This window comes from Beta vulgaris, chromosome 6 (genome assembly GCF_026745355.1).
Source record: "Beta vulgaris subsp. vulgaris cultivar EL10 chromosome 6, EL10.2, whole genome shotgun sequence".
Lineage (NCBI taxonomy): Eukaryota > Viridiplantae > Streptophyta > Magnoliopsida > Caryophyllales > Amaranthaceae > Beta > Beta vulgaris.
This window is the reverse complement of record NC_079207.1, coordinates 56,593,301-56,665,389: the sequence shown is the minus strand read 5'-3', so window position 1 is coordinate 56,665,389 and position 72,089 is coordinate 56,593,301. Positions and strand designations below refer to the sequence as shown.

Below are 72,089 nucleotides of genomic sequence, written 5' to 3'. Positions count from 1 at the left end.
ATCCTTTCTCTCCCTCAATCCGTCGTCGTTCGCTACTCTTGATGTCCTATTTTCCGCTCACGCGCTGGTTCCGACGTTTTGCAATGGTGGTGCAGAGTGGTTTCAGGGTTCCGTAGGATGGGGAGGGGACAAGGGTGAGGGTGGTTGTCGGAGGGGACAAAGTGGTTTCGGGGTGGGGGTGGTTGTCGGAGGGGACAAAGTGGTTTCGGGGCGGGGGAGGAGGAAGTGAGAGAAATGGTTCAGGGAGGGGTGCGGAATGGTTTCGGGGGTGGGGAGGGGCTAGGGGTGGGGGCGGTCGTCGGAGGGGTGCGGTGTGGTTTCTGGGTGGGGGAGGGGCGAGAAGTGGGGGTTGGTCGTCGGATGTGTGCGGTGTGGTTTCGCGCTGAAGTGGTTATGCATGCAGGCAGAGGTGGGGGTGGGGTGGAGGAGTGAGAAAGAGAATGGAGGGGGAGCAAGAGAAGAAAGAAAAAAAATGAGAAATTGTGTTTTTTTTCGAAATTTAAATAAAATTTAAAAAAATCAGCCAATCAAATAAAGACATGTGTCCAAGAGAGTGCCACGTCGGCTTGTTTACCTCCTACAACAGTTAACAACCGATATAGCCTTACTGGAGGAATTTTGATGTAAAGTTTGTATTATTAAAAAATAATCAAAAGTTTGTATTATATTATTGCGAGAGAACGGTCAAAAGTTTATATTATTCTTGTTAAAAAATCCTTATTATTATTAATATAATTATTATTAAGATTTTTGGCAATGTCCCTTTTAAGCTTTTTGGAGGGTAATTTTTGATCCATTGAATATAAAATAAGGGGGACAAGTGATAAAAGGAGTATTTTTTGGTGAAAGATTACTATTATCGATCAGCTAACAATTATTCTATTAATATTCTATTAATAATATTATTACTTCATATCATTATTATTCTACTTGTTATTATTATTATGCATATTATTAGTATTAGTATTAATATCCTCTCAAAACAATATTAGTATTATTATCATTATCATTAATATTATTAATTATTATCATTATCAATGATGCTAAAAATATTACTCTACTTGTAATTATTAACTAGTATTTGCACCCGGGCGTTGCTCCCGGTTAGTACTGTTTTTCGAATTTAATATGCATTTTTTTTCCATTTTCATTAAAATATATTAAGGAAAAACTCAATATTTAGAAGGTACAAATATAATAATGTGGACATTTAAATTATGATTAAAAGTTGGTTGAGATGGTAATTGTGTCATGTAGAGGTCATGGGTCCAAATCTTGTTGACAACATGTTAGATTTTACAAAATCAATATCGAACCATCTTTATTTGAATTTTATTCAGTTCAAATCGATTTGAACTCGAATTTTATTTATTAGATTATTTTGTCTTTGGATCAGGTTGGATTAAGTTAAATTCACACTATTTTATTACTTAACTAGTTTTTTTCCTGGACGATGCCTCGGGTCAGTTACAATAAACAAATATGTTATTATTTTTAAATTTCACAATTCATTTTGCTATTTTTCGTATGTTTTGTTCATTAAGGAATTCAAAATTTCACGTCACGACGTGATAAAGTAAAAAAAATATGAAAGGTTTGAGTTTGAAAACAATACCTTAAAATGAATTGTGTCAATGGTGTGAAATTGCAATTTTTTTGAGTGAACAAAAAAAACACCTCTCCCATTGGTGATAATAATTTGTTCATGACATGAACAAATTGTTCATTGTTCACCATGTGAACAAATTGTTCATCCTAAACTACACAAAACAAGCTAATAACAAGTTGCCACATATATCCTGGATAACTTTGGGAAATTTTGTGGAACTTTTCATGGAATTTCCCGGAAAATTCCTTTATAAAAAAAAAAGTTATACCAAAACAAAGTTATTAAAATCGCGATTCAAATCTTAAAATCTTACTTGCGATTCAAAATATGATAGACGATTCGATTCGCGATTCTAGACGATTCTATACATTTCTGTTGACTAGCGAAAACCTCGCAAGTTTAAATCATGCTAACAAAGAAATAAGAGATATATTTGTTAGTTATTGCCAATATAGTGGGTAAACAACTATTTTTTTCCAATTTTTAGGTCTTTTAACTTATAATTTTAGCATATTCAATGAAGATTGAGTGCAATATCTTGATTATACATGTTTGTAGAATCTTACGATTTTACGATTCGATTCTAAAGGTTGTTTTCGATTCAAACTAGAATCTCGATTTTAACAACATTGTACCAAAATTCATAATTTATTTCCCTCTATAAAATGATACCCATATTAACATATTTCGGAATATTTTAAAAAAAAATGAAATGATGTGAATATGACATCAATATTCTCTTGTAAGTTACGTAATAAGTGTGTTAGAGATGTACTCCATCCGTTTCCTAAAGATCTTCCCACTTACTATTCCTACAGATACCAAGGAAAATCAAGTTGTGTGGGGCATGGTGTGAGTAAAGTAGGAGAGAGAAAGGGGTTAAGATAAATAAACAAATAAAAAGGGGTTAAAGTAGGAGACAGAAAGAGAGTAAAATTGAATTAATAATGTAATGGTGGACCATATGATAGTGACATGGGAGGGTAAATAGGAAAATTTGTTTTGCCAAATAAGGAATAAAGTAAAAGAAGGAAGATCTTTTGGAAACACCCTTAAACGGAAAGAGGGAAGATCTTTAGGAAACGGAGGGAGTATATACTTAATTATTTAAGCCTTTTTAGTTAATTGTAATTATTACACAACTTCATCATATTTTATTTAAAACATTAGACGACAAAGTCATAGTGCATTGATGGTTAAGCTCTTATTTTTCATTTCAAAGATCACATGTTCGATACCTTGCACAGTTGCACTTACACATTTATTAAAAAGTGAGGAGTACACATAGACATAAAACAATTGCATTAGAAATTTGAGAAGAGCGCCGTGTGGCACATAGACTTTCTTTCGCACGCCTTTTAATATATTTGTATAAATATCACAAAAAATAGAGTTTTGAAAATAATATTTATTTTTTCAGTAATTTGGATTGAATTTGTTGAATTTTACTAGGCTCCATCTTTAATAGGATTTTTGATCCAACTTTTACATTTCCAAATTCATTGAGATTATTTTAAACAATCCAATACAAAGTGACGCGACCTTATTCCTGATATGAGCAAGGTTTTATTTCTCTAGATGACGAATTAGACAAAGCTCCGTTATTAAAATGGAGCTAATTAACCTTAAAAAAGAAGTTGTAATGTTAAACATCGCCCCAAAATTTTTTAAAATCGGACGGACGGCCGAATCCATCAAACATTTTCAACTTTACCCTTCCTTTTTTTTTCCCAAACCATCACTCCTACCACCACCATCCCGATTGCCACCACCTCCACCACCCAACTTTCGAAATTGTTTTAGGCCATAAGGTGAACGTGTGGCCTGACATTTCACCATGGTCCGAACATCTGGCTTGGACGTTCGGGCCATGGTTCATGGGTGGAACATCTAGGTCGGGCGTTTTCCCCATGGCCTAATTAAAATCAATTTTTCTATGTAAGGGGGGTGGTGGCAAGTAGTGGCGGGTGCAGGGGAGGTAAGCGGTGGTGGGTGGTGGCAGGGGAAGGTGCGCGGTGTCGGGTGGTGACAAGGGTGGCCAGTGATGGAAAATAGAAAAGGGTAAAATAGTAATTTTAAAGTAGTTTCAGGGGGATTTTAAGAAATTTTGGGGTGATGTTTAACAAAGTGTTAGATTATTCAAATTTCCCAATTTCGCCCACCTTCTCGTGTTAAATGTTAATAGTATCAGTCCTATCCTCAATGACCTCAGATTCAGCAATGTATTTGGGGTTCTCAAAACCCTAACACTTTTCCTCCCTCTTCTCTCTCACTCATCCTCCTTCATAACACCATTTTTATACTCTGCTACTACTGGTATGCGCTTTCTCTCTCTCTCTATTTGTTCTATATATCAGAAGAACTTTAATTTTATTTGTGAATAGGCTTACACTGTCACTAAGCAGCTTAATTATGTTGTAATTAAGGTTTATTTTCGTGTGATTATAACAACATTTTGTGGTTGAATTAACGACATTTTATCTTATACTTTGAGAACTAGAATTTCATCGGCTTCCTGAATATTATGTATGTAGTATCCCAATCTACTCAGCTTGTATTGTTAATCGACATTCTATCTCATACTTTTTATTTTAATTTTGATGAGTATATTATTCGTGCAATGTATTTGCTCGGCAGTTGTAAGTAGGTGTGCACTCTAATTTTCGGGTTCAAAAATAAATTTTGCCTAGATAGACATCATTGTGGAACAATTTGGAATCCTTTCCATACTGAAGTTCTGGATGCGTAGATAGACAGTTTCTCTCAGCAACATAATCCTGCTATTAGATTGTAGAAACTAGTTTTTGGAATACTTTATGTGACTTGTGCGACGTAATTTTCCTCTTTAGTTGGGGATTTTCTTCCCCCAAGATTTCCGTGTTGCCTTTTAGTTTGATGAAATGCTTTTTGGTTACCATGATTTCTGTGACATCTGAAATGTGTTTGGTTAGTCTACAAAGTATGAGAATCTTTGGAAACTGAAACTCATTCTGAATTTATCAAATGTAGATGAAACCTGCTAGGCTGTTATTTAGAAGTATATAGTGTAACCCTTGCTACTATTCATGTTGGTACTTGATAGCAGCTAATTTGTTATTCATACTTAAACTTCATTTTTGTCATCTGACAACGTTATTAATCTTAGACAGATTTTTTTATCGCAGTTCTCCCTAGATGTCCTATTCCTCAGTTGTTGTTTGATATTTACTGTTTTTGTTGATCCATAGGTCACATAATGATCATAAATGGATGCGGTATGAATTATAGAGCATATAAGCCTCTGTCTTGTAATTCGTCCTGGCCAAGGCCTGCTCCTTTGCCTGCAAAATCTGCATTAACCAATATCAGAGGTCTGTTTCAGTCATGTGAGGGGTTCAAATTGCATCGTCTTACAGGTATGCAAATTTATTCTAGTTTCCCATTTTTTCTCTCTTTTAAAATACTTGATATAGCATTAAGGATTTAAGTTAGCCGGTGCTGCTTAGGCCCTATTCTTTTGGGAACATTTTCAGCTCACTTCAGTTCAGCTTAGCTAGTTTCCTCAGTTCAGTTTAGTTCAACCCAAAAGAACAGGGACTTAGACAACTAAAACGACTTTAATGTGGAGTAACTCTAATCTCATTTGCTGCTCAATGCCTGGCAGTTATCGAGAAATTTCATGACAATCTCTAATTTTGGTCCTTTTGCGTCTGTTCAAATGAAATTCTGATGACAAGTTGTTAAGCTAGTGAAGGCCAGGGAAAGGAATATAATGAAGAAAAAAAAAAAAAAGTAGGTCCTTCACATAATCACATGTCATAATGGACTTTTTCCAGTATAGGTTTGAATTTTGAACATTTTAGGTGTATCATTTGTGTTTGTTGGTGTTCCAAATACTAGCTACCTCAGTCATAGTCGTAGTCATAGTCATCTGAATTTTAGTTTTTTTTCTATTTATTTGTGAAGGGGGTGGAGTGTTATTTGTGGATCTAACTTAGCATACGCAATGCTAAGTCCTCTTCTTGTTGGTAGTAGTATGTCCCTATGTGCGTTGTGGTTGTTTATCTGATGCTCATTCTCTTATTGATCAATATATGGCAGGTGTTTCGTTGTCCTCTCATCTTTCAGCTTCTTCTACTCCTCTTTTGGGTGGAGAACATGGTGGTTTACAAAATACCATCCCTCTTATACCTAAAAGGAGGTTACAATCTATGGCACCTCGAGCAGCAAAAGATGTTCCTTATAGTTTTCGCTTCCCTCCAATGACAAAGAAGCCACGATGGTGGTGGAGAACCCTGGCGTGTCTTCCTTATCTGATGCCTTTGCATGAGACCTGGATGTATGCAGAAACTGCCTATCATCTTCATCCGTTTCTCGAGGACCTCGAGTTTCTGACATACCCTTTTCTGGGAGCCATTGGGAGCTTGCCAGCTTGGTTTTTCATGGCGTACTTCTTTATTGCTTACCTAGGGGTCGTGAGGAAAAAGGAGTGGCCCCACTTCTTCAGGTTTCATGTTGTGATGGGAATGTTGCTCGAGATCGCATTGCAGGTAACTGGAACTGTAAGCCGTTGGATGCCTCTTGCTGTATACTGGGGTAAGTTTGGCATGCACTTCTGGGCAGCTGTGGCGTTTGGTTACCTGTTCACTGTGCTAGAGTGTATTAGATGCGCTCTTGCTGGGATGTATGCTGATGTTCCCTTTGTATGTGATGCTGCATACATCCAAATTCCCTATGATTAATAGTTGTACTGTAGAAATCTGTTTCGCAAATATGGAACATTACTTCAGCAGCTTGTGCAGAGAATTTTTCATGAAAGAGAGTAAACACCCGTCTGTTTAGGTGTTATATTTTGTTATTTCCTGTTACTGTGCTGTCGAATTTGATTTTGTAGAATGCTGAAAGGCTGTAATTTTCTACCCAAAACAGGGCCATATTGTAGGTTTAGTTTGCAGTCAGCCTCAAATCTGTGCATAGATTCGCTGTTGGGTTTACTGTATTTGCTAGTGACTGTATGTTAACTCAGTTTGTGCAAATGAACGTGTGGTACTGATTACTGAGTGCTCCTTATCCTGGATGTTTCTGTAGATAGATGAAGCAAGAGAAATTATCTTATGCACATATACAACAATAGTGCATTATTTGATGTGGGATTGAATACCTGGTCATTGCTTTTGGAGATGGTACTCAATTTAGTTGGGAGGAGTGTTAGGTAATGGTGTGGAGATGGTATTTGGAAGATCGATGAAGGAATGAGGTGTTGAGTGTGTGTTGTGAGTATCATAACATGGGGTAACTTGTTTGCCACGGCCGAGGTGTGATTTGTGAGGCTATGCCACGGTTAGGGTGTGATGTGTGCTGCTAATAGGCTTCCATAGCTGCTGCCCAGCAATAGATCACAACTAAGGTGTGGCGTGAAGAGCTACATCACAACATGGCTGTGATGTAATCTGCCGAGATGGAAATCACGCCATTGAGCGTGTATTTTTCCAGTTCTTCTTTGGTCTTCTTCCTCGTTTAGGACTTCTAATTATTATCCCTAACATATAAATACATCTTGTAGGTTATTTCAGCCGTATTACTCTAAGATTAGAGAGAAATTTTGAGAGCTTGTAATCACCATTGAATATTAATCTTTGATTCCTAGTGCATAGTTTGTGGTTTTTCTTCCAATTCTCGAGTTTCTACGTTAAAATTCCTTTATGTCTATTTATTGCTTTCTTCAACTTCGTTGTTCTATTATGGTTTGATATTGATTCTAGATTGGTAGGCATACGTTAAGATTTACATGAAGAAATGAAGATGGTCAGATAATGTTGTGGAAGGATTAAATTTAAACATGGCTAGCTTAATCATCAAAGTGGACTTTTTTTCCTGCTAAATATTCATTTGTTTAGAGTATGAGTCATTTCAAACCTTGCTCTTTTAGTTTGGACAAAAATGCTAGTGCAATCTGAGTTCATCCGTTTAACCACATCATTCCACCAACTCATGATCTAGATAGCCCTTGTTATTCTAATTACATCATAGGCGTCAGCGCTTGCTTTCAACTCTAGATAGCTAATACTTTAAATCACTAGTTACAGAGGGAGTATTGTACAATGGCATTACTCTTCACTCCAATTCCTGACATATCTATGGAAACTCATCCACTTCAACATTTCACCCAAAATCTGCCTTGGAAAAAGGAAATATGAAAAACAAGTGATCCAATGTCTTGTCATTACCAGAACATACAACACATCTCTAATCACAAAATAAACCAATTTTTCTGCAAATAATCACAAGTCAGCAGCCTCTTAATTAGGAAGAGCAAGTCAAGTGATAAACACACATTTTGGAGGAGAATGATTATTACAAATCATTTTCTTCCAAGTTACTCTATCATGTGTACTTCTTAACAAAGCATACATCTTCCTGATTAAGAAAACTGGTTGTTGAAGAAGCTCAAACCCACCATGAACCTAAGAACAATATTGAACAACTCCAAAAATTTTCCTAACAACCAATGGTGCCTGACTAGGAGCATCCATGGTTGTAGTAATGCCTAACAAATTATTTTCCTTTAACAAAGAAGGGAAAGTACATTTTCCTTCCTTCTCCTTTGGAACCTTTTACTCTCCTCTTATCCATCATCTCCCTTCCCCTTCTATTTTTCTCTTTTCCATAATTTCTTTTACATTAAACCAAACAAATAGCTTAACAATTGGATTTTCTATGTAAAATGTTTTAGATCCAACCAAATGGAGCCTAAGTACAATTGATCATGCATTACAAATTAATCATATAACTATAGGATGATCAATAGAAGCCAACACATGGATTGCATTGTTACGCATAAGGATTTTTTCCCCTAGGATTCAGAAGTTTGGACTATGAGGCCACTTTTATTCGGCCCAAAATGAATGTTGAACATATTACTTGATTTGGGATTTGTTTTTCCAAATAATCTTCGTATATTAATAACTAGCCTTCTTTGCACGCGATGCGTGCGTGGATATAAAAATTACTTGATGAAGAAGTTATTTTCTTGGTATTTCTATTACTTGTTGATGAATGTTGCTATTGTTATTGCATTTCAAAGTTCAGGCAAAATTAAAATTTTATGTCTTTGATTTTGTAATTGATTCTGAAACTGCTTTAGTTATGTTAATTTGTTCTTCAATCATAAACTTTTTTTTTTACTACACATATTTTTATGAAAGTTTATTTTAGTTACTTTAAACTTCTTTTGATATACATATTTTAAATTAGGAAGGGCTATGATTGAGGAAAATCTCAAAATCTTAATAGGTAAGTATTTTCATTAAATGAAGGGTTAAAAAGTCTTTTCAAAGGGGACACCATAGCCCCCCATTGGCTTATATAATAGAGATAATTGGAAATTTGTCTAGAAACCTTAGTAATGATGAAAATCTGTGAAGAAGTAAAACTAAGGGGATATAGGTATTTATCAAAAAAATACCAAATTTAGAAGTTTGATTGCTTATATAAACGACTAAGTAGTAACATTTGTACACCCCCCATTCTAGCACCCCAGTCCTTCATACACACTTGTTGCCTCCGTGCTGTCGACCACCAGTCCACCACCACCACAATAACCATGACGAAAACTATTGGAATGACGGGCATGTTTGACAAAACTAGCGGTTCTAGTAGCTGTTAGCGGTTGTAGTAGTTGTTGGGGGTAGTTGCTAGCTGTCTACTAGTAGCTGTCAGCTATCAGCGATTAAATTAGTTGTTAATTAGAAGTGTTTGGCAAAAGTAGCTGTTGGAATGGTAAAAGACATAAATGACATTTATTCTAATATGAAATGAACTAAAACAATTTCATATGTTCTAGTTAAATTCAATATTTATTTTCAAAGAAGTTATACAAAAAGGAGTATACGAATCTTTAGTTGCTCAAAGAAATGTATGAATCTAAGAAAATATTCAACCCTAAAAAAATTTATATTACCAATTTTAACTAAAATACTTATAAAATATATTATCTTTAAATTAAATATTTAAATTACATCTCTGCTATTGTAAAACAAACATTGAATTGGCATAAAATAAAACAATTAATAAACAGTAGAAGGAAAAAAAAAACTATGGTTAATAATTCTACCTTATGCTATTATATAGTGTTTATTTGCTAGATCGCTACCTCTAAATCTCAGACATTACTTGTAGTAACGTTCCACAACTGCTACTCATAATCTACTCCAACTACTACCCGCTACTACAACCACTACTACAAGTCTACAACCACTACCTCATCAAACACTCATAATTTTCTTAAGTAGCGTTTCTGTCTTGTTTAATCGCTAACCGCTACCTCAAACGCTAGTGCCAAACAGGACCGACATCAATCTGACACTTTGAATGGGCGACATGGGGATAACAACCACCGTAAAATTGTTGCTCGAAAAAAAAGAATCCTAACAGTGGGCCCAATCCTCTGAAACAAGCGCTTAATTATTTTAGACGCTCGACCATTTTCAAATGCCTTACCATATGCATGATCATCAGCTTTAGGCGCTTGCCCATATAGGTTGGTGTTTGTCTAATCGTCGAAGTTGTGCATTGTCATGTGTGAAAATCAAAATGTATCGATTAATATGGAACGGAGAGAGTACACACTAAACTATTTGCATTGTTATAAATAGTATGAAATTTTATTTAATTATTTTGCCGTCGTAAGACTGCACTTTACACTTAGCTATTCATAATACATATATTCGAGATTAGTGCACAATAAATTATTGTGAAATGAGGGTAATGTTTACCCTTAATAGGTCACTTATGTTTCCTTTAAGTTAAAGAGTTACCCGTCAAATATAGGTAACCTTTTTTTTGAATGGGTCACTTCTATATGAGGTAAAAACTTACTCTCTTTGTTTGAAAGTGACCTATTTTGACATAAAAGTGACTTATTTTAGCTAAAACAGAAACGGTCCCACAATAAATTTATTGTGCACCAGGTGCGCACAATATGATCTGTTCATAATAATATGAAGCTCATATATGATGATAATTAGGGGTGTGCAAAAATATCCGATCCGAAAATCCGCCGTTCCGATCCGATTTTAAGATTTCGGATATTTCGGATCGGGTACCCGGAAAAAATTTCGGGTTTTCGGATCGGGAATTTTCAAAAATGTCAACGAACCCGATCCGAAAAACCGGTGATCCGAACCGAAAAATCGGTATTCGATCCGAAAATCCGGTGATCCGCTCCGAAAAGTTCGGATATCCGAAAATTTCGGATCGGATTCGGATCATAATTCTCCGATTCGAAATTTTTGGATCGGATCCGATCCAATATCCTACATTGAACACCCCTAATGGTAATATTCCGATAATAAAATCCCTAGAAACTTTTTTAAAAGACTATTCTTTAACTTTATAAATTTTATAAATATTAATGTAAATGGCTAGAAACTTTTTTAAAAGACTATTCTTTAACTTTATAAATATTAATGTAAATGGTTATAATTTTAAAATTGTATTATATTTATTTTTCAGCATAACATATCTATAATATTGTTTTCTTTAATAATTCCCATATTGTTTTGCACAAAATTATAGTAGTAAAATTATATTATTCATAACAAATATTTCCTCATTATTTTATGTTCTTCATACTTCCTCCGTTTCCTAAAGATCTTCCATCTTTCCGTTTAAGTGCGTTTCCAAAAGATCTTCCCTCTTTTACTTTATTCCTTATTTGGATTTTTTTCCCTTTTTACCCTCTCATATCCCTATCATATAGTCCACCATTACATTATTAATTCAATTTTACTCCATTTCTCTCTCATACTTTAACCTCTTTTTATTTGTTTATTTATCTTAACCCCTTTCTCTCTCCTACTTTACACACCTCACACCCCACACAAGTGGATTCTCCTTGGTATCTGTAGGAACAGTAACAAGGAAGATCTTTAGGAAACGGAGGGAGTATTTAACTGTTCACGTTTGCCAATGCACTTCTCTGATATTATATATATTTCATTACATATTAGTAAAAATTATAACGATTAAATATTAATAAATTATTCATTTAGACAAATCAAATAAGATTCCATATAATTATATGTTTTCTTATATATTAATATAAATTTAAAAGGTTCTATCTAATTGTGAATAATATCAAAATTTCAAGTGTTCCATATCATATTATCTTACAATTATGAATGAAAACTCATATTAATTTTTAGCTAATTTTCCATAATCAAATAGACCAAATAACTAGAAATGCCACAAAACAAAAAGAAGTGAATGTCAACTAATTAATTGGTTAAAATATTGGAAAATGGTCCTAAAAACCTCAGATTAAATCCCGTCTATTTCAATTACCCTTATACCTCTCTCTAATGCCAAAAATAATCAAAAAGAAAAAGAAAAAGAAAAAGAAAAAGAAAAAGACCACTAAATACTGAATAGGGTCTCAAAGTATGAATACCCAGAAAATGAACACTATTTTTGCTAGTTGGGTTAACGGGTCGGATAATCTATATTTGATATTCCATCCCTACTAGTACTATGTCACTCACTAGTCACTGCTGCTCTAATCAAACCGCGCTCTACTCATTTTCACTCTCTCCCATTCTCATTTCTCGCACCTTCTATAAACACCCTCTCTAGACTCTTTCTCTCTCTCCTACCTTAACTTCATCGCCATTGTTGCACCTTCTTCTTCTTCCTCTGCAACTGATCTAGCTCGCCAACAACAATGGCGTTGGCGTTCGATGAATATGGACGCCCCTTCATTATACTTCGTGAGCAAGAATCCATGACTCGTTTGCGAGGTTTAGAGGCTCAAAAGGCTAACATTTCCGCTGGTAAAGCCGTCGCTCGTATCCTTCGTTCTTCTCTTGGCCCTAAAGGCATGGACAAGATGCTCCAATCTCCCGACGGTGACATCACTATCAGTTACTTCTCTTTCTCTCTCCTCTTAGATGTAATTTCCAATTGTTGTTGTCGAATTAGGTTTTTTTGGATGACATTTTAGATGTGGTTTTTTTGTTTTGTTTTTTTTTTTTGAAAAATTTGAATTTAGATGTAAGTGCTAGGGTTTTGATTTTTGGTTAGATCAAGTAAAAGTTTGGGTTTCGGAACTGTAGAGTTGTAAAGTTTATGGTTATGTTTGTGTGATTTATTAGAGTTTTTGTTGGTTATGTTAATAGGAGAGATTATTTAGGGTTCAGAAATGTTTCAGGGTGTAGATTTGTTTTTTAGTGAGTGAGAAGTAAGGCTAATTGGTATATTCTTGAATCTGGGTTTATGTTCAAAGCAACCTTAGTTAATTAGTATATTCGCGAGTTGTATTTGTGAGATTTAGTTATTGTGACTAAGTAATTATTTGATTTGTGGTGCTCCATTTTCGAGGTTTTTAAGAGGGATGAGCTAGGGTTTTAGAATGTTCTGCATTGGTTTTTTTTTTTTTTTTTTTTTTTTTTTTTTTTTTTTTTTTTGTTAAGGAGATACTGATTTGAGAGAAATCGAAAGTAGCAGGTAAGTTGTTTATCATTAATGGAAAGTAGGAGTCTTTATTTTTGCTCGAGGGACTATGTTCATTTAGGGTTTAGGCAGATAATAGAGCAATGAAGTTTTTTTGTCATTTCCAAAGAAATGTGAAACATCATTTTCGTGGGGGGGAGAAAAGGTAAGAGTACAATGAGCAATTCCGTCTTTGGATCATAGCCTATTTTGTGAACGTGCCATTTGCATTATCTATTGTGAAAAGCACGTACAGTTGTTTTGAACTCTATAGAAGTTAATGTCAAAATTGCAGTTAACTAGGTTCGGATTTATTGTAGTGGGCTTGTTCTGAAGTTCTAGAGTAAGTCAATTTATTCAGGCTGTTTGTTTTTCTAAGTATGATTCTTACAGTGATTCTGTCCTTGATTTCAGCAAATGATGGTGCCACTATCCTGGATCAGATGGATGTTGACAACCAAATTGCAAAATTGATGGTTGAATTGTCTCGTAGTCAGGATTATGAAATTGGCGATGGTACGACTGGAGTAGTTGTCATGGCTGGTTCCCTTCTGGAGCAGGCTGAAAACCTCTTAGACCGTGGCATTCATCCTATTAGAATAGCAGAAGGATATGAAGTAGCTTCACGGATGGCCGTTGAACATTTGGAGAAGATCGCACATAAGTTTGAATTTGGAGAAGCAAATGTAGAGCCTTTGATCCAGACATGCATGACTACTTTGTCATCTAAGATGTATGCTTTCCTATCCCTCTTTAAGTATTCAAGTATTTTCATAATGTTTCATATGATAACAGTGATTTATAGTTGTAATCATTACTGAATAAAGTAGTGATTGAAAGTTCTTCAAAAGCAAAGTTTTGTAACTAGTATGGAATGAAGGAAGTATTAAGCTGCTCATTGTTTTGGAGGCAAAATTGGTCATGTCCAATCTTTGTCTGTGAAATTATCTAGCCATTAGAAGAGAAGATACCTCCTTTTTCTCATCCCCTCTTTCCTTGGTGGCCTAAACTGCATGTAAATTATGTCCAATCTTCAATGTCACCAGTTTCTTCTAGAAAATGTGAAAATTAATGTGATTGCATATATTCTCGGCTGGAGCTTTGATCTGCTTCACTACATGTTCTTCCCTTGATTGTTAAGATTTACCCATTTATTTATAATTTATTCAATTGCTTCAATTATACTTGCTAGTTATGATTATCTGCACTTTTTGAATTTGTGACAAGTTAACCCCCCTCTCTCTCTTTGAGAGCTAATCAGCTAACAACCATCTACGGTCTGTGCAGAACATATACGATCTGTGTCCGGTAGGAGTTTTAGATTGCACTTCAGTGAAATGCCACTTCTTTCTTTGATAATCTTGTATAAGAATAGTTAATCTAGTGTAAGACTAGTATGTGGTTGTTAGATGCTTATGTTCTCGGCCCCCTTAGTGGAGTTTGACAAGAGTTATAGGTAGTGACTCTGATTAAAATGTGTGACTATTAAATCTTCGTTTTGAGTTATATGCTGGTAATCTTGCTCATATTGCATTATGAATCACATTTATGTTTGTGATATTCTTATGTATCTTGTTACCATCTGGAAGTAAACATTTCCCTTTTTTTCAGTGTAAATCGTTGTAAGCGCACTTTAGCTGAGATTGCGGTTAAAGCGGTTCTGGCTGTTGCAGACTTGGAACGGAAGGATGTTAATCTTGATTTAATTAAAGTGGAGGGCAAAGTGGGAGGAAGACTGGAAGATACTGAACTCATCTATGGAATTGTTGTTGACAAGGACATGAGCCACCCCCAGATGCCAAAGAAAATTGAAGATGCTAACATAGCTATATTAACATGCCCCTTTGAGCCACCTAAGCCAAAAACCAAACATAAGGTTGAGATTGACACTGTGGAGAAGTTTGAGACTTTGCGTAAACAAGAGCAACAATACTTTGATGACATGGTTAAACAGTGTAAGGTAAGTTATATGTTATTCCTTTGGCGAATGTAGTTTGGATGCCATATCTTAAATTTCTTAGAAAAATTTGCTTGTTTATGCCATATCACCACCAATACTTTGATGAGAAGGCACTACAGTTTTACCTTTTCTGATTCCTACTTATGCGGGTTCATTTTATAAACTATAGTTTCCATGTCCCAACCCATTTTTAAGTTAGGGTTGTCTAGGGAAGCCAAAAGCTTGTATGAAGTACAGCTCAAACTCCTTTGGTGGGTTCATTCTAATGCTAGTTTGTTGGTGAAAAACTCAGTAGGATTTTTCTTCTGGATTAAACGCTTGGTCGGCTTGTTATTACCAGAAATTCTCATCCTTTAGAGTAATTGACTCCATTTTCTGGTTAAAGATATTCTTTTGTGTGATCAGCATGTCCCCAGAGAGGAAGTTGTTTGTTCCTTCTTAAAGAGTAAGTGCATATAGATAATTATCTAATTTGATGGGTTTGTGTTTTGCAGGATGTTGGTGCAACCTTGGTTATTTGCCAGTGGGGATTTGATGATGAGGCAAATCATCTGCTAATGCATAGGAATTTGCCTGCTGTTAGATGGGTTGGTGGTGTTGAGTTGGAGTTGATTGCAATTGCCACAGGTGTGAGACAATGCCTTTGTTGTAGTCGTTTATATGATCTTAACTGTTAAATCAATCTATTGAATGTACTGATTTGGATTTTCTATATAAATTCAGGTGGGAGAATTGTTCCAAGGTTCCAAGAACTGACTCCTGAAAAGCTGGGACGGGTATGACTGCTCCTTTTGCTAAAACATTTGTATGAATTATATGATTTCTGTCCATGGACCAATATTCAATTTGCTTTGGCATTGTTGTGGCAACGGGTTTTATCATGTGGTATTCTCCACTTCGGACCCAAACAAAAATGCCTTTAAGCAGGTTACCAATTTGTTTGGCCTACATATTAGTATTACTATGTAACTTGGCACTGTAATGTTTACCTGCTTTGTTAAAGGGTTTCAGATCAGTGAGACAACCTGCTAAGGCACAAGTTCTAGTCAGTAGTATCTTCCATTTATATGTCTTCAAGTCTTTCAGCCTATCATGCTTCTTTCATTCTCTTCCTCTCACTAAATGTTATATTTGACCAATATTACTTAATTCGCTAAAAACCCCGTGAATTGCGATCCAGAAAAACACTTTTTTACATGCAAGTGTTACACATTTGGGCTATTATCAAAATTAGATAGCTAATTCCGTTCGCCTACCAATTCTTGTGGTGTTGTGCTGCAAATTAGGTAACATTGTATTTGCCGAAAGTAGTGGCTTGGATGGCGTTCCCCTTTGACATATTTTTTTAACTCATCGTGATGATTGGATCAAGTGGATTGATTGCCTTCCGACAGAACTTCTGTTATATTCATTGTGACTCAGTACTGTGGGCATGAGTTTTGATATTTTAGAAGGAAGATTGAGTTTTCACAAACCCTTTAAAAACCAGTTTGTTGATTTCTTATTTTCTTTGGTGGACCTAATCTCTACACTTGCCTTCACTCTTTCACGTTCAGTTTCATTTATGAAGAACAAAACATATTAGGCTCTGTTCTTTTGGACTGAATTAATGGAAATTCAGTTCAGTTCACACAAACTCTACTCAGTTAAGGTTGTTCAGTTTAATTAGTTTCCTCTCACCGTTTTAATTCACTACAAATCAAGTTCAGTTTATTAGTCCAGAGCCTTACTGTAAATGATTTAATTGCAAAGAGTATTCTCCCCTCTTTATGAAGATGTGTTGTCTGCTCTATGAAGCCGAACGTTCATTTTGTCACTGACCATTTCACTCCTCCTTCTTGATGTTTTTCACACTTCCTTAATATGGATGTCCCAATTGTTTTTCACATTTTTTTGGGTTCAGATTTTACCTACTCTATCCGTTCCTAATTGATGTTCTTACTTGAAATCTTGACACTATTTAGAATTGCATAGAATCTTCTAAATTTTCCCAATATATAAGAAAAAACATAATCATGTGGGGTCTTATTTGATTCGTCTCAATGAGTACTTGAATAATATTACCTTCGTTTTGAAATAAGTGAAACACTTTTCTCTTTTATGTGAAGTTTTTTGAGATAAGTGTTTTACTTAAATCATAATGGAGGAAGCATAAATTTTAAGAATTTTTGACTAATAGATAATTACATATAATAATATTTAGAGATGTGCATTGGCTAATGTGTAAGTCAAACTAGGAACATTAACAAGGAACGAAGTGATTATATTATTTCCAAAATACCCAATGGGGTTAAACATGATATTGAACTATCTTGTATGAGTACTCTTTGTACTCATTTTCTTTAATAAACTAGTTATTAGGCCCGGGCTACGCTCCGGGTAAGGAAAATTTTCATTTATTATATGATAATTTAAGATGATAACACTAAATATTATTTGGTCTAGTGGTTAAGACTTCAGTAGATAATCTTGAGGTTTCGGGATCAAACCTTACACTATGCAATTTCTAAATTTTTTTTATTGTTGTCCATTACATGTAGTAAAACTCCCTTCGGGAGAGCGCCATGTGGCACCGTTTTTGGCTTAGGCATGCCTTTTAATATATTAGTGTAGATGTCATGTCTTTTGTTGTTTGAAGCTTTAATTTTTTTTAATGCTCAAGAAGGTGTATTAACTCCCAGTTCTAGCTTCCCATAAGATCAATGCTATTAGGTTTACTCCACATATTGCAATTTACGTATTTGTTTGCAGGTTAATGTTTGTAGTTGACTTGGGCGAACTTTCATGATAATAGCTTGTTTAATTCTGACATTAGTCCTGATTTTTTAGGCTGGGTTGGTTCGTGAGAAAGCTTTTGGTACAACAAAAGATCGAATGCTTTACATTGAACATTGTGCCAATTCCAGGGCTGTTACCATATTTATTCGTGGTGGTAGGTTCATTTCTCTGATTTTATGTAAAGGCTTATCTCACTAATGCATTATAAAAGGCAAATTATTCAGGGTAACCCTCTATGAATTTTTTATTTCCATCTAAAAATAAAATATAATAGAACTCTAAAATTTGGAAAACAGAAAATTATCTACGGTAACTCCATAGAGATTGTTTCATTATGAAATAGTGTTATTTTGGAAAATTGTTTTAAAGTACAGGGTTACCAATTTATCATTGATAATATCCCATTTAAAAAAGGAAAAAACAATTTCTGATTTGCCTAACTAGACTAGTCTAATTGCTTCTGATATTTTTTATTGGGGTTTGGTTCTGTTGCAATATGCAATCAATGACATTGATGGTAATGATTTCATCACGCTATACTAGGTAACAAAATGATGATTGAAGAGACAAAAAGGAGCATCCACGATGCACTTTGCGTTGCAAGAAATCTTATCCGCAACAATTCTATTGTTTATGGTGGTGGCTCTGCTGAAATTGCTTGCTCTCTTGCTGTAGAGGCAGGTGCTGATCGATTCCCTGGAGTTGAGCAGGTATCTTATAGTAGTCTGTTATTTATCAAAATTTTGAATGATTTTTAATTTTCAAAACTATAAACTGTCCATTCTTTCTACTGTAGTATGCCATCAGGGCCTTTGCTGAAGCTCTGGATGCCATTCCCATGGCACTTGCGGAGAACAGTGGTCTTCAGCCTATTGAAACACTGTCTGCAGTGAAACACCAGCAAGTTAAGGTAAGTGGGCTTTGTGGTACTCTATTTTCCTCTGCTGCACCATTCTTGTTGGATTTAATATATCTTGACTGTATCATGTTGATTGTGGTCCATGGCATTTCTTTTTAATTGCACAGCAAGGGATTCTTGTTGGTCTCTCATGTTGGAGTCTTTTAAAAATATGGCTTTATACTTTGTATTTATACAGAATTGCTTCCAAAAAGAGTTATGTAGTATATATCCGATAAATGTAATAGTTTATCTTATTGACACACCCTTTTTTCTTTAATTTTTAACATCAAGGTATTTACCTTTTTCTGTTTCCAAATGGGTACCTTTTTACAAGTATTTCTGGTCTGTTGACCTTACATGTTAATGTTGTATAATCTGTCAATGTGGCCTGACTTTAGCATATTTGACACCACTTGGCTTCTGCATAAATTGCTCAATTTACTCCTATCAATCTTCCAGACAAATTTAACAATGTAATTTATAATTAGTATAGATAGTACCCTTTTTTATTTTCTCTTTTTCTCCTTTCCTCTAATATTAATTTTGCTGTTTCAATTGATACCTTTTTTGTCCCTGCATGATACAAAATGCATTTGTTGTTTAGTAGGAAAATGCTAGGATGCGAATGTTGTGTGAGAACTCAGCTGTTTGATTTGATAAAAATTACTATACTGGATTGGCGATATTGTAGCTCTTGTATGTCACATTCCCATGTGCAAACATGTATTATCAAGAAGTTTCATAGCTTTAGGGATGGGTAGATGCTTTTTACAGGCCTTGGATTTCTTGAGCAATGCTGTGGGTCCAAATACTATTGTTGTTTCTCCTTCTACTAGAGCCATGATAGAAACAAAATGTGGATGTATGCCACATTATGCACATCCTTTATAAAGTTTGTGAAGATGTATAAGGGTTGCTGCAGTCTTATGTGGGGCTAAATTTCTGTTTGATGAACTGGAGATCTTACAAATCTCTGATTGTGTGCATTTTGATTTGAGCAGGAGAACAACACTTGCTGTGGCATAGATTGTAGTGATGTCGGCACAAACGATATGCGTGAGCAGTTTGTATTCGAGACTTTGATCGGCAAGCAGCAGCAAATATTGCTCGCCACCCAGGTTGTGAAGATGATTCTGAAGATAGACGATGTCATCACCCCATCAGAATTTTGATAGATTGTTCTTTTAGGATTATGTCGTGCAAGCCCCTCTCCTATTAACCGAGAGCAGATGCCATTTAGTTGGGTCTTTGCATTTGTGGTGTGAATTGAAACTTTGTTTCCCCTAAATTTTGCAACGGTGAAGCTTTTTACTGAGGCTGCACAGTTTGACTGTTCTTTCTGATTAATATAGATGTTTGATTTTGTGGTCTTTTCTGAGATCTATAAATTACCAAACCTAAATCTTTCTGAATATTTATATTTTAAGGAGTTATTGCTAATAGTGAAGTTAGATCTTGGCTTGCTGACATTTCTGCATAGTTTTATGCGGATAGGATAAAGCTGTCAGAGTCTAATCTCGTAATAAATTCAATGAGCTAGTTTTGCTAAAAATTAGGTGCAGACAAGATCAAAGGCATAAAATGCTCATGCGAATTTTACCACGGGACAATGGTGTGGCTGGAAGATAGGAAAGATTTGTCTTCTGATTATTTATGATGGTATTACTGTGGCTACTGCTTTCCATGTGAGTCTGACCCATAATTGCCTCCCACAAGTTTGAATGTCATCATATATACAGTATGATCCAACTTTTGAGTCATTTTATACAATTCTTCTTGTCTTATCCTTCTAAAGTTCGACTCTTTGGTTCATTTTCGATATGTTACTCCTTTGTCCAAGTTATTGCCATGTTAAAAGTGTAACCTAAATTGATGATATGACAATGTGATCCAATCAAGGGTAGTGTGGAGATTATTTTCATATACTAATGGACAAGACACCCTTTTATTTGCCAATATGTTGTAATTATAAAATTATAATGTTGCTTTGTTTGGCTTCAATAATTCCCCTGTTGGTTTTGGACATGCATATTAAGCGTAAACTTACGAAATTGATTGAGAAAGATTTAGGGGAGCCTCTATCATGATTACGTTGAGAATGTGTGAGAGACATTAGTGCAGCAATTTGCATCATGTGGATTGAGTGGTTTGCGTGGGGTAAATTGAGGTAATATGATGATTATTTGTGGAAATTACTTTTAGAAACATCATGTTTCTTCATATCGAAAATTAATAGGGCTGACAAGATATATATCCATGCTTTTTTTACAAACTCGCTCCGCGAAGATTCATATTGTTTAGAAATAGAGTTGCATGTATCTACATCGAGTGAGTCATAAGCCAAATAGCAAAGCAGTAAAAAGAACCAAAAGTTTATTGGTTTATCTCGATTGTTTTTCAGTTGGAAATTTACTCGTCCACAATAGACACACTTTGTAAAATTATAAGTTTGTTGTTGGCTATTGTTTAACTTTGGAGATAAATTTTAAGGTAAAAAGTACCAAATATTTGCTCTTATGAAAAGGTAAATAGCACACAGACACTCAGATACATATCGACTTTTCTAGCGCCTCAAATTTATTAAGAAGCAGGATAAGGTTGTTCTTCAGTATAAATTTACCTCGAAAAAGGGGAAAAAATAACTAAAAGAACAAAAAATTGAAGCAGGATAAGAATAATTTTTCCCCATTTAGGTAAATACAATTGGGATATTACTATTTTATGAATGAAATACTAAATAATCTAGCAGTGAGAAGATTTCTTGCAATTGAGGACACCAGCTGACATGGTGAGAGATCCCACAAAAGTAGAAGGCCTTGCATTTAAACTGGAAGCTCTTGCATAGCTTGAAGAAGCCCCTGCGCCTGAAGAAGTAAAGAAGGCTCCATTCAACATTAAATCTCCTTGTGATCTCCAGTTCCATTTCTTCCATACACTTTTTGGCCATTCCTCGCGTTTTGTCACCTATAATTTATTCACCAAACATTATAACATTTCATATATTAGTTATAACAATTAGTAATAGTATCATACCATTATAGAGACTCCCATCTTAGAGGCAAAACGGTAATTTCATATACCAAAGTAGAATTTTTTGGTACATTTTTAAGAATAACAAATTCTCTCTGGGTGCTAATTATTGTTATAATTTTCTCCGTCTAACAATTTTACGGTAAAAGATTTTTGAATTTTTTCCTTGGATAATGCAAAAGTGGGTTTTAATTCCCAAAATATGTCAAAAAAAAAAAATTAAATTTCCCTGCGTACCGTCCACGTAGGACGGCACGCGAGACATTTTTTTTCCAATTTAAGTAAAATCGCTACTTGAAGTAGCGGTTTACAAAAAAAAAAATTTTTTTTTTATTTTTTTTTATTTTTATTTTTATGTTGTGTAAACCGCTACTTGAAGTAGCGGTTCATTAATCAAGTTGAGTTTGATATGTGCTTGGAACATTTTGCCCAAGTAAACCGCTACTCAGAGTAGCAGTTTATATTTATAAACCGCTACTCTGAGTAGCGGTTTATACACATAAACCGCTACTCTGAGTAGCGGTTTACCTGGGATAAAACAAAAAAAAAAATAGTTTCTCGCGTGCCGTTCTACGTGGACACGCAGGGAATTTTTATTTTTTTGGGCATATTTTGGGAATTAAAACCCACTTTTACATTATTCAAGGAAAAAATTCAAAGATTCTTTTGCGTCAATTACATTGAAATTAATGGTAAATGCCGAAATTATGGTTATTAGGTATAAAATTTGTATCACTAATCCTAAGTAATTACTACTCCCTCTGTCCCATAATATAATGCTTACTTCTTTCTTTTCACGAGAATTAAGGAGATTAGAGAGAATAGTAGAATTCTAAAAAAAAAAAATTTAATACAGTACTTTTGTCTTGGAGCTACTCTCTTTCTTTAATCTTTCCTTTTAAAAAAAAAATCATAGTGTAAGGAAGATGAAAGTTTACCTCCTTGTTATCAGGGTCGTTAGGAGCAAGGAATCTGTTGCCTTGGCTGTTTATTGTAGGTGATGCACTTCCTCCAATTGCATACATTTCCCAATGGGTATAGTCATTATTCACCACATGAAAATATCCATGTCTACACCTGCCCAAGTTCCCCATTGCTTTAAAAAGTTAGCATCCACTACATAAAATAATGTTGCCCATCTTAAATTTGACCCTACCAAAGCACAAATAATTGCTAATAATAACATCCTAGTACTTCGTTAGTCCAAGATCAATAGTAACATATGCACTACTACTTCAGGATATCTAAAAAGTTTTCTTTTTGTCTACAATGATAATTCATTTCCTTAATATGCTATTACTTATAAAGGGTATTGCTATATAATTGTCAAGGCTGGATAATGTGATGCTAAACAGAATCAAATACTATGCAATATACCATGATGTAGACGTTTGCTAATTCTGTTTAACTATCATGCTTCTACAAGGAATTGGGGTAGGGGGCCTTGTGCGAGGACAACCCAGAGAAATTATTCTTACCAATTTTTTTTTTAAAAAATCATGCTTCTACAATGATATGCACCTAAAGAAAAAGTAAAAATGCAATACTTCGTATATATTTACCGTGGCATCCTCTGGACTAAGCCTTCACCAAAATGGTTAAAAGCAATAGTAACTTGCATATTTTTATCTCTAGTAAGAGAATCACTGTGTCCCAACAACATAACCTTATTATGATGAGTCATATAATTGTTAGAAATAGTGATGGCAGTAGACCCATGTATAGCATCAATCAACCCATCAGTACAACTAGAAAGCGAACAATGATCAACCCAAATATGACTACCACCAAAGATAGAGATCCCATCACCATCTGATATTGTTCTCCACCCATAATGAGTTGGGGTATCCCGCACCATAGCATTCCCTCCTGGCTTACAATCATGTATATGTATCCCATGAATTATAACATTTGTAACATATTGTATAGTAATGCATGGTCCACCAGCAATGTGGATGTTAGCTCCTCTACCATCAATTGTCTTAAAGGAGTTCACCATTAATTCTTGCTTAAGCTTGATCACCATATCACCATCAAATATGATCCACAATGGCTTATCTTGAATCACACCCCACCTTAATGTCCCTGGTTTCGGATTCACAGGATCATCACCCTTGTTCGTTACCACGTACATTTTTCCATTCTTACCACCAATTGCACCCTTGCCGAAACCAATGCCACAATCTGCTAGCCGTTGGCGGTTCTTCAACCACTTGTGGTCGCACCGCCAGCAATCGTCGATGGGATTGCCCGTTCCACATGAGAGGTATCCTAAATTTCTCCTTGTAGCATTACGAATTTTCCTATAATAATAACATAGTGTACACAAAACAAATGCTGTCATATTAATTGTAAATACATGTGTAAGTATTTGTTTTGTTTAGTACAAAAGTAAGTGCTAACAAAAGTAGAACATAACATATTTATGAACATAACGGTCTGACCTAATACTTTCACATCAGTTATTCCTAGCAGTCTTTTACGTGTTTATACATTATTTAGATAAACAAACAATCACTAAATGAAAAATATAACATACTATATATGTAAGGTAAGAGTTTATAAATGTGGAAGATTTTAAACATACTCTTGTACTTCATGTACTACTAGTTCAGGATCTTGGACAGGGGAGGAGTTGATGAATGTGGGAGCAAGGAGAGTAGTAAAGAGGACAATAAAGGAGAGATGGAATGCCATTTCTCCTTCTACTAGGAAAAGGGAGGAATTTGCAAGGAAATTTAAGGAATGTAAGGAAGGGTGGGTGGGGTGTTATTTATATATAGAGGGTGTGGAAATTTGTGTAATAGAGGAAAATTTGATTGGGGCCCATGTGGACATTTTCTCGTTGCTGGAATTATAAACTCTTAGTTTGGATCACCTAGTAACTTGAACACATCCCAACATGTCTATATATGCTTGATTAAGTAATTATTCTACATTAATAGTACAATGCAAAATTATATGAAGGTAGGAATTTTGCTGCTCTACAATAATGTCAAAGTTCTTAATTTATTATGAAAAAAGCTATATACAAGCATGGAGCCCTAAGGGCTGTATATAAGAAGCTAAAAATGGAAATAAGTTGCATTAATTGATCATTTATTACATCGATTGATGCAAAAATTTTCCATAAATTCACAATTTATTTCTATTTTATGTAATGTATTTATGTCTTATATGCAATCCTAAGGACTGCATATAGCATAACCCATTTATTACTAGCCTTCATATGCACGCGATGCGTGCGTTAATTTGAAAATTTGTTATTCTATTAGATACTCCATTCGTACTTTATTTATGATTAAACTTAAATGTGAAAAATTCAACAGTTAGATGAATTTAGATATATTAATTCGCTAATGTAAAAAAATAAAAAGGTTGTGAGTGATTGTTAACATTAATTTTTTTTTGAATGAATATTGAACAGAAAGAACAAAAATAATGAGTTGGTTTAACTGGATTAAAGAGTATCAAAGGTAGTGAATGTTCAGACTTTTCATGTGCACGCTATGTATGCCATCTTTTTTTATAAGGTATAAATATTTTGTCCATTTAATTTTTGATTGAAGTATTTGATGCATATACCATTTTAAACTTATTTTAAATGGCAAGTTGGAATGAACATTTTTAAATGATTTGCTTTTGTAATTTTTTTCATTCCATTAATTAGATCATTAAGGGTATTTTAGTCACTTCAAAAAAGGACACCACACCTCCTCCCTTGGCTTATATAATAGAGATAACTATATTTTATAGATATTCTCATTAAGAATATAGAAAGATATTGGAAATCCCTCAAAATATTTTTGAAATATATGATCTTATTACTAATTTGTTTTCGTAAGAGAATAAATTAGTAAAATGAAGCAAAAGAAAAAAAAGGCTGACTTATATTGTCTATGTTTTGTATATTACTTTCTGCATTCAAAAGTATGTTAAATATTTGGTCAAAACTCAACCATTATGTTTATAGATTGTGGAGTAATATTACTTTTTCATTTAAAATAGTTAAGTAGACAATTATAACCTATTAAATTGACACGTAAGGAGCTATAAATTAGTCAACTGGATAATTATAACCTATTAAAAATGACACTCAAGGAACTATACATTAGCTAAGTGGACATATAATACAGCTAGAATTGAAGGAGAACGAACTGTCGAACTTGTAATTTGAGTTATTTTTTTGTGTATCTTATGCAAAATGAGTTACCGACCACTCTATAGCTAGTAAAAGGTTAACTGAAGTTTGTGATATAGAAATGGTCACTCAATAAATGACAATCTTATAGTAGTATGAATTATGAGAATGTTAGTGCACTTTATATTCTAATGGTTTTCACCGACACTATGCCACCCCTCCTCTTTTACTTTTTAATTTTTTTTCTTTGAGGTACACTATATATATGACCTACTTAGAGCCAATGTCTGCCAAAAATTTATGTATGGCCCCAAACAGGAAAGGGGTTATTGCAAAGAATACATCATTTATTCTAATGGGTAATCCATTGGTTAGAAATAGGCAATTAAAGAATATTTTCTATAATTGAGTTGACTTTTGAATCAACATATTAGTTATATTTTTAACCCGTGCAAAAATACACGGAAGGTCTTATGTAATATAATTTGGTAAATTCTGGTATAAATATTTCATCAACCCAAATAATACAGATTATATAAAACAAAAGAAATAGTGCAATTCATATAAGGAAACGAATAATTCATCTATAAAAGCGAATCTAATTAGATTGAATAAACAATACAGATAAGAATACAACTTGTTACAATATGAATGATAATGTAACAAAATAGATAAAACAATCAAGCAGATTAATATTATGAGTATTGATTTCACGTTATGAAATACTTCCTTGTAATTCATTAGTGGTAGCATTCGAGTTCCCACGATCTTTATCATAAATTCATATTTTTAATCCCTTTTTGCTAGTAACTCATAGACACATAAAATTATCCATGCCAGAATATTGGCAAAGGGAGATATAAGCCTACCCACAGTAACGATTGTCCCTAACTTCTACAGACCGTCATTTCAAAGCTGTCAACCAAAGTGAATTATCTTATAGGTGTATCTGTTTCGTTATTCCTTTTTTACTTTTCGACTACCAAAAAACTAACCAAAGTAACTTCAATGGACCATCGACCCGTATTCCTTAGTTTCTTCCCAAAAGAAATTCGAAAGAACAAAAAGAACATGGAGTAGGTAACATTTCAAATAGCCAACAAAAGTACTAAAGTTTTGTATGACCTGTGTATTCAAAATATAGAGTAGGTAGTATTTCAAAATATACAAAGTCAGCACGGGTCTAAAGTTTTGTGATCGTATAGAGAAAACACACACAAACACATAATAGGTGATCATATGTTAGAAAGACATCTGATTAATTATTATTTTTTGAGCCAAAAAAATAACCCTAATTCCCTCCATAGAGGCCAACCACCAAGAGAGAGTGCGAAAAGGGTTTTCTCCAACACATAATAGGTGATCATATGTTAGAAAGACATCTGATTAATTATTATTTTGTGAGCCAAAAAAATAACCCTAATTCCCTCCATAGAGGCCAACCACCAAGAGAGAGTGCGAAAAGGGTTTTCTCCAATTGTTCTAGCTGGTAATCCTAGCTTGGTTCTTGCTCATTGTTTAGTAGACCGAGTAGAGGAACTACACTTGAAGTTCTTGATCTCCATCCTAACTTGGTGTAGAGTCACTTATTTAGCGAGGGAACACGCCTCAAAGGTATGATTTATCTACTAATGACTCCTATTAATCTATACATAGGATCTTGGGTATTTAATGTTAGAAATTAGTTTTCTAAAATTTTGCATCGCATCAAAGTTCCTGCACTAAAAGACATTGAGATGGACATTCATTGTGTCAGTGAAAAAGTTCCTAAGATGTTTTTACACATAGTCTTCCATGGCAGTTATATATTACCTTGATGTCAGATCTAATATGAGCCCTCCTTCCTTCGATTGCGGAGAAGCTGTGATCATAGAAAATATAAAATATCGTCTATGTATTTAGTTTGGATATAAATATCGTCTATGTAAAGCTAATATTCTCTTGAGTTGTATTCGTATTTCCTACTAGACTTAGGATTGTATTGCTAAATGAGTAAATACATCAAAACCTATACCGTGCCCCCAAGACTATTTTTACCCATTGCTTAGTTTATAATTTTTTACTCAATTGAAGCACTACAAAATATGTATAGGCAAATAGATAACATTGGGTGTACCTTACGGATGAGTGTATAATATGAATTATATAAATACATGGGTACAAGAACAGACTATGGAACAATAATGAGCCATCAAAAGCAGTGGCGGAGCCAGCAGGGGGGGACATGGGGACAGATGTCCCCCCACTTCAAAAAAATGAATTCACGGTAAAAAAAAAAAAAGGAAAACGAAGGATTGGAGTTGGGAGACGCGTGAAACAAACAGTCAAATACAAACATAACGCGTCGCCTTTGAGAAATACAAAGCGAGAGGATTTAAGGAGAGAAACCCTAAATCCCCGCTGTGGCGCTGCCCGCCACGAGCCGCCGGAGCCGTTTAGTACGCCGGAACGAACTACTTTGAGTCTTTGAATGCTGTAAACGGGCCTACTCACAAGCAAAAGGATTGGGACTACTTCGATCAAAAGTTCAAACGAAAGGCAGGAGACTAGGAGAGACAAGAGTCATCCAGCCACGAGCAGCCTTCCGCCGGAATTACGCCGCCAGCCACGTCGGCAGCCGCCCGTCCAGTCGCAGTGAGTTGTTTTTTCTAAACCCTAACTCCCTAAATTTTAATTTCATTGTTTTGAGGTAATATATATCAATGTTTGGTTGTGAATTTGTGATTATGACTGAAATCTGAATATTTGAATTAGTTGAAATGATTTGTTGTTGGAATGTTGGTCATGATTTATTGAGTTGATTTGTTGATTCATGGTTTAGGTAGTTTGTAATTTCTAGTTTCTAATTTGAAAATTGTAAATATGAGTTGATTTATAATTGACTAGTTTGGTTTGATAATGTAATTGATTCATGTTTATCAATTTAATTAGGAAAATGTCAAGTGATTCAATTCATCTAATTCAAACAAGTCTAAGGCTAAGAGAAAACAACCCAATCTTTGACAATTCATGCTTAAAAGAATGAAATCCCAAGGAACATCTTCACCAGCTCATAGTGTTTTTTTTTCTAGTTTTTTTTTTCCAATTTCCCGACCTCCGGATTTTGTCCCCCCACTTTGAGAATCCTGGCTCTGCCACTGATCAAAAGCTATTTAATTTTACTTGAAAAGCTATTACTTAGGCTATTCTATATCTCTATTATATAAGGGAAGGGGGAGCAATGGTATCCTCTTTTGAAATGCCTATTTTGCCCCCTTTTCCTTTCTAAATTACAAAAGGAATGTCAAAATCAAAATCGACACTCAAAGAAGACTATCGAAAACTAATTTACAACACTCACTCACAAATCACTTAAAATCACTCATACAATTGAGAAAATCATGTTATAAAAATCACGCAAATCACTCAAATAATCGGAAAACTTTATTAAAACTAATTAAAATTAACATACAAACTAAAACTACTAACCTAGAACGTCAATACATATAAAAAAATTTACAAACATTTACTTACAAATCACTATTCTCAAGAATCATTCACAATTAATGATGGGCCATGATAAAAAATGGAGGTGTATTTGTAGTGAAATCAGTTAGAAGTTAGACAAGGAAAAAAATTATTTACTTTTTTTATAGTGTTTCCTATATATATATATAATATATATATATTATATATATATATAATATATATATATATATATATTATATATATATATATACATATATATAACTTTTACATATATTTGAACCTATCTTTTTCTATTATATACTAGTGATTAATTATCAAGGTAAAAAATTGAAGTACAACATATCTCTATTATATAAGGGAAGGGGGGAGCTATGGTGTCCCCGAATGAAGAGACTATGGTACTCCCTTCCCATTCTAAATTACAAATTTACTTACAAATCAAAGGGGGCATCAAACAAAAATACCAAAAATATAATTATAATAATTACTCAGAAACTACAACCTATGAAAAAATTGACTTGAAATCAAAGTGTCCACTTTCTTTATAATTTATGAAGTATTGTACTTAATTCAAAAATCAACTAAAAAATTATAATATTAGAAATCATAAATAAATTCAATGAAATTTCTATTTTGTTCATAGAACTTAACTTTTAAAAGTAAAAAAAACAAACAAAAAGAATGGTGAGAGACTTAAGTGACAGAAGCTAAACCACTCAAATTTTGCAACTAAAAACAATTATACTTCGTATGTCTAATGTTCAAATTTCGACTCTTATGCCGAAAAAAATCGAGTTTATGTTTCGACAAAAAATTCAAAAATTCTAGTATATATATAAACCTAGAAAAATCATCCAATGTGTCATGCAACCAAAGCTTTCGGCCACATGTCAGCTACTTAATGAAAGATTGCCATGTCAACTCTTACCTGCTGCCTTGACATGTGTTGCTTGGGAAAGAATAATTAATGCTGATTTCTTCTATATATGTAGATGGTACATATATTTTGGGCAAGTAAATCAATTATGTTTAAAATTTCCATAATCACACAATGAGACAGTATCAATTATTCAGTGCAAACAAAAATCATGACCATGACTATCGCAACGATGATCAATCGATGCATGATTTACATTTATAAATATTTCACCCACCTCCTATAAAACTGGTCATAACCATTAATTAATTCAAACATCTGCCAATGATTTACATTTAGTACTCTCTTTCAAACCTCTAGAAATCGCAAAAATTGAAGAGAGAGGAAGTAATAAGTTTTGTTGTTAAAAGAAATTGAAAGCAAAATCTTCTCCAAGAGAGAAAGCAACCCAGCAAGATTGAAACCAAACATAGAGGTCAAAAAAAATGAACTCACAAAATTGAGATAATGCAATTGGTTTTGTTCTTTAAATTATTTGAGCTAAAATCAAGTAAAAAGTTTAGCTGATTTGAGAGGACTGAAGAGAGAAGGTAAAAAATATTTGGGTTCGTTAGAGAAATTAGAACAAAAGAAGATAAGAGAGAGAGTGCGTGGCGATCTGAAATTTTGCAACAATAATCATACTCAACCTATGGAGGAAGAAGGTAAAAGATGGAGGGTCACTAGGAGATAGAAAATTGATAGCCCTTAACTTGACATATGGTCTTCAATATTCATATTATTATTCTCCCCCTTTTTCTTTTGGCAGCTCTTCATTATCTTTTTTTTCAACTTTTGGTCTCCAATAGTTGCATCAATATTATTCCTCACAAAAAAAAGTTTCATCAATATTAAAATTGAAGGCTTTTAACATCGATATTAATTAAGAGTTAGGGTATGTTCTTCCCAACTTATTTTCATTTTAGTTTAGTTTAGTTTAGTTCAGTTCATGTAATCCCCCACATTTTTAAAGGATTTTCATAAATATATTAAGTTATTTATGTAGTTATATTCAAATCCAAATGAGTTTGGAAATGGTTTGACTTTTAAAAAGGGTTGACTATTTTTAAAAGTCAACTAAAAAATTTTGCATGGCTTAACAAAACTTGTAATATTTTAATTAAGCATGTTTTAAATAAAAGTTTAATTATTAAAAGCATATTTAAAAAGAAAACTTAATGGAATCGGAAGCCCAAAAGTAATAAAAAGGGAAAGGATAATTTGATGACTAAAGTCCTAATAAGCCCATCTTGTTAGTCATCAAAGTTTTAATTATTGAAATTTCTTTTCCTAAGCCCAAAAGGATTAGCCTATTTAAATATCCTAAAAACCCAATTATTTTGCCCTACATTCTATTTTCTCTCTCCTCCCTTGCACGTACTTCTGAATTTTCTCTCTCCCCTCACTCGACATTTTCTCTCTCCTCTCTCTTTGTGCGTGAATTCATATTTCTTCTCTCAAAAATTGTTTCTTCTTCGCTAAGTAACGTTTCTTGTTGAACAAGAAACGTCACGAATAATTTCTTGAAGCCGAAACCTGCTGCCGCCGGTCCTTGCTGCTGCCTCAGTCCGGGCCTGCCTTCCTCCTCTTATTTTGGTTGTTTTTCTTTACTTCTCCTTTAAGATTCCATTAAAGTCCTAATTTTTATTGTTATTTTATTACTATTTACATGATTATGATTTGAGTTATTATTAATTATGAAGAAATTTTTCGGTTCTCATATGTATAAAAGAAAAAATTTCAGATTTATTATTTTAGTTTTAATCATGAAAGATTGTTTTTAGGGTTTTAAATCACTAGAAACGTATATTTAAAGTATGAATATGAATTTTGATTGGAATACGATTTTTATATGCATTTAAAATATTTTCAGAATGTTTAGAAAATTTTATAGATGCTGGAAATTCAGAAAGTTAGTATTTTAAGGTTTTTAATGATTTTTAATCACTAGAATAGTTGTACTATACTAGGGATTAAAAATAACGAGAGTTTAAATTATAAAAACGATTTTTAAAGACGTTTAAAAGGGTTTGGGGTTTTAAAGTTGCTGTATTTTTTTAGTTCAAGTATTTACTTGATTATTTTATTGTTTAGGCGGAGAATTTATGTAGGGGACTTTTAGACATAAAAGTGGCCTACCGTTGCGTTTATACAAGGTACGTACATAGTCTACGTGCTATATGGTTAGAAACATGCTTAGGGATGTTTTTATTTTGTAGTATCATGTATAGGACCTTGTTGTTCATATATATGATTTACTGAATTGCTTTACATGTTATTGCCTTGTGTGCTACATGTAAACTAAGAATATGTATAGTAGATTGTTTGTATGGAAGTTTGATGCAAGCAGATAAGTTTAGTTTGGTATTAATTCGTGAGTGAATTAATGTAAGTAATTGGAATCATGTGTTACATAGATTCTTGAATTATTTATTTATCTTATAAGAACCGTGGATCTTATTTGGTAATTGAGTTATACCTATATAAAGGTACAGTTTACTGTTGGCTAGGTTCAACAGGCAAGTTAGAAAGAATAAAAGAAGTTAAAAGAGTCTTGATGATAAGTTGTGAACACTTGTTAATTCTAAGATAAAAAGGAGTTTTGTGATTTATGTGATTATTAGTTTATATGTTGTGTGCTTGGTTGGTGTCAACACAAGTATAAAATGAATGCAACGTAAAGTGAAACGAGAATAGGTTATAGACTTTAGACTGGTGCACGTCTAGAGTTGGACACTAAGGGTTGGGTACATAGTCCGCCGTGATATGTATTTCCTAGGATTGGATTGATCACCTTTCCTTTTAGCTCAAAGGTTCCTCGATATCGCAGGTCATTGGATATGTGGTAGCTGCCCTATTCCTATTTAGTATAGACAACTCGTCCCATAACTATTCCATTTAAAGAAGAAATAAAGTTTAGAGTCTAGTTCAGTAAGAGTCATCTTGTAGTTTGTTATTATCTTATCTATGTTGTAGTATCATGTTTAGGATTATTTATGTCTGATATGTAGTACTCAGCTTTGCTGATTACGTGCTTGTCTGTGTTTGTGATCATGGCTTTGCCTATTGATCCTGTGGTGATCCTTCGGGGAGCAGAGTCAAGAAAGCATTGACATTACAGGTTCGAAGATGCATACCATTGGGAATCTGGAATGGAGAGGCTTTTGTGACATTAGTAGTTTTAAGTTGTTTCTAGGAATTTATATTTAAGACTTTAGTTTAGTTGGTGTGTTTAGTTCAAACATTGTTTGTTTATTTCATAAGTTTAATAAAGTTGATTTTTTTAGTAAGTTTTTCCGCTGCAAAATTCTGAGTAAGCCGAAACGTTATCACACGGGCGATAATGCCTGGGTAATTCTCTAGATTTGTTATAAAAGTATTTTCTAGAAAGAGAGAATTATCGGGGTGTTACAAAGTGGTATCTGGGAGCTTTAGGTTAGTTTAAGACTTATAGGCGCCTAACTAACTAGCTTATTAAGTGACTTTAGTTTTAAGTTACCTAGCTTATGGGTTATTTGAAGGAAACCTTAGTATGCTCCTACGTTTCATTTCGAAAAGTGAGACAAAAATATTTTGAGGATCAAAATTTTTTTTTAAGAACCGAAATTTTTCGGAAATTGAGGTTCGAAATTTGTGTTTTTTTTCGAAAGTTGAGAGTCGAAAAAAAAAAAAATTTCGAAAAACGTGCGACGTTCAAAAAAAAAAAAAAAAATTTTCGAGTAAATTTTTTTTCGAGTAACCTTGGAGTCAAATTTTTTCTTAGAAAATTTATTTTAGGCACAAAAGTAATGTTATTTATAAAAAGTGTCTGCATTATTTATGCCTTTAAGGTTTATAGCATGATTGTGAGAATGGGTAGTATAAGAAGGGCATATAGGATAGAAATATTATATGCCTGCATTGAAAAATTAGTTCAGCATCATCATTATTTTCTTCCCTGCAAATAAGTGCATTATTATTTTTCTTCCCTACTAATGATGCATGAATGTTTTTCTTCTCTGCTAATTGTTATATCCTTCTTGCCTGTTAAGGTGTTTATATTTTACATGCCTTTGTTTTCTTACCCTTTGATTCTTGGTGGGAACACGTTAAGGAAGAGTGCTAAACCTTTTGGTTTATTGTGATGTAGCTCTACTATTATGGCTGCAAATTTAGGAAACTATTTTAACCCTATCGTCCTGACTGACGATGAAGACGACGACCATCATCCACCCATTGACCATAGGGAATATGAAGAACTGCATTGGATAATGCGTCGCATCTTGAGAAGACATTATGCTAGGGATGATGAAGTCATCATAGAAATGGATCATGCTAGAGGTACTACCAGGGAAGACATATATGATGCATGTATGAGGGTTGAATCTGAACCTGAGGAAGACTTGGACACCATACCTACTAGGCAGTCTAAGATCAAGAGAAAATTCGTTGACTACTATGAGACTGACGAAGAGGACGAAGTTAGTGATGAAGACTTTGTACCTCAACAATATAAGGAAGATAAGGATAAGGATGGCAGTGTAGTGCCATAGTTATATAACATATAGATATTTTTTTTTTATATATATATAGACATACATAAGGTTTTAGTTATAAGAATAATGTTGGGTATGTGCCAACAAGACAAAAGTGTTTTATAGGATTAGCATTTTAGGAAATATATATATATACTAGTGTGTTATTTTATTTCACATTTTTCTTTTTCCCTTCTATGGAAGAAGAAAATTTAGTTTGTTTATTCAAGGAGTAAGAATTTATTTTGGACACGTAATGGGAAATATTTTTTTTTTATTTTCATTATGTGATTACAATTTTCTTGCTTAAATTCATATGACTATGAATTTATTTACGTGAACAAGTATGAATATTAGTGAACATTCCATGTTGAAACTTAGTGAAATTGTATGTTGATGCGATCTTTAGTGATCAAATCAAGTATTGTCTTGCTTAGATGACTATAAAAGTTTTCTGGAACCTGAGTAGAGTTATATTACTTTCAGGTCCCGAAGTAGAATGGCTAACAACACTGAACTAGCGGATGCTATTCGCCTTTGGCGGAGAAACTGAACAGGACAAGGTTGAACGTCCAGAGACTGCTGGAGAGATGTTTGAAAGACTGTCCAAAGTGAAACCACCTTATTTAAGGGACAAGCTGACCCTACTTTCCTAGAAAACTGGATTAGGGAATTTGAAAAGTTTTTGAGGTAGTAAATTGCCCTGCTGCTATGAGAGTAGGACAAGCTGTTTTATACCTAAAGGATGAGGCTGATTGTGGTGGAGAGAAAATGGGGCTAGATTGAGTGCTGCTGAGGGATTCAATTGGGAAGCCTTTGTGATTGTGCTGAGAGGAAAGTTTTACCCTGCCTTCATGAGAAAGCAGAAAGCCCAAGAGTTCATCAACCTTAGAATGGGTAGTATGACTATTTCTGAATACTATAGTAAGTTTATAACCCTGTCTAGGTTTGCACCTGAGGTGGTAGCTACTGAGGAGCTTAAGGCTCAGAGGTTCGAACAGGGTTGACTGATGAAATCCAGCTGGGATTAGGGGGTGAGACCTTTACATCCTTAGATGTAGTGTATGGGAGAGCTTCTCATATTTATGGTTTGCAATCGAGAAGGATAAGAAGGCTGGAATAGTTGGTGAAAAGAGAAAAGAGGTTAGTACTGGGGGAAACCAAGGTAACTTTAAGAAAAACCGGAATGGGAATGGGAACTTTCAAGGAAGGAACAACCAGGATAACCGTAGTCAGGGTAGACCTGAGAGGGTTCACAATTGCAAGTTCTGTGACAAAAACCATCCTGGGAGAGACTGTAAGGGAGAGCCAGTGACCTGCCATTATTGTCAGAAGAAGGGCCACAGAGAGTATGAGTGCTACGCTAAGCACGGAAAAGGTTTGAGGACTCAGGGAAACAGTAATCAGGCTAGACCAGGGTCGAATCAAATAGGGAACCAGGGTCCTAAGCCTGGAGGTCAGAATAACCAAGGGAACCATAGTAGGCCTTGCTAATGATAATCCTACCCAGAACAAACCTGCAGGAAAAGTGTTCGTGATGAGTCATAACGAGGCAGAGAGATCTGCGGATGTGGTAACTGGTAATTTCTCTATCAACTCAGTTTTCGTTAAAACGTTATTCGATTCGGGGGCTACTTATTCTTTTATTTCGCCTTCTGTTTTAAAGAGTCTGGGATTGGTGGAGTATGAGTCAATTGACTTGTCTGTTAGTATTCCTACTGGGGAAGTCGTTAAGTGTACTAAGTATTTTAAGAACTTACCTTTGAAGATAGGAGGGAGTGTCTTTCCATCCGATTTGATCGAGTTTAACTTAGGAGATTTAGATGTGATTCTTGGGATGAACTGGTTGAGTCATTACAAGGCCAGGATCGATTGTGAAGTCCAGAAAGTAGTGTTGAGAAACCCTTCGGGAAAATTTACCTCATATAGACGATTTGGGAAACCTAAAAACTTTGGGTGATCTCTGCTCTGCAAGTGCAGAAGTTGATGAGAAAGGGGTGTGAGCTGTTTTTCTGTAGTGTGCAAGATGTGAGTAAAGAAGTCGAGTTAAACTTGAGGATGTTCCAATAGTGAATGAGTTTATGGACGTATTTCCGAGTGAAATTTCAGGTATGCCGCCTGCAAGAGCTGTTGAGTTTACCATAGACTTAGTTCCTGGAACTGCACCTATATCTAAGGCACCTTATAGAATGGCACCTCCTGAGATGAGTGAGTTAAAGACACAATTGCAAGAACTTTTGGATAAGGGTTATATCAGACCTAGTGCATCGCCTTGGGGAGCTCCTGTTTTGTTCGTGAAGAAAAAGGATGGGAGTATGAGTTATGTATAGACTATAGGGAGTTGAATAATGTTACCATCAAAAACAAGTACCCTTTGCCTAGAATAGATGACCTATTCGATCAACTTAATGGAGCGAGTGTGTTCTCGAAGATTGACTTACGTTCAGGATATCATCAATTGAGGGTAGCTGATAAGGATGTACCTAAGACTGCCTTTAGAACGCGTTATGGTCACTACGAGTTCACTGTAATGCCATTTGGGTTAACCAATGCTCCTGCTATATTTATGGATTTGATGAATAGAATCTTTCACGAGTTTTTAGATAAGTTCGTAGTGGTTTTCATTGATGACATTTTGATTTATTCGAGGAATGAAACCGAACATGATGAACATTTGAGGATTATCTTGGAAACCTTGAGGAAGAACCAATATATGCCAAGTTCTCTAAGTGTGAGTTTCGTTTGGAGAAAGTAGCATTCTTGGGTCATTTTGTGTCTAAGGAAGGAGTCTCTGTAGATCCTGCTAAGATTCAAGCTGTGAGTGAGTGGCCAACTCCAAAGAGTGTGACTGACATTAGAAGTTTCTTGGGTTTAGCTGGCTATTATAGGAGATTTGTGAGGGATTTCTCAAAGATAGCGAGACCTATGACTAATTTAATGAAAAAGGAGTCCAAGTTTGAGTGGAATGAGAAGTGTGAGGAAGCTTTCCAGATCTTGAAGGATCGTTTAACCACTGCACCTGTCTTAACCCTACCTGATGGGAATGAGGGATTTGAGGTCTATAGTGATGCTTCGAAGAATGGTTTGGGTTGTGTATTGCAACAGAATGGTAAGGTAATAGCTTATGCATCGCGTCAACTGAAACCTTATGAGGCTAATTACCCTACCCATGATCTAGAGTTAGCTGCCATAGTATTTGCATTGAAGATTTGGAGACATTATCTTTATGGGGCAACTTGCAAGATATTCACAGACCATAAGAGCTTGAAATACATTTTACCCAAAAAGACTTGAATATGAGACAAAGGAGATGGCTAGAGTTGATTAAGGATTACGATCTAGACATCCAGTATCATGAAGGGAAAGCAAATGTGGTTGCTGACGCCTTGAGTCGGAAATCGAGTCATAGCTTGAGTGCTTTGATAGTCCCTGAGGAGTTTGTAGAGATATGCAAAGGTTGAACCTAGAAATTTTAAATCCTGGGGAAAGAGGCTAGATTAGTAACTTTCTTTGGGAGTGTCAGTTTTCGATGAGATCATTGAGGGTCAAGGGGATGAGCATCTAGATAAGATAAAGAGAAAATGAAGCAAGGTAAGGAAGTAGACTTCAAGATTCATGATGATGGGAGTCTAAGGTTTAAAGGAGGTGGTGTGTACCACAGAAGTGCAACGACCTAAAAGACGTCTTATGGATGAGGGCATAATACTCCGTATTCTGTGCACCCTGGGGGTGACAATGTATAAGGATCTTAAGGTGATATATTGGTGGCCGAACATAACGAGAGGTAGCGAGTATGTGTCTAAGTGTCTAACCTGTCAGAAAGTGAAGATAGACCATAAGAGGCCCATGGGGAAAGTCCAACCACTAGAGGTTCCTGGATGGAAGTGGGATTCGATTTCTATGGACTTTGTGACTGCCTTACCCAAGTCGAGGAGTGGAAATGATACCATTTGGGTTATAGTGGATAGACTGACCAAGTCCGCTGTTTTCATACCTATTAAGGAGACATGGAAGAAGAAGCAACTCGCTACAACCTATATCAAGCATGTAGTGAGTTGCACGGAGTCCAAAGGACATTATTTCAGACCGTGACTCTAGATTTCTATCAAGTTTTGGAAAAAGGTCCAATCAAACCTTGGGACAACATTAAAGATGAGTACCGCCTTTCACCCTGCGACCGATGGTCAGACTGAGAGGACTAACCAAACTATGGAGAATGTTGCGAGCTTGTGCTATAGATTTTCAAGGAAGTTGGGAGGACCAATTAGATTTATTGAGTTCTCTTACAATAATAGTTACCATGCGAGTATAAGATGGCACCTTTTGAGGCGTTATATGGACGGAAGTGTAGAAGTCCCATTTGCTGGAATGACTATAGTGAGAATGTAGTTTTGGGGACGAAATTCATTGAGGAGACCGTCAAGAACGTTAGATTGATTCAGGCTCGAATTCAAGCTGCGCAAGATAGGCAGAAGAGTTATGCAGACTTAAAACGGCGCGAAGATGAGTTCGCTGTAGGTGATAAAGTATTCCTGAAAGTATCACCCACCAAAGGCGTTATGAGATTTGGGAAAAAGGGCAAGCTGAGTGCTAAATATGTAGGCCCATATGAGATTTTGGAGCGCATTGGGAAAGTAGCTTATAGATTGGCTTTGCCAATGGAATTTGAGAAGATGCATGATGTGTTTCATATATCCCAATTGAAGCGCTATATCCCTGATGAGCGCCATGTGTTAGAGCCTGAACGAGTCAGATAGATAGTAGCCTCACTTATGAGGAAAGACCTGTCAAGATTCTCGACAGGAAAGTGCGTAGTACGCGTAACAAGGATGTTCATATTGTCAAAGTTCTTTGGTCTAACCACGAGTCAGAAGAGGCAACGTGGGAAGCCGAAGAGGATATGAAGAAAAAGTATCCAGACCTATTCCTTGAGGTGAGTTACGAGGGCGTAACTCGTTTTCTTTAAGGGGGTAGAATGCGATAAATTTCGCGCTTTTTGTCTATTTTTATGAGATTTTCATGTATATGTATGCCTATGTTGGGCAATTTGCACATGTTAGTGCAAAAGAAGTAGAGTCTCCGCATAAGAAAAGTGTTCATAAGTAACACAAGTGTTTTAAAAATGGGAAAGTGCACGAGATGCACTACCCTTCTTCAAAGATTTTCGAAATGATGAGTTCAAACTTTCGAAAGCACGAGGGTTTTGTGTTAAGTTTCGGGACGAATCTTTTAAGGGGGTAGACTGTAATCCCCCACATTTTTAAAGGATTTTCATAAATATATTAAGTTATTTATGTATTATATTTAAATCCAAATGAGTTTGGAAAATGATTTGACTTTTAAAAAGGGTTGACTATTTTAAAAGTCAACTAAAAATATTTTTCATGCTTAAAAATTTGTAATATTTTAATTAAGCATGTTTTAAATAAAGTTTAATTATTAAAAGCATATTTAAAAGAAAACTTAATGGAATCGAAAGCCCAAAAGTAATAAAAAGGGAAAGGATATTTGATGACTAAAGTCCTAATAAGCCCATCTTGTTAGTCATCAAAGTTTTAATTATTGAAATTCCTTTTCCTAAGCCCAATAGGATTAGCCTATTTAAATATCCTAAAAACCCAAATATTTTGCCCTACATTCTATTTTCTCTCTCCTCCCTTGCACGTACTTCGATTTCTCTCTCCTCACTCGACATTTTCTCTCTCCTCTCTTCTTTGTGCGTGATTCATATTTTTCTCTCAAAAATCGTTTCTTCTTCGCTAAGTAACGTTTCTTGTTGAACAAGAAACGTCACGAATAATTTCTTGAAGCCAAAACCTGCTGCCGCCGTCCTTGCTGCTGTCAGCCGGCGCCTTTCCTCCTCTTATTTTGGTTGTTTTTCTTTACTTCTCCTTTAAGATTCCATTAAAGTCCTAATTTTTATTGTTATTTTATTACTATTTACATGATTAGATTTGAGTTATTATTATTATGAAGAAATTTTTTCGGTTTCATATGTATAAAAGAAAAAAATTTCAGATTTATTATTTTTAGTTTTAATCATGAAAGATATGGTTTTTAGGGTTTTAAATCACTAGAAACGTATATTTAAAGTATGAATATGAATTTTGATTGGAATACGATTTTTATATGCATTTAAAATATTTTCAGAAGTTTAGAAAATTTTATAGATGCTGGAAATTCAGAAAGTTAGTATTTTAAGGTTTTTAATGATTTTTAATCACTAGAATAGTTTACTATACTAGGGATTAAAAATAACGAGAGTTTAAATTATAAAAACGATTTTTAAAGTTTAAAAAGGTTTGGGCGTTTTAAAGTTGCTGTATTTTTTTAGTTCAAGTATTTACTTGATTATTTTATTGTTGTAGGCGGAGAATTTATAGTAGGGGACTTTTAGACATAAAAGTGGCCTACCGTTGCGTTTATACAAGGTACGTACATAGTCTACGTGCTATATGGTTAGAAACATGCTTAGGGATGTTTTTATTTTTGTAGTATCATGTATAGGACCTTGTTGTTCATATATATGATTTACTGAGATTGCTTTACATGTTACTTGCTGTGTGCTACATGTAAACTAAGAATATGTATAAGTAAGATTGTTTGTATGGAAGTTTGATGCAAGCAGATAAGTTTAGTTTGGTATTAATTCGTGAGTGAATTAATGTAAGTAATTGGAATCTGTGTTACATAGATTCTTTGAAGTTATTTATTTATCTTATAAGAACCGTGGATCTTATTTGGTAATTTTGAGTTATTCCTATATAAAGGTACAGTTTACTGTTGGCTAGGTTCAACAGACAAGTTAGCAAAGAATAAAAGAAGTTAAAAGAGTCTGATGATAAGTTGTGAACTTGTTAATTCTAAGTTAAAAAGGAGTTTTGTGATCTTATGTGATTATTAGTTATATATGTTGTGTGCTTGGTTGGTGTCAACACAAGTATAAAATGAATGCAACGTAAAGTGAAACGAGATAGGTTATAGACTTTAGACTGGTGCACGTCTAGAGTTGGACACTAAGGGTTGGGATACATAGTCCGCCGTGATATGTATTTTCCTAGGATTGGATTGATCACCTTTCCTTTTAGCTCAAAGGTTCCTCGATATCGCAGGTCAATTGGAATATGTGGTAGCTCCCATATCTCCTACTTCAGTATAGACAACTCGTCCCATAACTATTCCATTTAAAAGAAGAAATAAAGTTTAGAGTCTAGTTCAGTAAGAGTCATCTGCAGTTTGTTATATGCTTAGTTATGTTGTAGTATCATGTTTAGGATTATTTATGCCTGATATGTAGTACTCAGCTTTGCTGATTACGTCCTTGTCTGTGTTTTGATCATGGCTTTGCCTATTGATCCTGTGGTGATCCTTCGGGGGAGCAGAGTCAAGAAAGCATTGACATTACAGGTTCGAAGATGCATACCATTGGGGAATCTGGAAAGGAGAGTAGACCTGGCAAAGTTGGTCCTGATCCGAAAATCCGGCCCAAAATATCCGATCCGTGGTCCGATCTGGGTCCGAACGAGACGGTCCGAACTTTGATCCGAATCCGAAACGGTCCGAATCCCGATCCGAAACAATCTTGATCCGAAACTCAGCCGAAATCCGAATGATCCGATATAATCTTACCCGATCCGAAACCGATCCGACCCGATCTAAAACTGATCCGACCCGAAGGCAAACCGATTCGAAATTATTGGTTTCGATTAGGCTTTGATCCGAAATACCCGAAACTTACCCGTTTTTTATATAAAAAAAATATCATTGGCATAAGTATTTCATTCATTCCACCATAGTTCGATTCCGATCCGAAATAATAGTCCGAATGATGACCCAATCCGAAACGATCCTATCCTGTCCGATCCCGGCCCGAATATAACTTGATCCGAAAACAGTCCGATCTGAATTGGTCCGGTCCGATTCCGATCCGAAATAATAGTCCGAACGATGACCCAATCCGAAACGGTCCGATCCGGTCCGATCCCAGTCCGAATGTAACTTGATCCGAAAACGGTCCGATCTGAATTGGTCCGGTCCGAATCCGATCCGATTGGTCCGATTGCCAGGTCTAATGGAGAGGCTTTTGTGACATTAGTAGTATTTAAGTTGTTTCTAGGAATTTATATTTTCAGACTTTAGCTTTAAGTTGGTGTGTTCCAGTTCAAACATTGTTTGGTTTTTATTTCATAAGTTAATAAAGTTGATTTTATTTTAGTAGTTGTTTTCCGCTGCAAAATTCTGAGTAAGCCGAAACGTTTTCACACGGGCGATAATGCTTGGGTAATTCTCTAGATTTGTTATAAAAGTATTTTCTAGAAAGAGAGAATTATCGGGGTGTTACAGTTCATTTAGTTTAGTTCAATTCAGTTCAGTTCAATTGCAATTCGTTCAGTTCAGTCCAGTTTAGTTGCAACCAATTCATTCCTAATTTATTATTATCATTATTATTATTCAGGTTAATTTAATTCAGTTCAGTTCAGTTTAGTTGCAATCATTTCAGTTCATTTCAGTTATGTTCAGTTGCAAGAGAATAGACCCTTAGTCGTAGGTTTTGATTTATAATTTAGACAATTTATTTTAGAGTTGCAGGATAGATAATTTTCACAACTTTTTATATTTCTTAACTATCACTCCAGTATAGTATATTATTCTTAAATATTATAGTAGTATACAATAATTATCTTTACGTGTTATTTGTCTACATTAATAATGTGAGGGTAGCAATCAGTTCGAGTTGGGTTAGTTTCAAGTTCACCTGATTTCTATTTCGGGCCACTTACCCATAACCCACACCTGACTTGATTCTAATTTTAGGTAAAAAAAATTAGAATTTGAACCTGCCTTTTCGGTTTCAAGTGACCCAAAACCAACCCAAAATTATTTGACTTTAAATTTAATCATTGCAATAACTCAATACATTGAGTGAGTCATTAATTCAAATGCCAACTTAATAAAATTTAGAAGATTCGAGAAACGGGGTTGGTCAAATACATATTAATAAACATAAAATAGGTTATAAAAATTACAAAAGTCAGGTTAATTTCAGGTTGACCCGACTTGAATTTGACCCCACTTCTAAATAAGATTATTCAGGTTGTTTTGAGGTTCAAAAATTCAACCAAAACCTAACTCATTATATTTTCAGGTCGGGTTGGGCCGAACCCAATTTTTATTTCAGGTTGAAAATTTTAACCCAAACCCGAAATTTTCAGGTTCGATTCAAGTCGGGTTATCATATTGGGTCAACTAATTTTGACAATCCTAATGAAAAGATTATATCATGAAATATAAATTTACAATTTATAATCTTTCAATTTTAAATGTAGTCATTCCAATAATTTTGGAAAAAAAAAACTATTTAAGAAATAAAAAAATTCATGTGCATTATGCACGGGTCCAGATAATCTTAATGTAAATTATTTCTCAAATAGTCAAGATGTAAATTATTTCTCAAGTCAATAGTAACAAATTTTAAAAACCATCTAATCTTTTATTTCTCATTTATATCTTTCTTCAATTATTTCAATAGTTAGTCGTTGTGTATGATCACTTCATGATTCTAATGTAAATATCACAAAATATTAAATTTCTAAATTGAAGTATTTTGGGTTTCATTTTTTTCTTAGACATATGTTATTAATATTAATTATCAGCACATATTTTGCTAACCCACAAATGAAAACCATGCTATCCAATGGGGATAGACATTTTTTTGATATGTAACAATATTGTTATGAACAATTAAATTCACTGTAAGAAAATTTACGTGAGCTTAAAGCGAGTTTGAGACAAGTATATGGATAATAATAACAATAATACTGATTATTATAGATAATTTATATTTTATTAAAATGCATCGCACGGGTTGTAAGCCAATTTTAGACTATTCTCAATACAATATCATAAAATTTTAGATAACAAGCCCATTTAGTTCTTTTGTTTAAAGTTAAACCCATTATTTTAATCTATTCTCAATACAAGAACATAATATCGTGCAGGATATTCTATATTCATTTCTTAGGTATATATTAGAAGAAAAATTTATACATTGAAATATATATTTCATTTATATTGTATTTATATATTACAATATAAATGAAATTTATTTTATATTTGATAAGACGAGTTACAGGTTATTTTTCTAATAAACTGAATTGAAAAATATATTTTCTCTTTAATTTTTTTTAATTTACATTTACTATACAGGGTAAATTATAATGTCACTACTTTATGTAGGGCTTGCAAAAGCTAGCTCAATATGACATACGACCCGAACCTAACCTAAAATAAGCAAATTAGGGTTGGAATTTTGACTGATTTATTAACCCATTGATTAAACAGGTTAGGTTGAGGTTGACATTTTCGACTCGAAATTGGCATGCTTTGACTTTATTAACTTACATATATATAGAAAATTCTCGAAAAATATATAGATAAATCTAAAATTTGGTTTATAAAAGTAAATATTGCTAAGGTAGGTCATAATTATTACGGTTTTTTCACCATATACCCCTGATAAATTTTATTTTGCTTAATAAACCCCTTCAACTTTCCAAATTCACCATATATCTTCCACTTTTCAAAAAATACACCCACTTATCCTTTTGACTGACGGTGTTAGACTTTCGTTAGTCATTAGGCTCTAATCCTCCCCTAACCCCTAATTAACTAACCTAAATCAAACCCTTCCGTTAGTGCATTTTGCACGGGGGTGGTGGGGAGGGGGACTACAAGGGTGAGGGGTGGGGGTTAGGGTTAAGGTATTAGGGTTAGAGTTAGGGTTAGGGTCAGTGGTAGATTTAGATTAGTTATGATTAGGGGTAGATTTAGGTTAGTTAATTAGGATTAGAGGGGGAATTAAGGATTAATGACTAACGAAGATTAACGTCGTTAGTCATTAAGGGTAAGCGGATGTATTTTTTTCAAAAGCGAGGGGTATATGGTGAATTTGAAAAGTTGAAAGGATTTATGGTGCAAAAAAAAATAATTACCATGGGTATATGGTGAAAAAAACCGTAATTATTATAAGAAATCTTAAACATGCATACTTTCAACAGTGAACTTTCTCATATATATTTTAAGAAAATAATTAATTTTTTATATGATAATAATTATGCTTAAATGGGTTAAACGGGTAATTCATTTATTAAATAGGTCGGGTCAGGGTTGAGTATTTCAACCTATTTATTAAATTTTTAGTGAACCCGAACGCGAATTCGATCGAACCCGAATTGATTGCCAGCCTAACTTGGTTTCCTACTCTACTTTTATGTTTACACTATTACATATTTATAAATATATACACCATGATTTCAAGGGAAGTATTATATAATTTTAAATTTCTAATAATATAATATATTGTCGTATTAAGAGTTATCAATAAAAAGGGTTCGGAAAACATTAATAGTTGATAAAGAACGTGGAAAATCATATGTTACCATAAATGTACAGTACAAAGACGTAGTTCAAAATGTTTTAAAATACTCTTATTATTATTGTTATTTAATAATTCATTTGTGATGTTCATCTACTTCGTTGAGTTGCAGGGTTTTTTCCGCGTTTCCTCTTAAACAAACGCGACATGCAAACTTGCAGTCTTTTACCATATATAACATAATATATACACATATCATCTTTGATATACAAAATTCTATCAAAAAATAAACTTCCCGTGCATTTTTGCACGGGTGGAAAACTAGTAATAAATCTAATATTTATGAAAAAAAGAAATCTGATTTGTTGCAACTTGTCAAAGTAAATCAACCCCCATCACACAAAGTGACCAATTTCATATTTTCACCGCATTGATCGATGTCTTCCCTGATTGATAGTCATCGAAAATGTTTTTGGTATAATCCAAGAGAGAAACCCTTTGATAAAGTTGAGGATGATAAGCAGTAATAAGTTCATCCAAAGGTACAATTTTATTATCTCTATCGCTATCCCAGAGAGAGTATCAAATTGTTTTCACTTTTCAGTGAGGTCGTGTCAACAGAGCCATCTAATTATGTGTTCAAAGTGAACCACAACAAGCTTATTTATTTGTGAAAAAGTTATTATAAGTATGTATTTAGGTAGATTGACAATTTCTAATACAACACAACATGATTAAAACTGACATGACACGACAAAAGACATAGTTATTGAGAGACACAAAAATTACCTTAAAAACTTGAGCGCAAACTCAATGCAAACACGACCTGTTTCAACAATTGGCCATATTATGTAATTATCCTTTATTTTTATATACAGTTTTGATAAATATTGTGAACATTATGAACTTCATTGATCCAAGTCCAAACACGAACATAAACCCAAATTGCCAGCTCTACCTAATGCTAGGATGGTTTCATGTTGGGGTTTTCTTTTTCGGGTCGGTCAATCCTTTAAAAGGTCTTATATATGCGTGCAAATGCATTATAAAAATAGCGTCAAAGTGATAAAATTGCTCCTAAGACTACTGATTGAATTACTGATCGAGCATGACTTGTGAATTAGAATTCGTACTTACCTCCATTGCATCACCAAGGTTGATAATATATAGCAATATATCATCAGGAATGACAGCTACCATGAACCATTGTTCATCTTTTAGGACTTGGAGTCCTTCCTCATTTTGCAAGACTAGGTGTCATTGCTGCATTAATTTCTTTTTTTTTCCCATATTCATTTGCAACTCTTTCTTCATCCACGTTCAACGAGTGAATCATCAACGTGAAGAGAACATCATAAATGTTTCTTAACCTCATTGCGTATTCATGCATCACCTTCCTAGCGCAAGTTAATACACGAGATTGATTAGCAAAGAGTTCAGTCACTAACTAAATATGAAATCTCTAATAGATAAACTGAAAATTTTAAATTCTCGTTCCAATATCAATATAGTGATATATAACTAGTAAATCAATTTCATTGGGAAAAATAGTTTCAATCTAATAAAGACTGGGTGAGAAGAACATGACTTAACTCAACTACTCAAGTGCATGAAATGATGCGTACAAGGTATTTGCACCTAATTAGTGGTCAACCGTACCCTCAGTCAAACAAAAGGAGTATTCTTATAAATGTTGCTTTAAAATTTTTCGTTAGCCTAATTAATATCACAGTCCTCTTTGATAAATAAAAAGTATGAATAATTGTTAGGGATAATATTTTAGGAAGTTGCTATTTGTATGCATTGTATTATAGTTAGTTTCCTATTTTACTGTAACCTATATATATTGTGTGAATATGCAATGAGAAAGGCAAGCTTTTACCCTAATTCTACATGGTATCAGAGCCTACCTAATTTTTTTTCTCTCTTCATCTTTTCTGGCCGCCGTGATGGGGGATGATGGTGCTCGTTCCACCCCTCCACCGCCACCGCCACCCCTTGTCAATATTAACTCGCCGTTTTACCTAGGCACTGGTGACCGCCCAGGGGACTTTATAACCCCGACTCGGTTACGTCATGATAATTACGATGATTGGTCCTCCGACATTCAGATGGCCCTCGAGGCACGTCGGAAATTTGTGTTTCTCGACGGCACGATCACTGCTGCTGTCCCTCCCTACACCACCGCAGATTGGACGACGGTCAACGCTATGTTGATCTCCTGGCTCATGAATACCATAGACCCTGAGGTAAAAGTACTTTATCGAAATTTAGGGAGGCATCTCAACTTTGGACTCATTTAAGAACTCGCTTCGCTTTAGTTAATGGACCACGAATTCATCAGTTAAAATCATCTATTGCTCGCCTTGAACAAACTAAATCTATGACTGTCTCCACTTATTATGGGAAGTTAAATTGTTTATGGGAAGAACTTCAAAAACATGAACCTTTAATTCAATGCTCGTGCTGTATTACTTGCTCGGCTGGAGTGCTTCACTCCCAACGTCGTGAAACTCAAAAATTGCATGACTTTCTCATGGGCTTGTACTCTGATTACTATGGGGCTCTTCGCACCATGATTCTTTCCACCGAACCTTTGCCATCTCTCGACCGAGCTTACCAACTCGTGTCGCAGGATGAGAGGGTTCGTCTCTCGCGTGGGGTGAATAATGCGTCGCCTCAAGAGGCTGTTGGTTTCGCTATTAATGCTAGCCGTGGGCGTGGGCGGACGGATCGGGCTGCCGATCGTCTCGTCTGCTCGCATTGTCATAAGGTTGGCCATGAGGTGGCCAAGTGTTGGTCTTTAGTTCCATGTCCGCATTGTAAGAAGCATGGTCATGCTGCTGAAACTTGTTATGAGATCGTTGGTTATCCGGATAAGCAGGATTCTAGTAAAGGAGGGTCTCGGCCTCCCGGGGGCTTTCGTGGCCGTGGCATGGTTAAGGCCAATGCCACGCTCCCTGCTGATTCATCATCTTCCATCACGCCGGGTTCTTCCTCTTCCCCGCTCTTCTCTGCCGAGCAATGGAAGGCTCTTGCGGGTCTTTTTGGTAGTTCTAAGGTTCCTGAGGATTGTTTGAATGGTACGTTCTCTTCTGACTCTTGGATTATTGACACTGGGGCCTCTCATCATGTTACGGGTGAGAAATCTTGGTTATATGATTTGGTTGATATACCTTCTTGTCCTGTGGGTCTGCCTAACGGTGCTACTGTTCTCGCCACTCAAACTGGTTCAGTTCGTCTATCTGCCACTATTATTCTTCATGATGTGTTATATGTGCCTACTTTCAGTTGCAATTTACTTTCGGTTTCACAATTATCTCATGATATGAATTGTATTGTACAATTTAACTCTTCTATTGTGTGCTATACAGGACCATATGAGGGAGCAGATTGGAACGGGACGTAGACGGAATGGACTATATTATTTTTGTGGCGAAGATTCGGCTCTGCAAATTTCGACAAACGCGGTTTCTTCTGATTTGGAGTTGTGGCATAGGCGTTTGGGTCATCCATCTGAAAAAGTCGTAAAGTTGCTTCCTCTTCTTTGTGGTCATAAGGGTAGTTTAAATAAAGCATGTGAAATTTGTTTTCGTGCTAAGCATCCTAGGGATAGATTTCCTTTAAGCGAAAATAAGGCTAGTCGAATTTTTGAAAAGATTCATTGTGATTTGTGGGGTCCTTATCGTCATGCATCGTCCTGTGGTGCACGATATTTTTTGACTATTGTTGATGATTATTCCCGTGCTGTATGGGTTTATTTAATGGATGATAAAACAGAGGTTTTTCGTATGTTTATGGTTTTTGTGGCTATGGTTGAGCGTCAGTTTTCTCAAACTATCAAACTAGTTCAGAGTGATAATGGTACGGAGTTCAATTATTTGCATGACTATTTTTTTGCCTTCGGTTTTATTTTCCAAACCTCTTGTGTTGCCACACCACAACAAAATGGGAGGGTTGAGCGAAAACATCAACATATTTTGAATGTTGGGAGGGCTTTGCGATTTCATGCTAATCTGCCTATTTATTTATGGGGGGAGAGTGTTCTTGCTGCTGCACCTTATTAACCGTACCCCTTCTCCTATGCTTCAAAACAAATCTCCCTTTGAAATTCTTCATAATTATTCTCCTGCATATGAGGCTATTCGTGTTTTCGGTTGTCTTTGTTTCGCTCATAATCACAAAACTAAGGGGGATAAGTTTGCAAGCCGTAGTCGAAAATGTCTGTTTGTGGGGTATCCTTTTGGTAAAAAGGGGTGGAAATTATTTGATCTGGATACAAAGGAGTTTTTGTCTCGGGATGTGAAGTTTTTTGAGGATGTTTATCCTTTTAGTACTCCGGAAGATGTTAATATTGTGCCTCATGATATTGTGCCCATGGATAATGCTCCTATTGATTTCGATTTTGATGATTTTGTGCCTATCCTTACTGATCCATCCACCTCACAAAATTTTTCTACCCCTGCCCACTCATCGCAGCCCACAAATTCTCCCAGCTCCACACAAAATTCGTCCCACAGCCCATCTATTCCCTCTCCTGGGCCTGCGTCTGATCCGCGCGCGGTCCAGCCATCTTCTTCCTCAACTGGGCCGGATTCCCGTCCTTCCCAGCCCACTATTACCTCCCTTGCCCAGCCCTCTGCCGAATTAAATACCTCTCCTCCTTTGGTCCAGCCATCTGCCGAGCTGAACCCATTAGCATCTTCGTCTGATCTGGGCCGTGGCAAGCGGGCTAAACACCCCTCGGTTTTGTTGAAAGATTTTGTGACTCACACTGTCGTTGCTTCTAGTCCATCTCCGTCTGCTCCGTCTCCTTCATCTCCTTCAGGTACCCCCTATCCTATAGCTCACTATGTAAATTGTGCAAACTTTTCTGTGAATTATCGAAAATTTCTTGCTGCTATTGTTTCTGGCACTGACCCCAGGTCTTTCAAGGAGGCTATGCGCGATCCTGGTTGGAAAGCTTCTATGCATGATGAGATACGTGCTTTAGAAGAAAATGGTACTTGGACTCTGCAAGAATTGCCGCCTGGCAAGCGGGCTTTGGGTAGTCAATGGGTTTATCGCACCAAGTACTTGTCTACTGGTGAGGTCGAACGATTGAAATCAAGATTGGTTGTTTTGGGTAATCATCAGGAAGCTGGTGTTGACTACACTGAGACTTTTGCTCCTGTTGCTAAGATGACTATTGTTCGTGCATTTCTTGCCATTGCTGCCTCTAAAAACTGGGAGCTTCATCAGATGGATGTTCATAATGCCTTCCTTCATGGTGATCTCAATGAAGAAGTGTATATGAAGCTTCCTCCCGGTTTCGAGTGTTCCAATCCTCGTTTGGTCTGTCGTCTTCGCAAGTCTCTCTATGGTCTTAAACAGGCGCCCCGTTGTTGGTTTGCTAAGTTAGTTTCGGCTTTGACAGGGTATGATTTTCTGCAATCCTACTCTGATTATTCTCTCTTCACTTACACTTGTGGTCTCACTCAGATAAATGTGTTGGTCTATGTTGATGATTTGATTATTTCTGGTAATGATTCCGCTGCTCTCACCACTTTCAAATCTTATCTGAGTGCATGTTTTAAGATGAAGGATCTGGGTTCTCTTAAACACTTTCTTGGCATTGAGGTTGCTCGCAGTTCCGCTGGTTTGTTTTTATGCCAACGGAAGTATACTCTTGATATCATATCTGAGGTTGGTTTGTTGGGTGCTAAGCCGTGTGGCTCTCCTATTGAACAAAATCATCGTCTAGCTCATGCCACAGGCCCACCTTTAGTTGATGCCGCTGCTTACCGTCGTCTTGTTGGCCGCTTGATTTACTTGGCCGTTATTCGGCCTGATCTTGCCTATTCTGTTCATGTCTTATCCCAGTTCATGCAAGATCCTCTTCAGGAACATTGGGATGCTGCCCTTCGAGTGGTTCGTTATTTAAAGGGCTCGCCTGGCCAAGGTCTCTTACTTCGTTCTGATAGTGAGCTTTCTCTTCAGGGATGGTGTGACTCTGATTGGGCTGCTTGTCCTGTTACTCGTCGTTCTTTAACAGGCTGGATTGTGTTCTTGGGCAACTCTCCTGTTTCTTGGAAGACCATGAAACAACATACTGTTTCCCGCTCCTCTGCCGAAGCGGAATATCGTTCCATGGCCGCTATTACATGTGAGTTGAAATGGTTGAAGGGCTTGTTACTTAGCTTGGGAGTTCATCATCCCAAAGCTATTCCTTTGTTCTGTGACAGTCAATCTGCTCTTCATTTGGCGCACAACCCTGTGTTTCATGAGCGCACCAAGCACATTGAGGTTGACTGTCATTTCGTCCGTGACGCCATTCTTGATGGTCTCATTAGCCCTTCCTACGTGTCTACTAAGGCTCAATTGGCCGACATTTTCACCAAGGCTCTCGGCAAGTCACAGTTTGATCTTCTTTTGTCCAAGTTGGGCATTTTCGAGCCCTCCAATGCTCCAACTTGAGGGAGGGTGTTAGGGATAATATTTTAGGAAGTTGCTATTTGTATGCATTGTATTATAGTTAGTTTCCTATTTTACTATAGCCTATATATATTGTGTGAATATGCAATGAGAAAGGCAAGCTTTTACCCTAATTCTACAATAATTGATGTAGCTTTGCACCACAATCTTCCTGTGTTCGTTTTTGTTTGTTCCAAGCATTCCTTTTGTTTGGTCCATTACATTGGCTATTTATACATGTGTATAAATGTTCAAGACATCAGCTTCTTATTACTTAAATTATACGTAATTATAAATATAGTTATAAGCTAAATATGTGCTTTAAAAACCGTAAACTCCTCTATTGGATAAGATTTCAAAGCGTATTACTAGTTGGAACCACCTTCATCTATCAAAATCAGCAAAGTTGATTATTATTAACTTCATCCTCATCGGTGCAATCATGGACCTACTGGGAATTTTCCGAATTCCCACTACCATAACTAACAAAATTGACAGCATGCTAGCAGTGTTTTTTTTAAAAGATACTCAAGGAAGAGGAATTCACTGGAAAAAACGTGATATCATTCACAGTACTCAAGGTCAAGGCGGACTCGACATTCGTAATATAGGGGTTTTTAACAAGGCTCTATTGATGAAGAAGGCATGACGCATCAAAAGAGATCCGCTTTTGCTCCTCTCAAAGGTCTACCAACAATCTGGACTTTCTATAACCTCCTTGGCTCGTCGACACACACAGCCTTCCTGGGGACGAAAGGGTATTATACTGGCAGAGGATTTACTTAATAAGTATACAAACTGGAAGGTGGGAGATGGAAGCAGAATAGGGGTTACTACTCACCTGTGGATGCACGGCTGTCGCCCAATTTTTCGCGATTCTACACCGTTATCTGATGCCCGCAACTTAAAGGTGGGTGATCTTATGCTTGGCAATCACCAGGGATGGAACATTAGAAAGATCAATAACTTATTTGAACCGCACAGTGCACGTCAAATACAAGCTATTGAATTACCTGGGCATCTGAATCAAAAGGACGAGGAGTTCTGGCCTTTTACCAAATCAGGTAACTACACCACAAAATCGGGGTATGCAATCTTACTCCAACAGCAAAACGATATAAGGAGCATGACATCTGCCATGGATACAAATTTTTTTCGTATCCTTTAGGGATTGCGCATCATGCCAAAATGGAAACTCTTTCTCTGGAAATTGTGGCACAATGGTATTGCCACAACCCACAACTTATACAATCGTCAGATTGGGACCTCAAGCGAATGTCCAATTTGCTTGGCTGAAATAGAGGATACTCGGCACCTATTCAGATGGTGCCCACTGGCTATTGAGATTTGGGATCGTGTGAGTTTGGGGGTTCAATCGCCTACTGGGTCTAACTTGTGTTTTCGTGATTGGCTAAGTCATTGGTTAATTTTTTTCTCTAAAGAGGATATTCAGCCTTCTATACTTCCGAAGTTTGTGGGAGCTTTGTGGTCAATCTGGAAGTCCCGAAATGACCAGGTATTTCGGACCCATCGGCCAACGTTTCAGTCGCTTGTCATCCAACTACAAGAGAGTGATAAGCAACATGACATTTTCTTAGCTCAAACTCACGATCCTACTCGAAATCCCGCGACCCTAATACCCTGCTGGGATTTTGCTATGTTCAATTGAGGCAGCGACTCTCTGCAGCACGACCTTTAACTGTTCAAATTAATGGGTCTTGGGATAGACGAACCAATGCGGGAGGAGTCGCCTGAGCTACTACCTTTGACCCTGATTTCATACAAGCGCAACAGGGCAGGTTTTGTTTTGCTCTCTCAGTGCTAGCTACTGAAGCTACGGCATGTCTCAACTCATTGCTCTGGGCGAAGTCTATAGGACAACTCAACATTAGAATCTTAACAGATTCATCTGTTCTCGTTCAACTTCTTCAAGCGGAGAATCATCAAGACATATCGCTCAAATAGACAATTCTACGGATTCGAACACTGGGTAAAACCTTCACATCCTGTCAATTGCTAAAGGTTTCCAGGCTACAGGTTTCGATGGCAAATCAACTGGCCCAATGGTGTCGGAAGAACCGTAGGGGCGTTGGTTAGACAATTCCGTTTTATTTCTCTTTTTTGCTTTGTTTATTATTCTGTATGGTTTTCAGTTGTAAAAAAAAAAAACCGTAAAATGTCAATGTAACAAACAAATAGAGACGACAGAGAAAGTATATTACTTGAGGTGAAGTGGCCTCTCAGGCCAATATTTCAGGTGACGACGATCTTCTGGATAAAGTGTGAGACTTTTCCCCTGTTGGATTAGTGACTAATTCGAGTTGATAGTAGTTGATAGCCATTGTTTGCACCTTTTGGTAACATTGCATATTTTTGCTTCTCTTCCATGGGAAGTGCAAAAAATTGCCTTGATATTTCCTTTGTCTCCTCAAGTAGGGAGTTTATGAGCTGCCACGATGAACTTAACCAAGAAAGAGCATCAAAATCAATTATTTAAAACGCATCAAATTACCTAGATATATGATCGAGTGAGGGACACAAGAAGTGCATCACAAGGACTCTTTTCAAAAATAAAATAAAAAAGGTACAATAATATTACATATCCGTCACGTGGTACCTTCCTCTTGCAAATGTAATTTTATCTTCCGTGTCAACTTTTGCATAAGACCACTTACCAAGACAATGCTGGAGATTTAGAGTATTAGATATATTGGTTTCATGTCACGTAGTTTTGAGTTGCAATGATTATGGTGGCGTGACTCGAATCAATATGAGTTATAGAGTTCATTAATGTATTTACTACATTGCTGAAGGAGCGTTCGCTCGGTTTTAGAGCAAGCGATCAAATTTGGCAGGGATTTAAAGAACGCGAAAAACCGATAAAATTGTGCTAGGTGCGCCGGCTCCTGCCTGGAGCGCCCGCTCCAGAGAGGAGCGCCATCTCCTCCTCTACGCTGGCTCATTTTCGTGTCTCTTCGCTCGATTTATGACGGTTATTTGTCATATAATACCAAATGTTCATGTGTTTCAAAGGACGATTATTCATTATCCTATACATGATTATGAAAGAAACAAGTGAGCTTTTGTGCCTATAAACTGACGTATCTGTGTCAGTTCTGTTCTTTCATGTGTGATTAGTTCCTCGTTGTTGCATTGATCTTGACTTTGACTTGGTACTCCTTGATATTTGATAGTACATAGATTTTGATATGATTGAGGCGTTTCATTTGATGATCTTAGCTCCAGATTTATTATTGTTTTCATATTATCCTTCCTTTGAGCCCCGCTGAGCCTTTTCTGACTTTCTTTGATTGTTACCTATATTACAAGCCATTAGCCTCATTTGATTCTTGTCCCAAGCCTAGCTTGGGGGAGCGAGTATTAGTTTTGGTTTGGTTTGTATTGAATTGAAGTGCTCTATTTGTGGTTAGAAGAATGAAAAATATGTTTAGTGAGCTTGGAAATTTAAATGAAAGTTTGTAAAAAAAGAAACACAAAAAAGGTGAAAAATGAAATGAAAAAAAGAAGTGAAAAAGAGTTGTGAATAAAGTGAAATAAAAAGGGTTATGATTGCAATTCTTGAGTAAAAAAGGTTGTTAATTATATTTGGAGATTGTTGGTTGTTGCACGGAGTTGTGATATATCTTGGTCATGCTTTCAGTTATATTATGCTCCCCCGTCTTGGTTTTTCCACCACAATTCCCAAATTATTTCCATACCTTGAACCTCAGCCCCATTACAACCATTAAAAGTCCTCTTGATCATTATGTATTGTATTGTTGAGTATTAAGTGAGTCAAAAAGTCAAAGTTAAAGAGTATTTGCTTCATCCGAGTGGACTGATTTAGGTTGAGAGTCATTATGTATCCCTTAAACACATGAGAGATTTGAGTGCACATAACTATAGTGAGGTCTGTCATGTTTGGTTAAATCCAGTTTGGGAGAGATGGTTTGTGGTATGATTGGAGAGTCGATTGCGACACATGATATGCTATGCGGCTTTGTTCGAGATTGTTTCGATGCTTGGTTTATGTAGTGATTATATCTCTCGTGTTCTCAATTGAGTGTTAAGCCCTGTTGTAGTCTTACATTGTAAATTATCCAACTTTTCCTATGTCTATGTCTTATTGCTTGAGGACAAGCAATGGTTTAGCTTGGGGGAGTTTGATAAGTCATATTTATATATAGTTTTTAGGTGCATTTAGGTTGCATTTTAGAGCATTTAGTTTCATATTTAGGTTCATTATTGCATTATATTCTTAAGTTATGATTTTCTACTCCTATTCGGTATGTTTTCTTGTTTTTGATGTATTTCAGGCATTGATAATATATTTGGAGTATGATTAGCTATACTTGAGGATTAGAAGCACGTGGAAAGAAGCTACAATGAATAAGGATCGTATGGATATGTCATAGTACGAGTTCGAACAAAAACGAAGCGGAAAATCATTAGAAGAAATGTGAAAAAGAGTCACGTCTACTCTTCTGATCATAACTTCTGGTGTACTTCTTAAAATCTAGTAATTCCGACAGATTTGGAAACTAGACTTGAATAGCTTTCCAACGATAGGTGGCACGCCCCGGGGAGACTTCTGGTCAAGGAGTTATGCTTTCCGGAAGATTGCACTGTTTCTGCTGGAATCTGCCACGCGTACGCGCGGATCACTAATCCGCCCATTTATGATTTAATTAAGACTTTTCTTATCTTGTAAATTACTTTTCTAGTCATATTAGGTTATTGAATATTATTTATATTAGAGTTTTGATTCTTTTTCTCTTTCCTCCTCTCCCTTTCACATTATTTTCTTATTCTAGGTTTTAGTTTTCTCTCCTTTTTTTCTCTCTAGTTTTTGGTTGTAAACCCTAGTCTTTATTCTTCCTTATTAATTCATGATTTCTTTTAGTTTCTTTCATTGATTTCTTTTATTATATATGTTTTCTTTTATAGTTTTAGATTTCATTATTAATTTCATGATAGAGTAGTTTTTATATCTAGGGTTTTGGGAATCCATGTTTATATGCTATGATTTGATTGATATTTATTTGTGGTTTGATTAGTTATTGATTTCTCTAATTGATTAGTGTTTTATTGTTAATCTTGCAAACTGATCAATTGTTTGATTAAATATTGCTAATATCGAGTCATAGATCGAGAGATAGTACTCTTTAGAGGCTTACCTACAATTAGCAAATCTGATTATGTTGAGCGACCGTACTAGCATATGTTGATTTGAGAGCATTAGTGCCTGACCAAGGATTAACCTGTGCTCTAGATATCTGATTCATTGAACCATTGATGATATTTTGATAGATTATAGTTATAAACATGGTGAACCATTGCCCTAGATCTTTTTAGTTTGATTTTCGTAGTTTGATTAGTTTAGAACTTTAATTCAAATATTTGTGATCTTGTTTAGTTTCTCGGTACCTTATAATCTAGATAAAACGACCATCTCTTTGTGGATTCGACCCTACTTACCCTACTACATTGTTAGAAGGTTTTGCAGGAATTATTTTTGACGGGTGTACGACAACCTATCAGATTCCCTCTTTTGATCCATAGTATAGAGAAGTGTAGAACATGCATGTTAACAAAGATAACTAGAAAATCTTTTCCCAACAACGTGGAAAAGGATACTTCATTGCTTGATTTGGTGCATAGTGATTTATGTGATTTCTATAGCACCCCTTCCTTAGGGAACAAGATATACATGATAACATTTATTGATGCTTATTCTCGATTTTGTTATGTATACTTGTTGTTACTAAGGATGAAGCCCTTGATAAGTTTAAGATCTATAAGAATGAAGTTGAATTACAACTAAATGGACAAATGTTAAAACGGTTTAGAATCGATAAAGGTGGTGAGTTCTATGATCCAAGTTATTTTCAATCTATGGGAATCATACATGAAACAACCGCAACTTATACACCACAACAATATGGTATAATGGAAAGAAAGAATAGAACTTTGCAAGAAATGGTAAATTCTATATTATCCTATTCAGGTTTAAGTGATGGTTTTTGGGGAGAAGCTATTTAACAGCTTGTCACATTTTAAACCGAGTTCCAATGAAAAAGAACGAGGTTACCCCATATGAACTTTGGTATAAAAGAAAACCAAACTAGAGTTATCTCAAAGTTTGGGGATGCAGGGCAATTGTAAAAGTACTGGAACCCAAACGTAAAAAGTTGGGTGAAAGGGGAGTTGAGTGCATCTTTATAGGGTACGCTCTTCATAGCAAATCCTATAGGTTCTATGTTATAGAATAAAATGACGTTTGGTCAATTCATAGTATTGTGGAGTCAAGAGATGCAATTTTTGATGAAAATAGATATTCATCAATTCCTCGACCAAAGGATATTACTCCTCATACCAATATTGATCAAGGAGTTGAAATTGATCAATTCCAAATTGATCAAGAAGTTGATGAACAAACTCTTGATGAGAATGTTGCATCAACTTTATCACAACCTAGGAGAAGTAAAAGGGTGAGAAAAGAGAAATCTTTCGGCCCGGATTTTATGTATATTGGTTGAAGGATCAAAGTTCCATAGTGACTAAGTTTCCATATATATTTAATGTGGAAGAGGATCCTTTAACTTTAATGAGGCTATGAGGTCTCAAGATGCCCTTTTTGGAAAGAGGCAATTGATGATGAGATGGATTCCATCATGGGAAATAACACTTGGGTTCTAGCTGATTTACCTCCTAAGTGTAAACCAATTGGGTGTAAATGGATTTTCAAAAAGAAAATGAAAGTGGATGGGACTATTGATAAGTTCAAAGCCCGTCTTGTGCTCAAGGTTTTTCACAAAAACGGGTATTGATTATTTGATACATATGCACCAGTTGCTAGAATCTCCACTATAAGGTTATTAATAGCTCTTGCGGCTATTCATAAGCTTGTGATCCATCAAATGGATGTTAGACGACGTTCTTGAATGGAGAACTAGAGAAGAGGTTTACATGCGACAACCGAAAGGGTTTGTCGTGAAAGATCAAGAGCACAAGGTATGCAAGTTAATTAGATCTTTGTATGGGCTAAAACAAGCGCCAAAGAAATGGCATCAAAAGTTTGATGAGGTTGTGTTATCTAATGGTTTCAAGTTGAATAATTCAGACAAGTGTGTGTATAACAAATTTGATGACAACGGTAATGGTGTCATGATTTGCTTATATGTAGATGACATGTTGATTTTTGGAACGGATTTGTCATAAGTTGAATGGACAAAATTATTTTCTTCAAAATTTTCCATGAAAGATTTAGGAGAAGCGGATGTCATCTTAGGTATAAGAATTAAGAGAGACAATGGAAAATTGATCTTGTCACAATCTCATTACATAGAGAAAGTGCTCAAGAAGTTTAATGTTAGTAATTGTTCTCTTGTTTCAACTCCCATGGACCCAAGTGAAAATTATTTGCCAAATGATGGTAATGCCGTATCTCAACTTGAGTATGCGAGGGTTATAGGATTTTTGATGTATGCTATGACGAGTACTAGGCCGGATATCGCATTTGCGGTAGGGAAATTAAGTAGATATACTAGTAATCCTAGTATGGAACATTGGCAAGCTATTCGTCGAGTATTAAAGTATTTGAGGAAAACCATGGATTATGGTTTGTCCTATAGTGGATATCCTTCAGTTTTAGAAGGGTATTCGGATGCAAGTTGGATCTCTAATAGAGAAGATCATTTCTCCACAAGTGGATGGGTATTCCTCCTTGGTGGAGGTGCTATATCTTGGGCTTCCAAGAAACAAACTTGATTGCGGATTCTTCAATGACATCGGAGTTTATAGCTCTGTCATCGGCAAGCAAAGAAGCCGAGTGGTTAAGGAATCTCATGTTTGAGATACCTTTGTTGCCAAAACAGATTTCACCTATTGTTATACATTGTGATAGTGATGCAGCATTGGCAAGGGCTTATAGTCAAGTTTACAATGGTAAATCAAGGCACATCGGTGTGAGACATAGTTATGTCCAAGGATTGATCAAATATAGTGCTATTACAATTGACTATGTAAGGATCGGACTACGTATAATCTAACAGATTGCTTTACTAAGGCTTTAGCTAGAGATACGGTAAAGAGGATGTCAATCGGTTTAGGATTGGTGCATATTGAAAATCACAAGTAGGGAAATCTTAACTTAACGCCCAATAAGACGTTGGGTCTTGAGTTCAATAAGATTAATTTCCTTATTTGATGATTAAAAGAACTAATATAATCATCTAAGGTAAAGTTCTTTAAATCTGTGATGATTTAAGAGGTTGTATAATCTTAATAGGTCTCTTGACATTATGCTTTATCACAGGAGCATGTTTCTTCTAAGAGATCTACCTATGTAAGAACGAAGTTTGGCCGCTTCAAGGAGCTAGTGGGCATAACTTTGATGTACTTATGAGTGATACGGACACATGGCTATTTAGTGTCAAGTATATAATGAGAACAAGTATTTAGTTTTGTGTGTATAATACCTTCAAGTGTTTATTATGTATTGCTAGTGGTTCAAACGTTTAACGACACCATTTGGATACGAATTCTTGGAATGTGTATTGTACTAAGTGGAAGTTCAAGTCTTTGTACACTTTCATTTATGCATGAGGTTGTTTTTGTAGTGATGAAGAGTGTGCTATTAATACAAATGGATACTCTAAATGGGGGAGGATTGTTGGAGATTTAGAGTATTAGATGTATTGATGGTGGCGTGACTCAAATCAACATGAGTTATAGAGTTTATTAATGTATTTACTACATTGATGAAGGAGCGTTCGCTCGGTTTTAGAGCGAGCGATCAAATTTGGCAGGGATTTAAAGAACGTGAAAAACTGACAAAAGTGCGCTAGGAGCGCCGGCTCCTGCCTGGAGCGCCGGCTCCTGCCTGGAGCGCCCGCTCCAGACATTAGAAGTGCTGCCGCTTCTAACAAGAGTTTTGGGTTGAAACTCTTATAAATGTTTATGAACCAGGATGAGCACATGGCTATACAAGTGCTACCTTATTTATGAACATGATTATGGAAGAGTGTGTATGGAGTACTTTCGATTCTAACACAAGAAGTTTGGCTCAAAAGCTTTCACTGTCATAAATTTTGTTAGGGTCTTGAATGTCTGTCACTAAGTGAAAGTTCAAATCGAAAGATTCTTTCATGTATGCACATTCTGTTATATTGAAGACTGAGTGGCCTGGAGCATTGTTGGATATAGTCTTCAATATATAGTTGGAGAGATTGTATGTAGGTACTTGTCCCACATGGAAGGAATAAAGTGTTGTTATTGTCTTTATATTAACTCATGTGATAGTTATATTAAATTGGATAATGACCTAACTACTTGAGCCGAGTTGAGCATTGGGCTTGGTTGTGCTTGTATTTGGGTTACTAATATACTTGTATATTTCTAATCAAAGACTAGCACTTAGCGCGGGTTAGTTAAAGACTTAACCTTTTATTAGTATTTAATTTTCTGCCAAGATTGTTTTTTTTTAAATTATTTTTAAATTCCGGATTAGTGGGATAATATCAAATTGATAATTTCTTAATAACTGCCATTTGATTTAATCCATTATATACCCTTTGGCAGATTTTTATTTCATTCAGTTTTTCCATTTTTCATTCTCTCAAACAATATATTCTCTCAAGAAAATCTCTCAACCATACATGTTCATGGAGGATTGATAATCTGCTGTAAATCCATTCTTAGATTAATAGGAATCATGGGGTAAATTAGCAGTTATTCCTATCAGCATAATTGTGGGGCTAATATTATCCTAAGGACAGAGAAATACTCGTTGATTATAATTTCTGAATTTCATATTATGTTTGGATTGTATGTGTTGAATTAAGTTGGATTTTGTTATTGAAATTTGTTAGTTTGTTTCGAAAAGTGGATTGTGGTATTTGAATCAAATTTGGAGTGTGATATTCAATTATGAACAAATTGTGATATAAGATGTTGTTGAATTGTGTTGTTGAATTTCATAGTTAGTTTCGAAGTTTGGATTGTGAGTGGTTAATTATGTTTGATTGTGTAGTTTGAATTCAAAATTGGATTGTAATATTTGAATCGAGTTTGAATTGTGAGGTTTGAAGTATATATGGATTGTGGTGTTAAATTTTGAGTTGAATTCAAAATTGTTTGTAGTTGGATACTCAAGTTATGTTTGGTTGTTAATTAACCAATTTTACACTTAATTTGCTATCTTATTAGGTATAAATAATTAGATTATGTTGATTTAGCCTAGTCTAAGTTATATGACAACAAGTGGTAAATAGTTTAATTTAGGCCTGCAAAGATGGTTGCAAGTTCAAACTAGAATATAACTTGGACTAGTTATTTAAACATAAAGATATGATATGTTTAGATTAAGTAGGGATTAATGATGTACTTCTAGTTCTATAATGCTTCTAGTCTAATAATCGTTGGAAGTTGGGAAATACTTTTGGTAATTAGAAAGAACGATCGGCCTAGTTCAATGTTGATTAAAGTATGGAAGTATAGGGGAATTTGGCTACTTGAATTCTTACAATTAATCTATCTAATCAATCATGGATTTATGAAATTAGAAGTATAATCAAGGTTAGGAATTTATAAATCTCTAAAAGAATTATGAGCTCAAAGTGGAATTACTTGTCATCACCTGTTAATAGTAGGTTAGACTTATCTTTAATTGTTTTAAATTCATAAAAACATCTTGTAACCCCCCCCCCCAAAAAACAATGTGAATATATATATATATATATTAGTAAATAACATGTATATAATAGTTAATTACTCTTAATTAGTTGAACTTGGATTTTAGGATTATATAAACCTCTCCTTGAAATTGACCCTTATTTATCGATGTACTAAAACTTAAATAATATAAATGTGGATAAGATAAGGTTTTAATTTGTATGCATAACGACACGTACCATATAAAATTTCCCCACCCACTTGAAAACCCCAACCATGATCATCAACCACCAAAAACAAAACCCTACTCGTCAGTTCAAAACAAAAAGTATTCAACTTTATGAACACAAAATACTTCCTCCGTTTCATTTTAAATGCAACAAAGGGATATTATTTGTGATATATAAAATATTCATTTGTTGCATTTAATACGACACGGAGGAAGTAGAATAAATACCATCGCAAACTCATCGATCTAACACTAACAGGGTGAGTTGGGCTAACCTACAAACCTCTTAATTTTACCAATTTGAGAGAAGGCACTGAAGAAGAAGAGGAGGAGGTGTCCACGAATAAAGAAGAGGAGACCATGAAGGTTTTTTAGAAGAAATTCATCTTAACACAGATTCTTAAAAAGGAGCTCAAAAAAAAATGGGTTATAAAAATAGGTTTGATTTAACCTTTTGTGAGAATCAAATAATAACTTATTTAGCTATATTTCTATCTACTATCAATCAATGTTAAAATATTATTGGCACAAAATAGTAAGTAAATACTTATTGTATAAAGTTCCCCACTCACTTGAAACCCCCAACCATGATCATCAACCACCAAAAACAAAACTCTAGCCGTCAGTTAACAACAAAAGGTATTCACCTTTATGAACAAAAAATACTTCCTTCTTTTCGTTTTAAATATAACAAAAGAGTATTATTTGTGAGATATAAAATATTCATTTGTAGGAAGTAGAATAAATTCCATTGCAAACTCATCAATCTAACACTGATAAATGAGACGAAAGGAATACATAATTAGGATATCAAATTTGCACGGGCATGTTACTAACAGATAATGACCTGTTTTAAGCATATATACTCTAAAAACCTAAAACTTGGAACCATTTTTAAATAGATCGAGTAAAAGTAAAATTATTATTATCATCCCTGTCAAAAAAAATATATTATTGTTATCAATTAATCCTATTTTGTAATGTGTACACTTTATATTCACCTACCTAATCCCAAATATTTAGGGCCTTCGAAGTACCACAATTTACATTATTTCTTCCTAAGTACTCCTCCATTTCATTTTAATTGTTACACTTTAACATTTTACACAATTCACAAATTGCACTTTGACCTTTGTTTGTGATTTATACGTGAATAAAAACATAGTCATGCGAGATCTTGTTAGATTCGTCTTAGTATATATCTTATTAATATATACTTTTTATAATTTTACAAATACAACACTAGAGATATATATCGTCAAAGTTTTGCATTGACATGCGTAAAAAGTGTAAGTGTAACAATTAAAATAAAACGAAAGGAATACAATACTTCTCTCAAAAAGCTCTCACATAAACAAGAAAAATATTTTACCTATTTCAAAAAGAATAAATTAATTAAGTTAGACTCCTCTACCTATATATATTATTAGTTCATATAATCATGTGATTATATTGTCGGTTAAGAAGTTTGCATATCAGATCTCTTCGTTACATTTTCTCTTTATCTTTAAAGTGTTAATCAGGAGCCCTATAGTCCCTAGTTATCAATTCTCACTCGTCAGAATAAAACTTCTATTTAACCCAGAAATTAAATCTTCTATGGTTAACCGAGAACCTGGTCATTAGCATTGGCTAAAATGACCATTCTACTGATCAGGTAAAAGATTAGTAACTTTTTGATGCTAAAAATAATTTGTTACCAGAAACTATTCAAGTAAATAAACTTTTGACGCCTTAAGCATCAACCTTGTTGCTATCTTTGAGGAGTCCCATAATGCAAACCAATTTACTTGGCACCTCCTAAGCCCTACATTAAAGTTTAACTAAGAAATCTTACCTTTTTTCTATGTACACAAGAGATGCTGAAATCTAAACACTAAACACCATATGCAATTGAATTTTGATGATGAACAAAGACGATGATCACGATAATGATGATGGTGCTATGAACATTGATTAGAAACAACTAGCGGGAGTAGGAAACTGGTCGATTAGTGGCTAACTACAGAGGTCAATTTCAACTGCCTCTGGATTGCCCCTTTCAATCTGATTCTCTCCAAGCTTTGTACCGAGTTGCCCTTTGTCACCCGCACCAAATGCATAGAGTTTTCCAGATTCAGTAAGAGCAAAGGTGTGGGCATTCCAGAAGATGGAATTGGTCAAGCTTATCTGCACTACTCGTTCCTTCACTTGCTTTAGCGATGTCACTAGCTCTGGTTTTAGCACATTAGCGTGCCTATTCCCCTGTGACAAATTAAAGTGCGACAAACATTAAACACGGAAATGAGTTACTATTAACAAAAGCAACCTATAAATGGTACATTGGAGAGTAGGGCTCCGTTTGGTAGGGTTTAAAATTTTTCCATGAAAATGAGTTTTCCATATCCTCTCATTTTCTGTTGTTTTCTATGTTAAGGGGTGTAAAACAAGTTTTCCATCAAATGAGCTATATGTGAAAATTATTTTCCTTTAAGAAAGAAGGGAAAACACATTTTCCTCCCTTTTCCTTAGCAATCTTTTACTCTCCTCTTATCCATCCTCTCCCTTCCCCTTCTATTTTTCTCCTTTCCATAACTTTTTTTTACATTGAACCAAACAAAAGAAAATTAACTTCACAATCGAATTTTCCATGTAAAATGTTTCATATGAAAAATCAATTTACATTGAAAATGTTTTACATCCAACCAAACGGAGCCTAATATACTAACAAAATGAGCTTTTATTAAGTAGTTTTCTTACAAAAGACCAATTTCTCGGAAAAAGAGCAAGATATTGCTAGGTTATACTTCATCTCTCCCATCTTCATTGTGACAATTTGACTTCACGATTTTACAAATCAATGAAAATAATAGAAAGATATATTTCAAATACACATTAACACTTACTACTATCTAATAAGATCCCACATGAAAAACTATAATTTCTTACATATTGATGAGAATATGTGGTCAAGAGCTTCAAACTCTGACAAGTCATAATGATGCAATTCATATAGGATGATTCATGACTCATGAGAGAATATAACTTCTCCGTTATTTGGTGAATGTAAGTGACCAAATACTTGACAAATTAACAAAAAAACACCCACCAAAAGAAACTGAAAACAGGTGATATCAGCAAAAAAAACAAAGTTCAAAGAATTTCAAACCTCTCCATCAGCGCCACTATTGTGCCCAAGGCTAGAAGATTCTCCACAACCAAAGGAGTATACATCGCCATCATCAGATACCACGAAAGTGGTGTAATCCCCAGTGGCAACATGAATGGCCTTGACATCACTCAAGGCTTCCACCACCTTGGGAACGGACTCACAATCTTCATTCCCGTGCCCCAAACATCCATAACGTCCCCAACCCCATGTACAAACCCTTCCATCCTTGCCCACAACAGCTGCGTGCCAAGCACCAGCAGCCACAACCATGGGCTGAAGATTCAATGCCTGGAATTGCTCGATCAATCGAGGGTACTTTTCATCTGTTCTTGAACCATGACCGAGCTTTCCTCCCAAACCACACCCCACAGAATACACAGACCTGAAATAAACGCAAGGTGAAAAGCAGTTCACATTTCTTAAAAGTCATAATATCTCAATGTGATTTAAATATCAGAACAACTTATACTCTCTTAATTCCAACTGGATCATAACAGTTCAAAGTATCCATAAATCAAGTACATTTTGTACGTAAAAACCAGGTTGTTTTAATTTATATCAAATACATGCAAATAGTGCATATATCAGGGGTACTATACACGATGTGGAAAATGTGCAGATGTTTTGAGAATCAACAATAAAAAAGGGTGTTTGTTCACTACCGAAAATGCTTCTGATACATGCATTATTTGCATATATCAGAAATAAATTAGGGGTTTCTCCACATAATCAGGCTCATGTGAGAGATAATTCTATCGCAAACTACACTTGACATAAACCGCTATCTCCAGTCTCCACATCAATGATCTAAGGATAAAAGATACTGTGAACTTCTAAAAGATCAACTAAAAAGGGTGAAGAAAGTGCTTACATGCCATTAGGCTGACAGGCAAGAGCAAGAAGGTAGCAATATCCTGCTGCAATCTGCACAACTGGTATGTTCTCAAGTGCCCCTAATAAAGGGTGCGGTTTCACATCATTAGGATCTGCTTGGTGACCCAGTTTCCCATCACAACCCCATGAAAAAGTATAAACTCTTCCTTCTCTTGATAAAACAGCAGTAAAGAAATTTCCAATAGCAGCTTGAACTACAAAGATGTCTTTCAAGGACTCAATAACTTGTGGGGTGTTCACTGTTCTAGAACCTTGAACCCCATATTCAGTTTCCCCAAACGACTCTTTCCCAAACGCATATACTTTTCCAGCATCACTAATTAGCATTGTCTTCCCAGCCCCAACAGTAGCTTGGATGATCCGAATGCCATGCAGCGACCTGCACAACGGAAATTTCTGTTAATTTCCTTCCCCACCCACAGAATTTGCCATTAATCAGAATCACCTAAACGGAAATATTCAACCTTATCAAGCGAGGCCGATACTCATCTGCGGTGTTCCCTTCTGTGGTTGGCCCATGTCCAAGTTGTCCTGAACTATTAGAGCCAAAGGAGTAAACCGTTCCATTCGAGGTCACAGCAATGCTGTGTCCCGGTCCAGCTATTGCTTGAAATTTCTCTCTCCTACAGCAAGCTTCACCTGCTAGCAAATACCTAAGTACTAGCTTCCATGACCCCCCACACCTTTGCTTCAAATCGTCCTTTTCTTCATCAGTCATTGGTTTAAATATGGCCCTCTTTTGGCACATATCTAAAGCAGCAAGCTCAGCTATGGATAAATCATAATCAGGGGAAAAGTTTGCTGGGTGCTTAAAAAATGAACAAGTTACCTGTAAAACATACAACAAATGGAATTCAAATCAGCAGCATCATCAATTCTAATTTGATCAATATGATTTAGATGACTTGCCTCTAATTTCGCGAGGTCTTGGGGGTCTAAGTTGCACGCCGTAAGTACATGAAGAACAATTGAAGGGTTGGCTGCTAAAGGGAATTCCCCAGGGACCAAGTCTCCAAAGCAATGTCTTACTTGCCGTTGGAATGTCGGTCTAGGCGAGGTGACGAGGGCAGAAGCCATAGGTTGTTCAGGGATGTTACAATATTGAATTGTTTCAGTCCCACTTGTTGTAGCATCCATGTTGGGCACTGCCCAATTACTTTGCAGTGCCCCTAATTTGTCAATTGAAAGCAACCAAGTTTCTGGGAGATCACATTCAATAAACAAATTATCACAAACTATATAACTTCATACACAGCAATAAATTTCAATTAAGTGCAATTAATCTTCGGACATTATTTAGATGATAGATTGATCAACTACCTCAATTTTCGTACTTTCCGATGGTCAACACGATTCAGTTCCCAGACCTACACGATAAAGATAGCATGATCAAAATCTTCAGTCACAACAAAACGAGTTATGCACAGAAATTGGCGCAGCACCATTATTACAAACTAATAACTCCATATGATATGATTAGGCCACCATTTATAAATAGTAAAAAAAAAAATCAAATTCTTTTATTAAGAGAAAAAGCAACCAATTATTTCCCTCTAAAACTAAAAAAAAAATTGTGGGCATACCATGGATTGCCATCATCTGATGAAAAAATCAAATAGAACAAGAATTGCATGGAAATTAGACGATACCCAATTGAGAAAAATGTTTTATAACGTTGCAGATGTATTTGATTGACCAAATATATGCACGAACAGCAGAAATATACAGGAAAAAAAAGAAGCAAACTTTTTGCGAGAGATATACCAATCTTCCAACAAAGGAAATTCCATAATACTTAAAATCATAGCGAACTGTAGAACAAAAACTAATTTGTAATCAAATAAACAATATGAATTTGTTAATCTTTAAACGATCAACATAATCCGAAAGCAAACAGAGTGATCCAAAGGTTTTACACATAAAACAGGGGATATAGTGGGTTTCTCAGTTATTATAGTAGAAAATAAAAGTTTTGATTTTGATCATGTATTTACATAGTCACATCAGTCAAAATTTGTCATCAATCCAAAATCAAGCGACATAAAATGACTACAAAAATAACTGAATTGTTTCTTTAAATATATCTATACATGATGATCACATCAGATCGAGAGAAAATCTGGAAAAGGAAGATTACATCTGATAGAAGATACCCAGAATTAATCAACAACACCCATATACATCCTTTCAACTAATTAATAAAATTACCAAGAAATTTCATGAAATTAGGACCTTATAATTAGGATGCTAACCAGAAAAAAAAAGCTTCAAAGTCTACAACTTTATCATGTAATTAGATGATCCAAAAGATAAAATTTACAATGGGAAGATAGATAGTTTGAAGAATTTTGTTTTTAATCTTTTTTATTGGGTGGAGAGAGAAGAATTTTGTTGGGGTTTGTTAATGGATTACACAAAAGATAAAAGTTTAATTTGGGTATTTGTAGTGAGAGGATTTCTCTTTCCTCAATTCTCTCCCTCTTGGTGTACGTTTCTTAAAGAAAGCAGAGGAAGCTTTGATGATGAGGTGTCTATTTGTTGGTGAAGCAAGTACCCAAGGATATGTAAAATCCCACAAAAATTCATAAAACCAATATATACTACCTCTGTTTTTATTTAGTTGCAACGTTTTGACTTTCACGCTTGCCAATGTACAATTTTAAATCGTTTTATCTCTAATTGTATGTAAGTAAAAATTATAAAATTTGATATTATGAAAGCTTACATCGAAACGAATCAAACAAGACCCCACATGACTATATTTTGTTCAACATATAAATCAATAAATGTGGTCAAATAAGAGAACATGAATAGTGTAATTTGTCAAACGTTGCAACTAAAAAAGAACGTAGGTACTAGGTAGTATACTATAGTAACCATATTTACTCGGAAAATAGGTTAAAAATAATATAAAATTTCACTAATATATGCAAAATAACATGAGCTAAGTTATTTGCTAAGAATAATATGAATATTACTATCACTTTTGCAAAATAATATGAAACTCGCTAACCTCCGTTTCCTAAAGATCTTCCCACTTACTGTTCCTACAGATACCAAGGAAAATCAAGTTGTGTGGGGCATGGTGTGAGTAAAGTAGGAGAGAGAAATGGGTAAGATAAATAAACAAATAAAAGGGTTAAAGTAGGAGAGAAAAGTGAGTAAATTTGAATTAATAAGTAATGGTGGACCATTATAGTGACATGAGAGGTAAATAGGGAAATTTATTTTGCCAAATAAGGAATAAAGCAAAAGAGGGAAGATCTTTTGGAAACACCCTTAAACGGAAAGAGGGAAGATCTTTAGGAAACGAATGGAGTACAAGTGTATTATGTTGAAAAACTAGATAAGATAAAACATAAACAAATCAATCATCAATATATATAATTCCTATATAAAGGAGGAACTCTTTCGAAGCATAGAGCGCGCCATATAGGATTGTCATGTCATTAATTTTTATTTTCCTTTTTTACAAAGATAGAGTTCTTCCATATAACAGGTTTTGGGTAAGCGAAAATTAGAGTTTCGTGTGAAATGAACCGCTTACATTATAATATGTGTATAACTTTTGCTACGTAATTCAAAATAATATAATTTTTGTGCCATTCTATAGTGCTCGAAATATGCTTCGAAATAAGATTCATATACAATATAGTTCTACAACTTATTAATAGAGTGTGCCACATACGATTGTCATGTCATCAAATTTTTTTTTACAAAAATAGAGTTCTACATAGATTTAAATACATAAAAGGATCTTTGGATGAACGAAATAGAGTTTCGTGTTGAATGAACAACTTAAATTATTATGTTATATAATTTGTGTATAACTTTTGATACGTAATTCATAATATTATAATTTTTGAACCATGTGATAGTGCTTAAAATATGCTTCAAAATAAGATCTATATACAATATATTCTACAACTTATGAATAGAGAGTACCACATAGGATTGTCATGTCATTAATTTTTATTTTAAATATAATAAAAAATAAAGTTCTACACATATTTAAATATATAAAATGAGTTTTGGATAGGGAGAAATTTACATTTAGTTTTGAATAAACAACGTAAATTATATATTATGTAAATTGAATATAACTTTTGCTACCTAATTCAAAATATTATCATTTTTTACAATTGGAGAGTGCTTGAAATATGCTTCAAAATGAGAAAAATCTACAATATAGTTTTACAACTCATGAAAATATATTTAATTAGATGAATGGTAAAACATTTTTTAGTCTTTCTTTTTTATAAATATAATAATAATAAAGTTATAACTATAGTGTACAACATGTGATTATAGCATTTTATAATAGGTTCAATTTACAGAATTAGACATATTATCTTTCAAAACCTCAACCTTAATTGCTCCACTGAACCAAAATAATTTAGTATTGCAACAAATTTTATTATGTAAAATTTATTGTTACAACAAAAACTAAAATCTATAGCAATAAAGTTACTATATATTAGAATTTGGATGAAGAAAAAAATTAGAGTTTGATTTTAAAAAACAAACTTAG

The 72,089-nt window shown here is 35.0% G+C and overlaps 4 protein-coding genes and 1 pseudogene across 7 annotated transcripts; 2 read left to right on the top strand and 3 right to left on the bottom strand.

The window, feature by feature from the left end:
- Positions 1 to 3,767: 3,767 nt before the first annotated feature.
- LOC104897226 (protein TIC 20-I, chloroplastic) lies at positions 3,768 to 6,554 on the top strand. Its single transcript, XM_010684058.4, has 3 exons — positions 3,768 to 3,925; positions 4,837 to 5,004; positions 5,690 to 6,554. The coding sequence occupies exons 2-3, from the start codon at positions 4,845 to 4,847 to the stop codon at positions 6,328 to 6,330; spliced, it is 801 nt and encodes a 266-aa protein (XP_010682360.1). The 5' UTR covers positions 3,768 to 3,925; positions 4,837 to 4,844; the 3' UTR covers positions 6,331 to 6,554.
- A 5,574-nt stretch (positions 6,555 to 12,128) lies between these two features.
- Positions 12,129 to 20,085, top strand: LOC104897227 (T-complex protein 1 subunit epsilon). The gene is made up of 9 exons (XM_010684059.3): positions 12,129 to 12,507; positions 13,490 to 13,808; positions 14,687 to 15,035; positions 15,530 to 15,662; positions 15,759 to 15,811; positions 17,865 to 17,967; positions 18,357 to 18,523; positions 18,610 to 18,723; positions 19,716 to 20,085. The coding sequence occupies exons 1-9, from the start codon at positions 12,309 to 12,311 to the stop codon at positions 19,884 to 19,886; spliced, it is 1,608 nt and encodes a 535-aa protein (XP_010682361.1). The 5' UTR covers positions 12,129 to 12,308; the 3' UTR covers positions 19,887 to 20,085.
- Positions 20,086 to 21,372: 1,287 nt separating this feature from the next.
- Positions 21,373 to 24,545, bottom strand: LOC104897228 (probable pectate lyase 5). The gene is made up of 4 exons (XM_010684060.4): positions 24,332 to 24,545; positions 23,307 to 24,047; positions 22,683 to 22,821; positions 21,373 to 21,678 (listed from the first exon to the last, which is right to left on the bottom strand). The coding sequence occupies exons 1-4, from the start codon at positions 24,439 to 24,441 to the stop codon at positions 21,457 to 21,459; spliced, it is 1,212 nt and encodes a 403-aa protein (XP_010682362.2). The 5' UTR covers positions 24,442 to 24,545; the 3' UTR covers positions 21,373 to 21,456.
- A 22,707-nt stretch (positions 24,546 to 47,252) lies between these two features.
- On the bottom strand, positions 47,253 to 60,459 carry LOC130591862 (leucoanthocyanidin dioxygenase-like; annotated as a pseudogene).
- Positions 60,460 to 65,228: 4,769 nt separating this feature from the next.
- Positions 65,229 to 70,087, bottom strand: LOC104897229 (uncharacterized). Of its 4 annotated transcripts, none has more exons than XM_019250389.3 (7): positions 69,696 to 70,087; positions 68,879 to 68,925; positions 68,468 to 68,757; positions 68,023 to 68,387; positions 67,536 to 67,937; positions 66,662 to 67,046; positions 65,229 to 65,757 (listed from the first exon to the last, which is right to left on the bottom strand). In XM_019250389.3, exons 3-7 carry the CDS (start codon positions 68,693 to 68,695, stop codon positions 65,512 to 65,514), a joined length of 1,626 nt encoding a protein of 541 aa, XP_019105934.2. In that variant the 5' UTR covers positions 68,696 to 68,757; positions 68,879 to 68,925; positions 69,696 to 70,087; the 3' UTR covers positions 65,229 to 65,511. The 4 variants fall into 4 exon arrangements, with proteins under 4 accessions (XP_019105934.2, XP_019105933.2, XP_010682364.2 ...); XM_019250388.3 differs by having other exon boundaries at positions 69,767 to 70,087; XM_010684062.4 differs by having other exon boundaries at positions 69,791 to 70,087.
- Between the last annotated feature and the right edge of the window lie 2,002 nt (positions 70,088 to 72,089).

Coding starts and splice junctions, on each gene's coding strand:
- LOC104897226 (XM_010684058.4), top strand. CDS start 4,845: ATGATCATAAATGGATGCGGTATGAATTATAGAGCATATAAGCCTCTG. Junction 5,005..5,689: donor CAAATTGCATCGTCTTACAG/GTATGCAAATTT, acceptor AATATATGGCAG/GTGTTTCGTTGTCCTCTCAT.
- LOC104897227 (XM_010684059.3), top strand. CDS start 12,309: ATGGCGTTGGCGTTCGATGAATATGGACGCCCCTTCATTATACTTCGT. Junction 15,663..15,758: donor GTTGATTGCAATTGCCACAG/GTGTGAGACAAT, acceptor ATATAAATTCAG/GTGGGAGAATTGTTCCAAGG. Junction 15,812..17,864: donor CTCCTGAAAAGCTGGGACGG/GTATGACTGCTC, acceptor CTGATTTTTTAG/GCTGGGTTGGTTCGTGAGAA.
- LOC104897228 (XM_010684060.4), bottom strand. CDS start 24,441: ATGGCATTCCATCTCTCCTTTATTGTCCTCTTTACTACTCTCCTTGCT. Junction 22,822..23,306: donor TTAGTCCAGAGGATGCCACG/GTAAATATATAC, acceptor GAACTTGGGCAG/GTGTAGACATGGATATTTTC. Junction 21,679..22,682: donor ACGACCCTGATAACAAGGAG/GTAAACTTTCAT, acceptor AATAAATTATAG/GTGACAAAACGCGAGGAATG.
- LOC104897229 (XM_019250389.3), bottom strand. CDS start 68,695: ATGGATGCTACAACAAGTGGGACTGAAACAATTCAATATTGTAACATC. Junction 67,047..67,535: donor GCCTGTCAGCCTAATGGCAT/GTAAGCACTTTC, acceptor CGTTTATTTCAG/GTCTGTGTATTCTGTGGGGT. Junction 65,758..66,661: donor ATAGTGGCGCTGATGGAGAG/GTTTGAAATTCT, acceptor AATTTGTCACAG/GGGAATAGGCACGCTAATGT.